The sequence below is a fragment of the Gopherus evgoodei genome, chromosome 12 (assembly GCF_007399415.2).
Source record: "Gopherus evgoodei ecotype Sinaloan lineage chromosome 12, rGopEvg1_v1.p, whole genome shotgun sequence".
Classification (NCBI taxonomy): Eukaryota; Metazoa; Chordata; order Testudines; family Testudinidae; genus Gopherus; species Gopherus evgoodei.
In genome coordinates this window covers 11,887,388-11,959,476 of record NC_044333.1, presented here as the reverse complement: position 1 = coordinate 11,959,476, position 72,089 = coordinate 11,887,388, and the positions used below count along the sequence as shown (strand labels likewise).

The 72,089-nt window shown below is 42.8% G+C and overlaps 1 protein-coding gene and 2 pseudogenes across 1 annotated transcript; all 3 read right to left on the bottom strand.

Moving 5' to 3' along the window:
• Positions 1 to 52,105: 52,105 nt before the first annotated feature.
• LOC115660500 lies at positions 52,106 to 56,566 on the bottom strand (annotated as a pseudogene).
• Positions 56,567 to 61,441: 4,875 nt separating this feature from the next.
• LOC115660334 lies at positions 61,442 to 64,658 on the bottom strand (annotated as a pseudogene).
• Positions 64,659 to 68,038: 3,380 nt separating this feature from the next.
• LOC115660350 (ferritin heavy chain A-like) lies at positions 68,039 to 70,820 on the bottom strand. Its single transcript, XM_030581688.1, has 4 exons — positions 70,719 to 70,820; positions 70,096 to 70,242; positions 68,784 to 68,909; positions 68,039 to 68,194 (listed from the first exon to the last, which is right to left on the bottom strand). Exons 1-4 carry the CDS (start codon positions 70,818 to 70,820, stop codon positions 68,039 to 68,041), a joined length of 531 nt encoding a protein of 176 aa, XP_030437548.1.
• Between the last annotated feature and the right edge of the window lie 1,269 nt (positions 70,821 to 72,089).

Here is a 72,089-nt window from a genome sequence, read left to right as displayed (position 1 = left end):
AAGTCAATTAGAGTTTTGTCTTTGACTCATTTGGGACCAGGTCTAGGCCCATTCTCAATAGTTAGATGTTCATGATAATAACTTAAAATCTCTCTGTATATGAGGTACACCTCTACCCCGATATAATGTTGCCCTCGGAAGCCAAAAAATCTTACCACGTTATAGGTGAAACCGCGTTATATCGAATTTGCTTTGGTCCTCCCACCCGGAGCACTGCTTTACCGCATTATATCTGAATTTGTGTTATATCGGATCACGTTATATTGGGATAGAGGTGTAATTGATGTGTTTCCATCATAAGTCATGATGTGGCTAATATCTGTAATAGTGCCACATGTAGTCATACATTTATTTTCCATAAACTATTTGCATATTCCTTCTATAAGGCTATATTTGGAGTACGCAGTTTAGGAATTAATTCTGTTTGTACATAACCAGATGTCACCTTGTTAGAAAAGAGTCTGCTGGAGTAAAACATTTAGACTAATACCAATAATCCCAGTGAACAAAACTGATGTTAACTAAATACTTATTAGAAAAATAGTAAAATAGCCCTAAAATAATGACAAATATATCAAATATTTTTTAAAATCTTCTGCAGTTTGAATATAATCTGTTTTTATAGTCAATGAAAATATGCATGGAAGAGTCTGACATTTCAATATTTCCTTATCTTACTGGTTTTCTTCCAACCTCCTGTTGCTATGTAATGATACAAAAGGTCAAACTCACAAAATTCCTTAAAATTTCTTTAAATAATAAAAGCAGCAAACTGGCTACAAACCACAGCGTAATTGCTGTGACTATAACAGTTTTAATCCAAAGCAAGAGAAGAAAGGCTTTTTTTGGTTTGCCGTCTGGTAGCAAAAACTCATTCAAACAATTTCAACTCTAATCAGCAAAATATTAATCTGTCTAGTTCCTCATCTAAAAGCTACCATTCTCAAAAAAACTTGCATCTAATCTAATCTGAATATTTTAAGACTGTATAACAATCCCAAAACAGGACCTCTGCTGAGAACAACTACAATTATCCACAGTATTCCTGTGCAAGTATATTCATACATACTAACAGGGTCGGCTCCAGGCCCCAGCACACCAAGCGCGTGCTTAGGGCGGCATGCTGCGGGAGGCGCTCTGCCGGTTGCCAGGAGGGCGGCAGGCGGCTCCGGTGGAGCTCCCGCAGGCATGCCTGCGGAGGGTCCGCTGGTCCCACGGCTCCGGTGGAGCATTGACAGGCACGCCTGCGGGAGGTCCACCAGAGCCGCGGGACCACTGGACCCCCAGCAGGGAAGCCTGCGGAAAGTCCACCAGAGCCGCAGGAGCGGCAAGCGGCAGAGCGCGCCCTGCGGCGTGCCGCCATGGTTGGGGCAGCAAAATTGCTAGAGCCGGCCCTGCATACTAATATTTCCTATCTTGCACAGTTTCCATAGCACATTCTATTTCTGATTTATAATTATTAGAAGCTTCAGGGTACAATACAAAATCTTAAGAGGAATCTCACCAAGAGAATATTTAATAAAACTATGTTTTTTAAAGTATATTATAAATGTGAAATACAACAGAAGGCTTTGATGTAGAACATTACAATAAGCTACATTCTAGAAAAAGTACTATACTCCACTTCTTGTCAGAAAATCTGCGCAAAGCAAGGGGAACTTGCAGTGAAAGTTTTCCACTGGCTCTCTCCAAAACCCACAGAGAATAGCATACTCCATCTTTTTGGTTATTATGAGTTGAATATGTTGAGTGCATGATTTTCTATTATTTGTTGTGGTTTGCATGATTTTAACCAGGCTAAAATACATTTATTGCAAGATAAATTTCTTATGTTAGGCACAACTATCGTAGACTGTAAATTCAAAACCAGAGAACACATTTCGTGCAATCCCTATGAATGGATTTCATTATTTTCTAAAACTTCCACAGCTGTAATATTCACAAAGCTTTTTTGTGGTGGAAACAAAAAATCATTTTTTCAACTCAGAAGTGTACTCAGACACAGCTGTGTGAGCATACCCAAATCTGCCTAGTGGAAGAAATTCTCAGTTTGGTCATTCACTATATTGATAGTCTGCTCTGAAATATCTACACACACAAAACATAGAGCTGATTGAATAGTGGAAAATGTCATCCATTTTACTGCCATCGTGAGTGCTCAAGTTGCCAGTCTGTTCTCCTTCAAATTCCTCCTTAAGACTGCCCTCTGTTGTGATGCTTAAGAAACCCTACAACTGGCTGGTTGATGAGTAGGTTGAGTATAAATAATATCAGCTATTGCTAACTTATTTGTAAACGGGGATAAGGAGAGAGAAATCTTCCATACAATTCAGAACCCCAAAGCTGTGCAGACATGTAAACCATATAACTTTGCATGAAACTTTGACTATTATGTGTACCTCTGTTTATCTGATTATGATATAGTCTTGCCATATGGTGACACAGAGATTAATTCCTGCAGAGGTCAAAAAGATCATGTCCCCAGGAAATGAGTATAATGGCCAACCATCTACCAACACTTACAAGACAGTGACTGCATTGTTCTCTCTGATGGTCTTACCTCTACCACTGGTGTGTTCACCAGATGAGCTTGGTAAGGGATGGGAGGCCCCAGCTTGTGGACCAGAACAATGGCAGCTGCCTGGTTTTAAAAAGAGACACTCCCAGAAGCTCAGGGAAGACAGGAGACACAAAGGCAGTGCCTACTGGGAAGCAGACTGAAATGCAATCCCCAGAAGGGAAGGTACCTGAGATAAGGTGGGCCTGCCTAAGTTTTGAGAGAATGTAAAGCTTTAGGTACTACAATATGCATGCAGACTCTTTGTTACTTTAACCTTTTCTCTCTGAATGTGATGTTCCTGTGGATAAATAAACAACACTTTATTCTGAAGCTGTTTTGAGTCACTGTATTTACCTTACTGGTCAGAGCTCCCAAAAGAAAGTCTCTTGCTGAGGAATCACAGTTCTTAACAAGGAGTGCTATCGCTCAGGGATCTGGTCTCTGAGTGGGAGAATTGTGGGATTCTACTCTAAGAGGAGTGGAGACACAGAGTTTGTCCCTTGAAAGGGTGCACTCATGAGTAGAGCTGGGCAGGAAACTGTTTTCCCATCCCAGGAAAATTTTCAGGGTTTCAGAATTTTTCCCATTCCACACTGGCACAAAACTGAGACTTTTTAAAGCATTCTGCAAAGAAGAGAGAAAGACCCTACCCCAACAACCAGGTGGTTAAGGCACACTCTTCTGGGGTGTGGGACACCCAGATTCAAAGCCCAGACTGGAACCCAAGTCTCCCACATCCCAAGTGAGTGCCCTAACCACTAGGCCATTGGCTCTGCTGGGGTGGGGGGGTCAGTCGGTCTGTCTCTTCTCCCCCGCCCCGAGCTAAGAGGCCTTTCTTGATGAACGTCAAGTCAAAACTGGCCCCTTCCCACAAAACCTTTCAGCTTCAAATCCATTTAATCCCACCGACCTCTACTCGTGAGATACTCCTGAGGGACCAATGGGTGGGGTACCCTGTAACTGCAACATTTTGCAATATTGTTACCCTCAGCCTCTCTTCCTCCCTCTCACAGTCTCTCCCTCCCACTTTGTTACCTTCACTTCCGGAGTCAGATTTGGGTTAAACTGTAATCTCTCCTAATGTGTTTGTACAGCACTGAGGATAATGGGACCCTGATGCTGTTTAGTACTTTGAGTGCTACTGCAGTATTATTAATAAATAATACCAGGAATACTTTCAACATGATTTTTTTAGCTTGGATTCTTGCAGGAAACAAGTACCCCCTACTGCTAGTTTGGGTGGATGGAATCGCACCCCCCCACTGATTCACTAATACCACTCCCTAACCTGCACTGTTGACATCATGGTAGTAATGCCTGTGAGCAGAAAAACTAAAGCTGGATAGGTCAGCAGGCACCGTATCCTGACTGTTACTTACAGTCATGCAACAAGAAAATATAAGCACAAGGTAGTGACTAATAAACTGCACATTCTGAATATTTGCAATGAGGCATTTACAAAGGAATCTAGAGAGAAAGTATTTGTTGAATAAATCTGTGAACAATTTCAAAACCAAAAATACATTCAAGAATTCATGATATGTTCAAGGACAATTTCTGAAGAGGAAAAGAGACAAAATTCAACAAATAAATTTCATTTTATGAATCATTCTATCAGCTCTACAAGAAACCCTGATTTGAAGCTTTTGGGGACTGATTTGAAGCCTGAGAAGTATAGTATTTGTTAAAGCAAATAAGCTCCAATAGTCCATAGCTCCATCTAAACATTAATATACTTTTAAGGCAGTGGTCTTCTGCCAGACTAAATAAAAACAATCAAAATTAAACAAAATTATTTTAAGCCTTCTTGATAATAAATTATATATATTCCAAACAACCTCACTAGGAATACAACTTCACAATGCAAATCTTTAAATAAGTTCATTCTTGCACAGTTAGTTTTCATATTCTATCACTTTAGACTACGTGTGCCTATAATTCCTACTTCGTGGTGGTTTCAAATCTTTATTACAAACTTACATTGGTACTGAGGTACTAATATAATAGTTTGCTTCATGATGCAGTCATCTATAACACAGGTCCCTCTGTAACTAGTATGTGAACAATCTTTAAAGAACCATGCAACTTTTGTTACCTTTTCTGAAGGAGACCTAACTTTGCTCCTAATTTAGCTTGAGAGGAAGGGTTTATGGCTTCCATGATGACTTCTCAGATGAAGTGAAGAAAAACTGCATGTGGGCCCTCAAAGGGAATAATTAAATATTATACAACATGAGCACTAAATTATTGGGCTTTATGATGGAACCTGAAGAAAAAATTATGAGACTAAGTAGGAGAGGACAGGATATTCTCATCTACCAGTGGAACAAGAGAACAAAGTTATCTGGAACAGTATCATTAAAGTTATTTAAAAAAATCTTTCCCTTCTCCAACCTAAAATTAGATTTGATTAAGGTCTCCTGTCCTAGAGAAACCTCATCTATTTATAAACTATGTTTACAGTGGACTGTACAATACACTCCCCATATACAGCACTTTGCTTGTCAAATACCAACCATATAATATTATCTAAATATTATTAATTGTCCTTAAGTCAGCAAATAAAAATGTAGATGTTTAAAAGGTTTAGAAATGCAGATAGAAGCTGTACCCCTATTATACATGGGCATATACTTGCTGATCTTAAACACAAAAAAGGTGCTTACAAGAAGTGGAAGGTTGGACAAATGACCAGGGAGGAGTATAAAAATATTGCTCGGGCATGCAGGAGTGAAATCAGGAAGGCCAAATCACACTTGGAGTTGCAGCTAGCAAGAGTAACAAGAAGGGTTTCTTCCAGTATATTAGCAACAAGAAGAAAGTCAAGGAAAGTGTGGGCCCCTTACTGAAAGAGGGAGGCAACCTAGTGACAGAGGATGTTGAAAAAGCTTATGTACTCAATGATTTTTTTTGCCTCTGTCTTCATGAACAAGGTCATCTCCCAGACTGCTGCACTGGGCAGCACAGCATGGAGGGGTGGGGGAGGTAACCAGCCCTCTACGGAGAAAGAAGTGGTTCAGCACTATTTAGAAAAGCTGGACAAGCACAAGTCCATGGGGCTGGATGCGCTGCATCTGAGGGGACTAAAGGAGTCGGCGGATGTGATTGCAGAGCCATCGGCCATTATCTTTGAAAACTCATTGTGATCGGGGGACGTCCCGGATGACTGGAAAAAGGCTACTGTAGTGCCCATCTTTAAAAAAGGGAAGGAGGAGAATCTGGAGAACTTCGGGCCAGTCATCCTCACCTCAGTCCCCGGAAAAATCAGGGAGATGGTCCTCAATGAATCAATTCTGAAGCACTTTGAGAAGAAGCAAGTGATCAGGAACAGTCAGCATGGATTCACCAAGGGCATGTCATGCCTGAGTAACCTAACTGCCTTCTGTAACTAGATAAATGGTTCTGTGGATGAGGGGAAAGCAGTGGACATGTTATTCCTTGACTTTAGCAAAGCTTTTGATACGTCTCCCACAATATTCTTGCCGGCAAATTAAAGAAGTATGGGCTGGATAAATGGACTATAAGGTGGACAGAAAGCTGTCTAGATCATTGGGCTCTACAGGTAGTGGTCAATGGCCCCATGTCTAGTTGGCAGCCGGTATCAAGTGGAGTGCCCCAAGGGTCGGTCCTGTGGCCAGTTTTGTTCAATATCTTCATTAATGATCTGGAAGATGGTGTGGACTGCACCCTCAGCAAGTTTGCAGATGACACTAAACTGGGAGGAGTGGTAGATACACTGGAAGGTAGGAATAGGATACAGAGGGACCTAGACAAATTAGACGATTGGGCCAAAAGAAACCTGATGAGGTTCAGCAAGGACAAGTGCAGAGTCCTGCACTTAGGATGGAAGAATCCCATGCACTGCCACAGACTAGGGACCGAATGGCTAGGAAGCAGTTCTGCAGAAAAGGACCTAGGTGTTACAGTGGACAAGAAGCTGGATATGAATCGACAGTGTGCCCTTGTTGCCAAGAAGGCTAATGGCATTTTGGGCTGCATAAGTAGGGGCATTGCCAGCAGATCGAGGGACGTGATCCTTCCTCTCTATTCGACATGGGTGAGGCCTCATCTGGAGTACTGTGTCCAGTTTGGGGCCCCACACTACAAGAAGGATGTGGAGAAATTGGAAAGAGTCCAGTGAAGGGTAACAAAAATAATTAGGGGTCTGGAGTACATGACTTACGAGGAGAGGCTGAGGAAATTGGGATTGTTTAGTCTGCAGAAGAGAAGAACGAGGAGGGATTTGATAGTTGCTTTCAACTTCCTGAAAGGAGGTTCCAAAGAGGATGGATCTAGACTGTTCTCAGGGGTGGCAGATGACAAAACAAGGAGTAATGGTCTCAAGTTGCAGTGGGAGAGGTTTAGGTTGGATATTAGGAAAAACGTTTTCACTAGGAGAGTGGTGAAGCATTGGAATGGGTTACCTAGGCAGGTGGTGGAATCTCCTTCCTCAGAGGTTTTTAAGGTCAGGCTTGACAAAGCCCTGACTGGGATGATTTAGTTGAGGATTGGTCCTGTTTTGAGCAGGGGGTTGGACTAGATGACTTCTTGAGGTCCCTTCCAACCTTGATATTCTATGATTCTAAGGAATTTCAAAACTCCACTACACAGCAAGCAAATGCACAAGCACAGAAAAAAGGCAATCTGCTAAGCAGAATGACCACTCTTCTTTGAATGAACAAAGAATACTAAGGGACAGATTGTACCCTTTATCCAGAGTGTGGTGGGGACATTGAAAGGCATTCTGCCTCAGAGGTGCATAACCAAATCAGCAGCCCTTTCTGGGGTGGTGTATATATTAATACCTTCCCTGCTGCGCAGGTTTTACTCCATGAACTATTGCAAGGGTGGTAAGCAAGAGACTAGCAAAGGGTTAGAACTTCTATTCCTGAGTACAGGGACTGCAATTCTGTCTGATTCTTATATAAACTACATTGAGGTGTAAGTGGGGAAAACATGGCAAATTGTGCCCGAATAACACATTCCAGCGCATATATGCAACTGCAAGGCAATTATACATGCTCTGTTCCTTTGGATTCTCAGCCTCTAGGCATACAATCTTCTTTCCATGGCAGGTAGACATAAGTATGCTGTAGAGTCATATGTTGTTTTCTAGGCAATACACTTTTTAAAAGTGCTAATTCCTTTGACATCATCACAGAGGAGGCAGGTTCCCATCAAACATAAAGAGAACATCTTTGCTGGAAAATTTGATACCTATTTTACCCTGGGAGTAAACTCTGATAAGACAAACATTTTTGACATTTGGCATGCAAAATAAAACTTCATCTCCATGTATTCTGGCGGACAAAAACCATCCAGTAAAAAGAAAAAAAAATGCACACTAATTAATTTACTTAACAACCACTAATAATTTTCCCATATTTATGAAAACAGAGTCATTGTTACCAGTTACAAATAATTTAAGTCTGACTCATTTTCAGGATTCCACAGCACAAGGCACTCAGTATTTTTTTCATGACACTATCTGGCTTCACTAAAAACAACAGTAAAGAAAGTTTAAAAGTAACCATAATAAGCAAGTCTTAGTGGGGGGGGGGTTTCAGATAGAAATGAGCAGGATGTTAATATCTAAAAGCAGAAGAGACCTAGCTAACCTCAAAGATTATTTTATAGACCTCAGATGCCTGCAGGTAGCATGTCTGTCTCAGCTACCCTCATTCTTTGGTGTCACTTAAGACCTTTTGAGCTGCTTAGCACTGTGAACTTTTTTTTTTTCAGTCTGAAATAAACGCTACAGTACAGTAGATACAAGATGATACTGACGGTTGGTCTACACTTAAAATGTATACCACCATAGTTGTGTTTGTCAGGGGTGTAAAACCATTTATGCTTACAACAGAGCTATGCCAACAAACCCCCAGCATAGACACAGCTATGCCAACAGAAGAGCATTTAGGTAATGGTGTTCAGGGAAGTAGTGTTGCCAGACTGTCAAAAAAACTCCTGCCAGTGTAGGTTGCACCTACCCTATGGGGCTTTGTCACCATGGGCTCTGCAACATAGACACAGTCTCAGTTTTTATGTCACTGAGTTACATAGTGCTATGTGCAGCTATCATGTTGCTCATTGTGTGACTTTCAGTAACTATGCGATATTTCAGCCTACTCCTCTACAAATCAATATAATCATATTTACCTGCTTCGTAGGACCAGGCTTATCAGAGAGTTTCATAAATGAAAGGTAGGATTCCTGCAATGAATCTCAGTAATTATGCGACTATTCATATTCCCCCCTCTTCATACTGCATGTTTAAATCTGAGTCTGTTGCAGACAGCTGCTTTTCTGTATTCATTTCCATTCCAGCCCATTACAAAGAAGACCCATGCCATCCTTTCTCCTAGAGACTTTACTTTTGTTTTTTCTTAGTTTATTCTTTTAAAGGTAATAAGGCCAAAATAAAAGGCATTAAAACTAATAACATTACCTAAATCACAGGACAAAAATGTGAATATATTCTGCAAAATCTGGAGCATTATAAATCATAATGAACTTGGTCAGTTAGTTTTATCCTTGATGTAACTGACCTTAAATCAATGGGCTTAATTCTACTCTCAGATCCACTTGTGAAAATCCTGGGTAATTCCAATGATTTCAATTGGGTTAACTCTGGATTACATCAGCAAAGTTGAGAGCAGAATTTGGCCTATTGAATTTATAAATGAGATTAATTTGGTCCATAATTTCTAAGTGGTCACATGTAGTGAGGTTTAATGTAACTTTGATAATTACATGACCCACACATATACTCTATGAGAAAAACATTCAATTCTGTATGTAGCAAAAACTTATAAAGAGGTTCTTAATAATTCCATTCCAAAATTCATTCTATCAAAGTTGTTTATAAGCTATGCATAGCAACTTTAGAGGCAAATCAGTTATTTTTTTCTTAAGGGTTTTTTAAACTATCAAAAACTTTTAGTTTCAATATATGTGGAAAGTCTATGGGGCTCCATTTAAGAAATTCCATGTGTGAGTGGTTCAAGCAATACTTCATAATAGCACCCCAAATTTTGCACACTGAAAAGCTGCAAAAAATATTTAGGGTTTGCAATTCATTATACATATAAGTGTTCGGCAGAGGATGAGTGTAAATCACCCCAGGGCAGCTTTAACAAGTTCTATGGCACAACATTGCTTCCTCTCCTATCCATGACACTGAACTACTTGATCAGTTAGTATTTATGCATGGGTTCCTGGTGGGCCAGAGGACTGCATAGAATTTGATTTATTGAAAAGACTGCAGTAAATATTACGTTTGCATACATTTGGACATATCCCTTAAGTTATAAATGAGGTTCAAGATATGTGTGTATACAAATAAATCGTTCTTATATTGAAAGTTGCCATAGAGACACTACTTACTATTGACCAGAATGGCAGTTCCTAGAGACGTAAACAGGGCTGAGAAGACAAGAACATAATAGAGCTTGAGATGTAAAAACTAAGTCCCATTAATCTCTCTCTTCAATAAGCTTTGTTAGTTACACTGGGAATGAATTTGGCTCTGCCTGTTCTTAGGGGCTATTGTAACCCCATTAACTTCAGTGGAGTTATATCAGGGCTAAATTTGCCTTTTAGAGTATTACCGATGCTCTCCATTTCTGATAAAGCTTATCTGCAGTGCTGAGCTGAACAGCAGGCCTGGGTCAATAACAAGCTATCTTCTAACTTATACTGTAGTAGTAACTTTCATGGCCCAAATATGACTCCCCATTACAACGTGCCCAGTGAGACTTATTATCAGAGCTGTTGAAAAATACTTTTGTCAGAACTCAATGAATATAATACTGAACTGATTTTAAAAGCCCCTTGCAGTTCACCAGATAAATTTTAAAATATATGTTATTTCACCAGCCCCAGCCCCATCCAACTTTCAAACCCTTGTTGTGTCTCTTCTCAGCCAACTCTGCAGATTACCAAAGTATCTGTGTACACACCACAGTGTTCTCCTATCTTATCAGCCTGTTCCTCCTGTTGGATTAATTCAGAGAGCTTTGACCTGTCCAGGATTTGTGACATGACCACACACCACTAGGGACATGAGGCATCTCTGTGAAAGTAAGATTGGCCCACGATCATCTTAGCTAAAGAAAAACCTTCCTTCCACAATGCAAGCCTGATACAAGAACACACAGTACCATGAATTCCTTTTTACCAAGCTGTTCTAAGAGCAGTAAAGGACCTGACCCAGAGCAGTTAAGAGCCCCCAGCCTAGGAAAGGGAAACAAAATGCTCCACCATCTAAGCTGTCATAGTAGGGGTGTAAGCATCAGAGAGGACAGACTGAGTAACGCTTGGAGCCACAAGTCTGAAAGCTGGTCAGGTGGTTTCATTCTTTCATAGTATATACATTGAGTACCAGATCTTCAGCTGGTATAAGCTGATATAATTCTGTCTGGCCAGAGTTCCATTCAGTTTACAGAGGGTGGGATTTGGACAGGACCTTAAAAGGTGAGATTCTGTCTGTCTGCTCCCTGTGAAGATAACATCTCATAGGACTTTTCTTCTGAGCAAGGGCTTGTCCTCTCAGGTTTCTTAGTCAAACTTCACTTCTGTATGCTTGTTGCACTCTTCTCAGTTGCCACAGAAGTAGCTGGTTTTCAGTTGTGCTGTATGTATAGAGTCTGGAAAGTACTTTGAGGAGGTGAATGCTAAACATGTGATTTTAGTACATATTCATCATTGGACTGGTCGAGATCTTTGCTACATGCTCACACCGGTGAGTAAAGAGGGCACGCAATGCTATGTTCCTTTCCTTTTCTTGCTACCCATATTATGTTGGTGCACAAGTAGCCCCCTTCATGCAGGTAGGCAAGCAGTAGACAAACAAGATTCAAGAGTGGGCAGAGCCGCCGCCGCCACCTCACTTTCTTTTAAAACCTTAGTTAGAGCCAAAGCTCTGCCCTCCTCAATGCATGAGCCAGTGCGGAGAGGAAAATAGGCTGGGACCAAGAAAAGAGCTGGGAGCAAGAGACAATCTGAGTCCTAGTGAGGTTTCTGCTCTGCTTCTGGGGCAGCACTGCCTGTTACTCAGGAAAATGTATAAGAATACTGTCTAGGCCTACAGTGGTGGTGGGTTTTTTGTTTTGTTTTTATGATAATCTGACAACATTCAGTGAGTCTTACTTGGTACAGCTGAGATAGGGAGTTTTTAACCAAATGAGAAAACAGACCAGTCAAGAAGAAACTTTTTAAGATCCCAAAAACCTTACCTCTTGAAATATCTCCTGAAGATTTCTCTGTTGACTTGAAGCTGTTCTTAAGCTAACAAGCTTAGTGAGCATGAAAAAAAAAAACCAGCTAACCACTATATAAGCTTTCTTGTTCCGCAGCCTCTATTACATAAATATGCTTTTAGTTTAAAACAAGAAAGAGAGGCAGATTTAAACCTAATGGTGCCCTAATTTAAAAAGTCAAGTCCATAAAACAATGTCACAAAATGCATAGTGATGTTACAAGGTTTACGAGAGCCGGTAAAGTTTCATAATGTCAGATCACTGGAAAAGTGAATGTTCACATTATGTTCGAGATCTTTTATTTTAATCTTTGATCAATGAATCACATATTTAAGTTATGTCACCCTGCTTTTAATTTATGGGTGGTTGCAAGGTTATTATCAAAACTATACAAAATGCTGGATATAAAACCCATGTTTTTACGAATTTGAGAATTCAGGTGAAATTTGACAGTTTGGACACAAAACTTGCAAGGGATAAGAGATATGAGACATTGGTTGAAATAGTAGAAATTTCCTGCATAGGTAACTGGAACTAGGGGTGCTCCCACATCTGGCTTGAAGTGGTTTCCATCATATACAGGGTTTATGGCTTGGTTCAATGGCTCTCAGCACCCCTATTAAACAAATTGTTCCAGCATCCCAACCTGTGAGGCAGCGTCAGTGTTTCCCATTATTTAGTCTTGCACCCCAAAATGATGAACCCACATGAGCAGAAACTGCTACATTCCACACAGTTTGAATTATTTCAGTAACTGGTGTCTTTACCTTTGCGAAATACTCAAAGTACCTTGCTGGAACATTGGTTAAGTTATGAGTCACACATGATCCTCCTGGGGGAAAATAACCTCACAGAAAAGGGGAAAGGAGAGCAGAGAATTCTGCAAGTTTAAATTCATTACAGTTCTTTCCAATTCCTCACTCACAGGATAGAGGCTGCTGAGGGAGAAAACAATTTAGGCATTCCCATCACCCTCTCCAAAGTGGTAACTTCCATATGAATTTCCAACAGGCATGTCATTAGTTAGCCAGATCCTATAGAGGGTGTTCTGCAAATCAAGGCTGTATGAGGGAGAAGGGAGTGGATGACTGGGCCTGCCAGGAAGATACACATCATTGCCTCTAGAGCAGTCACAGCCAGAATGGAACCCCTGGTAGTGCAACTCCAGTAGAATTATGCCAGCAAGCCAAGGGCAATTACCAGGTACCAGGCTCCCTACAGATTGCTTAGAATCTGCCAGATTTGGAAATAGGTGCCATCATCCTTACTGCTTGGAGAGGGAGGAAGGCAAACTGTGTCCTCTTTCTTTCTCAACAGGGTGATACGGCGGGAGATCCTCATGGAGATTTTCTCCCCAACTGTCACCTCCTGCTGCTTTTACAGTGTGTGGGAGAAGATCTTGCCTTTAGCATTTATTAATGGCAATCTTTCCTATCAAAATCCCTTTATTGTCTTTCCCTTACATTCTGTACCCACTTCACAAAATACAGCACCTGATCCTGAGCCCATTGAAGTCAATAGTAAAGCTCCCATCAGCGGACACATGTTCAGGGCCACAACCCATGCAAAGATAAGGGATCTCAAACTTTTCCAGAGTGGACTAAACTGAGGACCATTTACAATTGTGAAGACCAATACTCTCCCATTTGCAATTTCATGACATCTTGTCATAACTACAGCAACAGTTTCTCTTGAAAAGCAACATCAAGCCAAGTATTTACTTTAAGCTGTCTATCAATGCAATTTGGCAGCTGAAAATATGGAATCAAGCAACACATGGCCAGCAATCCATTGCCAAAGTTGGGAACCACTGCTCTAACATATCACAGGCTACTACGTGAAAGAGTTAAAGGTATCTGCTTCTGTATGTGGTGTCCCTTAATGCTCTATAAAATGAGATTTGAGACTTCTGTTGTCCCCGAGATGTGCATATATAGCCCACTAATGTCAGTGGGAATTATACCTGGGTGTAGAGTGTAGACAGACTTTTGAATGTCTCTTTAACTTTGAACTAAAATCATAAATATATACATATATATTTAATAAAACAGATTGAAAATCTGAACGTGGTTACATAAACAGAATAGGATAGCTGGGAATGAGATAATTCCAGAATATCATCAGATACACCCTCTCTTTGGGGACTGCAGCCTGCTTTGTCAGTGGAAAAGACTCAGTGATCTAATATGGGCTTTTTTTCCCCCCAGCTCTATCTTGTATACACAGAACAAGTTCAAAATCATTTTGTTTCTTTCTTTCCTGAGTCATGTTGTGGTTACAACCAGACCTGAGTTAACGCATGAAAGTCCAAGTTCTGTTGAACAAAAGATACAGGGAAAAAAAAAAAAAACCTCTCAACTCCTCCCAAATCAACAAAGTGAGCTCCCTGCCTTATTTCACTGCTCCTGCCTTATTTCACTGCTCCCTAACCCTTATCCTCCACTCTATATCCCTATTTTAGTATTATTTGGGAAATTTTAATTCCAGATTTGAGAATGCCAAGGTGGATTTTTGGGGTGAGCGGGCAGCATACTCACTTTCATTGCAGAAACAATATGTTCTGAAGAGTTATCCACCAGCTCAGAGAAGTTTATATCCTGCTCACCCAGGGCTGACCTTAGAATTTATGGTGCCCTAGGCGAGATTATTAAACTGGTGCCCCTGTGCCTGATCTGCTCTTAGCAACACAAACATAAGCTTACAGAATTGGAAAACTTGCCACATTCACGTTATTAAAACCAGTTTAACTTAATGAAGCACACTGTAATGCTGATGGACTAACACTAAAGAAGCAGCACTACAGAAAAAATTCTGATATGACAGAATGATGCAAATAATATATATTTTTTTAATTTATCAAAATTTTATTGGAAATTTATATGAAGAGGTATTGAAACAAAGATTTGTTTTTAATTAAAAGCAATCTTTCTGGCTTTTTTGGCTGCAAAATCAGTAATAATGTCATCGTATGACAAAGACAAAGTCGTGTCTTGTTCGATTGCAAGAATAGCAAGACCAGTTAAGCGTTCCTGACTCATTGTAGAGCGGAGATATTTTTTAATTAACTTTAGTTTTGAGAAACTCCGTTCTCCTGATGCAACTGTTACAGGAATTGTCAGTAGAATACGAGTGGCAATATACACATTAGGATATATGTCAACAAGTTTGTGGGTATGAATAAACTGTACAATGTCCATCACCGATTTTGCATGTGGCAACATTGATGACAGTGTACTCAATTCTTCGTACAATTCAAGTCCATTTAAATCAAAACTATCACCGTGCTTCAGGAGGCTCTCTAGGTTCTTGCACTTTGTCATTAGTTGCTCTTGTTTTCCTATTTCGTTGAATTTAGTTATGTCATACAAAAATCCAAACTGTCCATGGTGTACTTGCAAGGTATTAAACCTTTCATCAACAGCAGATACTGCTTTATCCATCACAACATTAAAAAAATCAACCTCAAATTTCTTTTCTGGATCGTCTATGGGCATGATCTGCTGTACAGATTCTTCACAAAGAAGTGTCCCTGGCCTTTTTAACTCATTAACTATGTATTTACTTTATGAAAGTTGAAGAAAACATTGTGAAAACGTAAAACATTGGCTGCCCAACTTCTGGGCTGGCAAAAGTTATACTGACTCACAGGGAAAAAAAAAGCAGGTGAATCTTAGTACAACATATGGTCACTCTATACCAGAGGTCGGCAACCTTTCAGAAGTGGTGTACCAAGTTCACTGTAATTTAAGGTTTCTCGTGCCAGTAATACATTTTAATGTTTATAGAAGGTTTCTCTCTATTTCTATGTTATATAAATAAACTACTGTTATTATCTGAGGTCTTGGCCACCGGTCCTGCTCAGGACACTGCCAGCTGAGTAAATGAAACCCCAAAGCGGCAGCGGGCTGGTGGCTGGAACCCTAGACAAGGATCCCAGGCCCTGCTCAGCCCGCTGCTGGTCTGGGGTTCTGACCACCAACTCCTGCTAGCCAGGATCCCAGCCGCCAACCCCCCCTCAGCCCGCTACCAGCCTGGGATTCTGCTCACCCAGGCTGGCAGGAGGCAGAGTGGGGCTGGCGGCTGAGCTCCTGACTGGCAAGAGGCCAGCAGCCGGAATCCCGGAGCAGCAGTAGGCTGAGTGCTGCTGGCACCCCAGACTGGCAGCAGACTGAGCCACTCAACCCCCAACCGGTCCTGCTCAGCCCGCCACCAGCCCACTCAGCCCACTGCCGGCTGAGTGAATGGAACCCCAGGCTGACAGCAGGTTGAGTGGTTCAGCTGGCCTGCTCAGCCCACTGCCAGCCTGGGGTTCCTTGGGGGTCCCCAAGCCAGCAGCAGGTACTGAGTGGGGCTGATGGCTGGTATCCCAGCTGGCAATAGGGCAGCAGCCGGAACCCCAGAGCAGTGATGGGCTGAGCTGCTCAGCCTGCTGCTGCATACCATCAAAAATCAGGTCACCTGCCACCTTTGACACATGTGCCGTAGGTTGCCAACTCCTGCTTTATACACTAGTAAGGAGTCTTTGTTTAATCCTGAGCTGTTGGTGTCAAATTTGCAGATGAACTGAAGCTCAGCAGTTTCTCTTTGAAGTCTGGTCCTGCAGTTTTTTTGCTGCAGGATGGCCATCTTAAGGTCTGCTATAGTGTGGCCAGGGAGGTTGAAGTGCTCTCCTACAGGTTTTTGTATATTGCCATTCCTCCCTGGCCACACTATAGCAGACCTTAAGGTGGCCATCCTGCAGCAAAAAAACTTCAGGACCAGACTTCAAAGAGAAACTGCTGAGCTTCAGTTCATCTGCAAATTTGACACCATCAGCTCAGGATTAAACAAAGACTGTGAATGGCTTGCCAACTACAAAACCAGTTTCTCCTCCCTTGGTTTTCACACCTCAACTGCTAGAACAGGGCCTCATCCTCCCTGATTGAATTGACCTCGTTATCTCTAGCTTGCTTGCTAGCATATATATACCTGCCCTTGGAAATTTCCACTACATGCATCTGAGGAAGTGGGTATTCACCCACAAAAGCTCATGCTCCAAAAAGTCTGTTAGTCTATAAGGTGCCACAGGATTCTTTTTTGAAAACAACAAGAGACCTGAGATGCATCCTCCCCTAGTCTGCATCCTCTGAGAGTCCATAGGTCATCAAAGTTCCAAGCTAGGCAGAGTCCCACTACCCTTTCTGTCCTGCTATCTTTATATACGGTAATAGTTGCCACCCCAACCCACTCACCCACACAGCATCACCCCCTCTTAACTGGTATCTCTGTAATGCATTACACTGGGACATTCCCACCTCTTCCCAGCCTCATGCCTGTGGGACCCTGTGTAGAAAAATCATTGGTCCATGGGAGTGGATCAGTAGCTGAGAGTCATTCAAAGTCATAGCTCCAGATGGCTATCAGTGTGGTGTCAAGCACCTTTCCTGGGTAGGGCTGTTATCTGTACTGTAGTACAATAGACATGCTTGAGCTTGCCCAAGCTTGCCCACTTTGCCACACCCATTTCCTACACACACTAATGCTTTGACTTAAAACACTTTCCCACCCAATACGGAGGTCAAGAGAACTACTCCTGTGCCTAAGAGATCCTCAAGTGTTTAAGTACCTTGCTGAATCAGAGTCCCACAGCACAGGATTTAAAATCAGTTTTTATATTCCTCTCATGCTGGAAAATAAATTTATTTAAAGCAATTACCAGGCCTTTGGTAACACAGATGCATAAACATCTTTTAACAATGTAATGACTTAGCAAATGTACTTAATTTTTTTTTCTTATTTTTCTCCCTGAGGGCATTGTGGGAAATTGCTTTTATTCTCTAATGGCAATTTTAAGCCTATTTCTTCAACTCCAGGAGTAAATATCTAAGCAGTAAAGCCTAAATTCACTGGTCCTTTGCTTCCTGGACTGGCACAAAGAGTAGGCTAAGAAATTATTTATTATAGAGCCACCTTGGGAATTATCAAGAAAAAATTGTAATACCTGCCATCAAGGGCTAAAATAGGGACTGAACCTGGGCCTTCAACACCAAAAGCAGAGATTTCTACTACTTCAGCAAATAGAGTGACTCCATTAGCCGCTAACTTTAGTAGACTCTTATCATGTATGTGGATTAGGCAGTAGAAGAGAGACAACACATCCAGCCAGTATGCTACACGTACCACCTGTCAGAGGGTGCTATCCCTGAGTATTTGAAGTCCACTAGAGTCAAGCATGAAATCCTTGAAATGAAGTCAATGGAAGTTTTGCCATTGATGTAAACGGAGCAAGGCTTTTACCCTAAACCCTTGTACAAGTCACCACTTGTAAATTATCATGTAGATAAGAGCCAAGAAACTTCCATATTGAAAGCACATGGATAAATCACTTGCCAAGCTCACACAAGCTTAGTCCTATGCTTCAACCACTGTACTTGATGCTCCTTACATTAAGGCCATTTGTGTTTCCAGAGAGAAATCTTCCAGTTGGACTTCTTGTCTGTCTAGGTTTTGTTACAGTCACCCATCACTATGCAGAGCCTGCTCCACCACTTGTGAGTGTAGAAATTAGATTTGCGTGGCATGGTTTTGTGAGCAGCAGGTGCTACATATGCTGCTACTACCCTACTGATGAAAAGTCCTTCATTAGTTATCTTTATTGCTGTGTTAGTTAAACTGGCACTTTGACTTGATGGCCCAAAGTGCATGGCCAGCTGCAGCCCGCTACAGAGGAGTCACACATCCCAGAACAAAATCTTTCCTTTGATTTTATTGGGCTTTGGATCAGGCCACAGTGCTTGACGGTACTGTCCAGTGTCATTTTTGGCTCTTGAAACAAAGTTTAGTCCAAAAAAGTGACTGTACAGAGTAGACAGAGAACAAATATATGAAATAAAATAAAAAAGTAAAAAGTGATCAAGCAAACATGAAAAACAGAATTCGAGCTATGATCATCAACCAACTCAATTTGTTAGGGGTGCCTAGATTTTGCCTATAACCCAGATAGCTTATCTAAAATGAATTTACCATTTATTTCACATTATTAAGGGTAAAGTTCATCACTCTGCAGAGGATCAACACAAAAGGCCCGGCTTGACAAAGCCCTGGCTGGGGTGATTTAGTTGGGGTTGGTCCTGCTTTGAGCAGGGGGTTAGACTAGTTGACGACCTGAGGTCTCCAACTCTAATCTTCCATGATTCTATGACAAGACCAACGTACCATGTAAGTCCTATTGTTGAGGGCTTAAATGATAGTTAAGTGATTCATATGCCTAATGCTATACCTTTGCCCAGATGAAATCTGACATAAATCAGTTGGTGGGACAGAAAACATGTATGTAAAGCAATTGATTTGGCCCTGTACCATTGTCACTCTAAACAAAATCCTAGTTTCTAGTAATTAATTTTAATATAGGCAGTTATTTATTAGAAAAACATAATCCTGAAGTGAAACACCCACATTGAACCATAATAAGAAGTGAATGTCCAAAACCTATGCTGTACAGCTTTGCTATAAGAGACGAGGAAAGGATTTATGTAATAATACCAATGTTATTTCTTGTCCATAAAAAGAGAAAGCACCATGGGGAAACAGTATTAGCTACAATTACTTTCACTATTTTAAAAAAACCCAACCTGTATTTAGGTTAAACAAATTAATTGTTTCCAAAAGACATTGTATCACAGACTTTCCTGGACTAGGTAAGTTAATTTCTATTTGTGATTTTCAAAATAAGGCATAAGATAATTAATAAAACAATAACACATTTCTATAGCATCTGCTATCCAAATATCTCAATGTGCTTTATAAATATTTATTCCCCAAAACATCATGGCTGGTTACCCTGTATTACAAATATAAAACAGACCCCCTGAATTTAAGTAACTTGTACAGGGTCACAAATTAAATTAGTGTTAGCATGGGGAATCAGGACCCTGATTGTTTGTCTCCCTGTCCTGTGTTTTAGCCACTAGAATATCCATCCATCCATCCATGAAATACTACCGTCCAGAATCAGTTATGCAGACTGGATAGCACAGTATCCTTTACTCTAGCTTCTAGCCTAGCGATATAATTTTGAATAAACAGACTGAGGAAAGACAGTTTAGAAAGTGAGGAACTGTAGAACAAAGAAAAACATTTCCTACACCACAGGCATACACCCTGCCTCTTTGGTCTGTTGGGAGCAAGATTCTGCCACACTTACTCCCACGGAATAGTACTTTACTCTGCAAAAATTCACTCTGATTTCAGTGGAGTTACACATGGAGTCAAAGCGCTGCTTCTCATCATGAGGGTGGCTGAATTTGGATCTTAGATTTTAAACTTTCACCATTCACAAGTTAGACCCATGGGCTAAATCCTTCCTACAATAGGTGCTCGGATTGTCCTGAAGGGCAAACAGCTGTAGGTTCTGTAAACACAAACTAGTCCATGTATTCCATTATAGGAGTCTGAATCTCTTCTCTGCTCTGACAGGCTGCCATCTGGAACTCTGCCCTTTAATTTGATTGTTGTGTCTAATTCCAGAAACTAATATGAAAAAGGAGCTGTTTACAAATCACATTTTATTAAGTGGTTTATTAATGCTGAAAAGCCATGATTGGAAATTGAAATGAACATAAACACTTCACACTGAAAACCCGTCTAGAAGTGTTTCTGGAGACATTAAGTTTAGACTCAGGAATGGCAGTAACAGCCCTTTGGACTATGCATGCCGATATGCACCAGATTTGGGATTCAATTAGCTCTGATTTTTATCTCCAAGCCAAGCGTCCCCAAAGTAATAAACTCAAAATAATAGTTCACAGCTTCATCAGTACAAAGGCAATTTAAAAACTGCCTGGATTAATTATGCTCCAAAACTTGGTTAACTCAAGGTAAGGCTGTACAACAAGCCTATTCCCTTATAACACAATCATTAAAAAATGAAGGAAATCGTCAGCTAATGCAACCAACTGGAATGCTGTCCAAACTGAGGATTCATAAACATAAGTCTGGGGAACACAAGGGAGCATTATCTGACCACCAACACCAAGAATATAATGCACATGGGTTCCCAGTTTTGAAAAGCAATCCAAACAAGAACACAATAGAAAACACGCTTTTAAAAACACATTAACTTCTTGATCCCCATACAACAAAGGCACGGGGCATTTTCTGGGGAATGATGACTGGTTGCATCTCAGTTCACCACCTCTACCTAGCACAATGTGCAGCAAATGCCTTGTACCATGGTCATAATGCTGTAAATGACAAGTAGAACTGGGCAAAAAAGAATTTGGCAAATAATAAATTTTTGAAAATTTGTTTTGAATCAATTTGTTTTGTTTAATCCAAATTAAGTGTTTATGTTTTTTTCTTGTTGTTGTTGGTTTGGTGAGGAAAAAAAATCAGATTCAGTTCAAACCACCAATTTTTCCCCCCTGGATTGAACTGAAAAATCAATTATTCACTCTATTCTAATAATGAGTCCTTGTCTCTCCAGCTTATGTGGTCCATAAATAAAAGATTGTTGCAAACTGACCACTACCCCGCTGTATAGCCATCAAACTGTTGCTAGTGGACTCAGTTGCTGGATGCTTCTAAATGAACTGGGTCTTGGTAGAGCATAATCACTGCTTCTAGCTCTGGGAGTCAAGGGCATACTTTCAGGCTCAGATCTTTTGTCTGATGTCCTTCCCTGAGATATACGACACTGCCACACATCCACTCACCCACCCTAGATTCTGAACCAGTGTCTGAGATCTCCAAGCCCCCAGTTGCTTACTTCACCTCAACTGTGGGTCTGAACTTCTAGTTCAATCCCTTTGGGGACAATGAGGCAGGAAAGCAAGGAATACAGGCTTAGCAAAGAAATATCTTACCACACCAGCTTGACTCTTAAAGCACTTGAGAACCACCCATCTTTGAAATAATAAAAGATCTGATATGCGCCTTCCCCTAGTTTGACGTAAGCCATTCTTTTGAGTCTGTGGTTTGGCCGTATTTCAGGCTAGGCAGCGTCCCTCCTGCAAGTCCTTACATAAGAACGTAAGAATGCCCATACTGGGTCAGACCAAAGGTCCATCTAGCCCTGTACCCTGTCTTCGACAATGGTCAATGCCAGCTGCCCCAGGGGGAATGAACATAACAGGTAATCATCAAGTGATCCAACCCGCATCACCCATTCCCAGCTTCTGGCAAACAGAGGCTAGGGACACCCTCCCTGCTCATCCTGGCTAATAGCCGTTGATGGACCTATCTTTCATGAATATATCTAGTTCTTTTTTGAATCCTTTTATAGTCTTGGCCTTCATAACATCCTCTGGCAAAGAGTTCCACAGGTTGACTGTGCGTTGTGTGAAGAAAGACTTCCTTTTGTTTGTTTTAAAACTGCTGCCTATTAATTTTATTTGGTGACCCCTAGTTCTTGTGTTATGAGAAGTAGTAAATAACACTTCCTTATTGACTTTCTCCACTCAAGCCATAATTTTATAGACCTCTATCATATCCCCCCTTAGTCATCTCTTTTCCAAGCTGAAAAGTTCCTGAGTTATTAAACTCTCCTCATGCAGAAGCTATTCCATACCGCCTAATCATTTTTGTTGCCCTTTTCTTAACCTTTTCCAATTCCAATAGATCTTTTTTGAGATGGGGCAACCACATCTGCATGCAGTATTCAAGATGTGAGTGTACCGCAGATTTATATAGAGTCAATATGATATTTTATGTCTTATTCGCTATCCCTTTCTTAATGATTCCCAACATTCTGTTCGCTTTTGTGACTGCTGCTGCACATTGAGCGGATGTTTCAGAGAACTATCCACAATGACTCCAAGATCTCTTTCTTGAGCTGTAACAGCTAACTTAGACCCCCATCATTTTATATGTATAGTTGGGATTTTGTTTTCCAATGTGCATTACTTTGCATTTGTCAACATTGAATTTCATCTGCCATTTTGTTGCCCAGTCACCCAGTTTTGAGAGATCCTTTTGTAGCTCTTCGCAGTCTGCCTGGGACTTAACTATCTTGAGTAGTTTTGTATCATCTGCAAATTTTTTCACCTCACTGTTTACCCTTTTTCCAGATAGTTTATGAATATGTTGAATAGGACTGGCCCCAGTACAGACCCCTTAGGGACGCCATTATTTAGCTCTCTCCATTCTGAAAACTGACCATTTATTCCTACCCTTTGTTTCCTATCTTTTAACCAGTTACCAATCAATGACAGCACCTTCCCTCTTATCCCATAACAGCTTACTTGGCATAAGAGCCTTTGGTGAGGGACCTTGTCAAAGGCTTTCTGAAAATTTAAGTACACTATATTCACTGGATCCCCCTTGTCCACATGTTTGTTGACCCCTTCAAAGAATTCTATGCGGCAACGTCTGGCTTCCTACACAGAATACAACTTTGCTCTTAACTAGGGCCTCCATCTCTGTGACACATGATCAAACTGAGAAGCTCCAGATCCACAAGTCATGGCTGCACCCCCATCCCCTATTGCAGGTGACATAACCTTATTCCCAGATTCTGGACCTTAGCGTCCAAAATTTGGGGGTTAGCATGAAAACCTCCAAGCTTAGTTACCAGCTTGGACCTGGTACTGCTGCCACCACCCAAAAAATTAGAGTGTTTTGGGGCACTCTGGTCCCACTGGAAAACCTTCCCTGGGGACCCCAAAACCCAAATCCCTTGAGTCTCACAACAAAGGGAAATAATCCTATTTCCCTTCCCCCCTCCAGGTGCTCCTGGAGAGATACACAGACACAAGCTCTGTGAAACTGCACAGAGACTCCCCCCTCTCTGTTCCCAATCCTGGAAACAAAAAGTATTTTCCTCTTCACCCAGAGGAAATGCCAAATCAGGCTAGCAATCCAACACACAGCTCTCCCCTGATTTCTTCCTCCCACCAATTCCCTGGTGAGTACAGACTCAATTTCCCTGAAGTAAAGAAAAACTCCAACAGGTCTTAAAAGAAAGCTTTATATAAAAAAGAAAGAAAAAATACAAATGTTCTCTCTGTATTAAGATGATACAACACAGGGTCAATTGCTTAAAAGAATATTGAATAAACAGCCTTATTCAAAAAGAATACAAATCAAAGTACTTCAGCACTTATACTCATGCAAATACCAAAGAAAAGAAACCATAGAACTTACTATCTGATCTCTTTGTCCTTACACTTAGAAACAGAAGACTAGAAAGTAGAAAGTACTTCTCCAAAGCTCAGAGGAAACAGGCAGACAGACAAAAGACTCCGAGACACACTTCCCTCCACCCAAAGTTGAAAAAATCCAGTTTCCTGATTGGTTCTCTGGTCAGGTGTTTCAGGTGAAAGAGACATTAACCCTTAGCTATCTGTTTATGACACGCCCCCCAAATTGCAGACAGTGGGGAAGCTCACTGGCGGCAATTTCCTTCTAGAACTTGAAAATAAACAGATTAATACAACACATGCACCTTTACATATACTACTAAGTATATAACTAACAGACTTTTACATTTTAAGAACACTTTTTAACTACTGGATTCTGGGAAACTTTTACGGGAGAGTGCATCAGCAACTTTGTTAGAAGCTCCTGTGATGTGTTGAATTTCAAAATTAAAATCTTGGAGAGCTAAACTCCAACGAAGAAGTTTCTTGTTGTTCCCCTTGGCAGTATGAAGCCACTTTAGTGCAGCATGGTCAGTTTGTAGTTTGAACCGCCGTCCCCAAACATATGGGCGTAGCTTTTCCAGGGCGTACACAATGGCATAGCATTCCTTTTCACTGACTGACCAGTGACTTTCCCTCTCAGACAGTTTTTTGCTGAGAAACACGACAGGATGGAAGTTGTGATCTGTTGCTTCCTGCATGAGTACTGCTCCTATACCACGCTCAGATGCATCCGTGGTTACTAGGAATGGCTTGTCAAAGTCCGGGGCCCTGAGTACAGGGTCAGACATGAGCGTTGCCTTAAGCTGGGTAAAGGCTTTTTGACACTCATTAGTCCACTTAACGGCATTTGGCTGGGTCTTTTTGGTTAGGTCGGTCAATGGGGCAGCGATTTGGCTGTAGTGTGGTACAAATCGCCTGTAGTATCCGGCCAAGCCTAAGAAGGATTGGACCTGTTTTTTTGACCTTGGGACAGGCCACTTTTGGATAGCATCCACCTTGGCCTGTAGGGGGTTTATGGTTCCTCGACCCACCTGGTGCCCCAGGTAAGTCACTCTGTTTTGGCCTATTTGACACTTTTTGGCCTTAACAGTTAGTCCTGCCTGCCTGATGCGCTCAAAGACCTTTTCCAGGTGTAGTAGGTGTTCGGGCCAGGAGTCTGAAAAAATGGCCACATCATCGAGGTAGGCAACTGCAAATTCTCCCAGTCCAGCTAGTAGACCGTCTACCAGCCTCTGGAAGGTGGCGGGTGCATTTCGAAGGCCGAAAGGAAGGACATTGAATTCATACACCCCCGTATGGGTGACGAATGCTGACCTCTCCTTGGCAGGTTCATCTAGCGGTACTTGCCAGTACCCCTTGGTTAAGTCTATGGTAGAGATGAACTGGGCACGTCCCAACTTTTCCAATAGCTCATCAGTACGTGGCATTGGATAGTTGTCCGGACGAGTTACAGCATTTAGCTTTCGGTAGTCCACGCAGAAGCGTATTTCCCCATCTGGTTTGGGTACCAGAACCACTGGAGATGCCCATGCACTGGTAGATGGGCGGATTATACCCATCTGTAGCATGTTCTGGATCTCCCGTTCTATAGCAGCTTGGGCATGAGGAGACACCCGGTAGGGTGGGGTTCTGATTGGGTGAGCATTACCTGTATCAATGGAGTGGTATGCCCGTTCAGTCCGTCCTGGGGTGGCTGAGAACAATGGGGCGAAGCTAGTGCACAGCTCCTTGATTTGTTGCCGCTGCAGACGTTCCAGGGTGGTTGAGAGGTTCACCTCTTCCACGCCACCGTCTTTTTTTCCGTCGTAGTAGACACCGTCAGGCCACTCAGCATCATCTCCCTGGACTGTAAACTGACAAACCTGTAAGTCTCTAGAATAGAAAGGCTTGAGAGAATTAACATGGTACACTTTAGGCTTTAGTGAGGAATTGGGAAATGCTATGAGGTAGTTTACAGCTCCCAGGCGCTCTTGGACCGTGAATGGCCCTTCCCATGATGCTTCCATCTTATGGGCCTGTTGCGCCTTCAAGACCATAACCTGGTCTCCTACCTTGAAGGAACGTTCTCTGGCATGTCTGTCATACCAGGCCTTTTGCTCTTCTTGAGCATCCTTTAGGTTCTCTCTAGCAAGGGCTAAAGAGTGTCGGAGGGTGCTTTGTAGGTTGCTTACAAAGTCCAGAATGTTAGTTCCTGGAGAAGGCGTAAACCCCTCCCATTGCTGTTTCACCAACTGTAATGGCCCCTTAACCTTGTGACCATACACAAGTTCAAATGGTGAAAACCCTAAACTGGGATGTGGTACAGCCCTGTAGGCGAACAGCAACTGCTGCAACACTAGGTCCCAATTATTGGAGAATTCGTTGATGAATTTTTTTTATCATGGCCCCCAAAGTTCCATTGAACCTTTCCACCAGGCCATTGGTTTGATGGTGGTACGGGGTGGCAACCAAGTGATTCACCCCATGAGTTTCCCACAGTTTTTCCATGGTCCCTGCCAGGAAATTAGACCCTGAATCTGTAAGGATGTCAGAGGGCCAACCTACCCTGGCAAAGATGTCTGTTAGGGCCAGGCACACAGTGTTAGCCCTGGTGTTGCCTAGAGCTACTGCTTCTGGCCATCGGGTAGCCAAGTCCACTAAAGTCAGTACGTACTGCTTTCCTCTGGGCGTCTTTTTTGGGAAAGGGCCCAGAATATCCACAGCTACTCGCTGAAATGGGACCTCAATTATGGGGAGTGGCTGGAGAGGGGCCTTGACCTGGTCTTGAGGCTTACCCACTCTTTGGCATACCTCACAAGACCGGACATACTTGGCAACATCCTTGCCCATCCCCTCCCAGTGGAAGGACTTCCCCAACCGGTCCTTGGTTCTGTTCACCCCAGCATGGCCACTGGGATGATCATGGGCTAAGCTTAAGAGCTTCTCCCGGTACTTAGTTGGAACCACCAACTGTTTTTGCGGCTGCCATTCTTCCCGGTGTCCACCAGAAAGAATTTCCTTGTATAAAAGTCCTTGGTCTATAACAAACCGGGATCGATTAGAAGAGCTGAGAGGCGGTGGGGTGCTCCGTGCCGCCGCCCACGCTTTCTGAAGGCTGTCATCTGCTTCCTGCTCAGCCTGGAACTGTTCCCTTGAGGCTGGGGTCACCAGTTTTTCCTCAGACTGTGGACTTGGGCTTGGTCCCTCTGGAAGCGATGTAGGTGATGGGGTTGTTTCCGTTGCTGGTGAACCGCTCTCCGCTGGTGCACCTGAGGGTATTTCAGGCTCTGGCTGAGCCTTTTGGGTATGGCTGTCTTTTGCTTCTGCCAGTTTTGGCTTGCTGGCGCCCTCTGGCGTTGAGTTTGAAGATGTGGTTGCAGTTGCTGGTGCTGGTTGCTGTTCCAGTTCCGGGCCTGGGACTGGAGATGCTGTGGCTGTTTCAGTGGTAGGCATGGAATCCGGGTCCACTACCTCTGTCTGGGTCTCTGGTAACACAGACGGGGCCTCTGTGGACGGCTCAGGAACAGGAATGGGTCTGGAAGCTTGCCTGGTTTGGCTACGGGTAACCATTCCCACTCTCTTGGCCCGCCTCACCTGGTTGGCCAAGTCTTCCCCCAGTAGCATGGGGATAGGATAATTGTCATAGACTGCAAAAGTCCACATTCCTGACCAGCCTTTGTACTGGACAGGCAGTTGAGCTGTAGGCAAGTCTACAGCTTGTGACATGAAGGGGTAAATTGTAACTTTGGCCTTTGGGTTGATGAATTTGGGGTCAACGAAGGATTGGTGGATAGCTGACACTTGTGCCCCCGTGTCTCTCCACGCAGTAACCTTCTTTCCGCCCACTCTCAAATTTTCCCTTCGCTCCAAGGGTATTTGAGAGGCATCTGGGCCTGGGGATCTTTGGTGTGATGGAGGTGTAATGAATTGCACTCGCATGGTGTTCTTGGGACAGTTGGCCTTGATATGTCCCAGTTCATTACACTTAAAGCATCTTCCATCTGATGGGTCACTGGGCCGAGGTGAGTTACTGGAGACTGGTGAGGTTGAAGGGTAGGATATCTGTGGCTTTACTTGGGTGGTATGTGGGGTCTTTGGCTGTCCTCGGTTGTAGGGTTTATGGTCTGTGTGCCCCCTGGGGTAATCGTTCCCCTTGACAGTAGCTTTTTTGCTTTCTGCCAGTTCCATCCATTTGGCTCCAATCTCCCCCGCCTCAGCGATGGTTTTGGGATTTCTATCTTGTATGTACCGTGTGATGTCTTCAGGAACACCATCCAAGAACTGCTCCATTTGTATGAGGAGGTTCACTTCTTCCAAGGTTTGAATGTTGTTTCCTGTTAACCAGGCCTCATAGTTTTTTGCAATGTAGTAGGCGTGTTTGGGAAATGACACCTCTGGTTTCCATTTTTGGGTTCTGAAGCGCCGACGGGCATGATCTGGGGTTATCCCCATCCTGTATCTGGCCTTGGTTTGAAAAAGTTTATAGTCATTCATTTGTGGCTTGGGCATTTCAGCTGCCACCTCTGCTAAAGGTCCACTGAGGTGTGGCCTTAATTCTACCATGTACTGGTCTTCGGGGATGCTGTACCCAAGACAGGCTCTTTCAAAATTTTCCAAGAAGGCCTCGGTGTCATCACCTGCCTTGTAGGTGGGAAATTTCCTGTGCTGTGGAGCAATAATGGGCGATGGGTTGTTAGGATTGGCTGGAGTCTGTTGCTTAGCCTTTTCTAATTCCATGGCCTGTTGGTGGGCTTCCCTCTGGAGTTCTATCTGTCTTCTGTGGGCTGCCTCATCTTCTTCTAGTTTTCTTTTGTGTGCTGCCTCTTGGGCTGCCTGTTTGATGCTTTCTTCCTTTTCTTTTATCTCCATCTCTTTTTGTTTCATTTCCAGTTGTCGCCTGTGTTCAGCTTCTTTGATGTGTTCTTCGGCGTTTCTTTTTGCCTTAGAAGTCATGGTTCCTGTTTTCTTGTGTTGGGGTGCCCTCCGGTGTTTATCTTCTGAACTGCAGGTTCTCTGTTGCCTCCTGAAGTCTGCCTAGCAACAGTGCCTTTTCCCTTTTCTCTCTCTAGCTAATGTTCAATTAAGGGAAACCAGAAAAACCACTTAATTTGCATGCATATAAGTGCTGGTACTTTGCCTCCTAATGGGAGGGCTATTGCATGACAAAAGACCCTTAACAGTCTTCTCGCTTAACATGCAAACCACAAACTGCTAGAGAGAGCAGAAAAAAAAATAAATTCTCTCTGGTTCCCTTTTAAAACCAAACTGTTTCTCTCTGCTAAAAAGCCCTTAGCAGAGAAAAGAAAAATATAATATTCCTACTGGCTTCTGGATTCTGTCTATATCCCGCCGCTGCTACACCATGACATAACCTTATTCCCAGATTCTGGACCTTAGCGTCCAAAATTTGGGGGTTAGCATGAAAACCTCCAAGCTTAGTTACCAGCTTGGACCTGGTACTGCTGCCACCACCCAAAAAATTAGAGTGTTTTGGGGCACTCTGGTCCCACTGGAAAACCTTCCCTGGGGACCCCAAAACCCAAATCCCTTGAGTCTCACAACAAAGGGAAATAATCCTATTTCCCTTCCCCCCTCCAGGTGCTCCTGGAGAGATACACAGACACAAGCTCTGTGAAACTGCACAGAGACTCCCCCCTCTCTGTTCCCAATCCTGGAAACAAAAAGTATTTTCCTCTTCACCCAGAGGAAATGCCAAATCAGGCTAGCAATCCAACACACAGCTCTCCCCTGATTTCTTCCTCCCACCAATTCCCTGGTGAGTACAGACTCAATTTCCCTGAAGTAAAGAAAAACTCCAACAGGTCTTAAAAGAAAGCTTTATATAAAAAAGAAAGAAAAAATACAAATGTTCTCTCTGTATTAAGATGATACAACACAGGGTCAATTGCTTAAAAGAATATTGAATAAACAGCCTTATTCAAAAAGAATACAAATCAAAGTACTTCAGCACTTATACTCATGCAAATACCAAAGAAAAGAAACCATAGAACTTACTATCTGATCTCTTTGTCCTTACACTTAGAAACAGAAGACTAGAAAGTAGAAAGTACTTCTCCAAAGCTCAGAGGAAACAGGCAGACAGACAAAAGACTCCGAGACACACTTCCCTCCACCCAAAGTTGAAAAAATCCAGTTTCCTGATTGGTTCTCTGGTCAGGTGTTTCAGGTGAAAGAGACATTAACCCTTAGCTATCTGTTTATGACAGCAGGCCCCTGTGTAGAAAAATAATTGGTCCATAGGCCAGTAGCTAAGAGTCAATGACAATTGCCAAAAACTGCAATCCTGAAGGCCCTCATGGTAATCCTTAAATGAGGTGTCAAACACTCTCTCAGCCAGGGTAGTTGTCTGGAATGCAGAACAATAGGCTTCCCTGGGGCAAGGCCAGACATATCACAGCAGTACAGTGCTTATATTTCCCCATGTAGTAAAGCTGGGAGCTGGTCTACACCAGGAACGTATATCAGCATAGCTGTCTCTCTCTGGGGTTGGGGGAAAGCCGCTTCACTTCACTGCTGGCATAGACAGCGCTAAGTCAACTGAAGAATTCTTCCATCAACCTTGCTACTGCCTCCCAAGGAGCTAACAGGTGAACCCCTCCCATGTGCATAGGAAGAGTGCACTGAAGCGCTACATCATCAGAGCTGCAGCATTGCATCCGTGCCGCTGAAGCGGTTTATGTGTTGACATACCCATAATGTTCATAGTTTGACACAGACGTACCCCACTCTGTCACAAAAGTGTCTTAATGAAACATCTGGATAAGCCAGGTGACATACCATGAAAACAAAGAGGCACTCTTCAAACAGACTTTTTTTAAAGCTTTTTTGGTGTACAGTGCAAGCCAATACTTAAAACCAAGCTCGCAGAATTTCAGTCACTTTCCTCAGAGTTTTCTTTATTTAACAGAATAGTTCAATGTCAACTCAATTCAAAAATCTTTCATAGACTCTATAGTTACCTTCCTGAAACCAGGACCTGGTGCCTGGCCTTTCCTAAAGCCTCTCGCCACTCAAGCTTCTATCACTTCAGGTATTCCCACTAGACCTTCTACATGGCTTGGGCAGAAAGCCCATCCTGGATCCTTCCTCGGTGCTGCATCTCCCTCTCTGACAGATCAGGTTCCCTCTTCTCATCTGATTCCCTATGCAGAACAGAACTTGTTTTTTTGTCTTCATACTATGTCATCTGGTTTACCCAAATGTTTTATTAAGACACCTTTGTGACAGCGTGGGGAATGTCTGTATCAAATTATGTCTACACTTAAACTGCTACAGTGGCGCAGATGCAGCACCGTAGGCCAATGGGAGGCCACAGCCTTAAATTGCAACAGGTCATGTGCACACAGGACCAGTGAGTTACAAATGGTACAGTTTTCAAAAGGTAACATTTTGGAGTCACTACACTCAGTGCATTCCCTTACGACACAGGATCGATCCCCTCTCTGTTGTCAGGAGTTTTAAACTTCTGTGGGATTTGAAAAAGGAAGCAGAGATCTCTGCTATTTCAATGGTTTCTTTCAGGGTATTGGCAGCACTGACGCTGTTAAATGGAAATGTTATGTTTGCAAAGGGGCAGCAAAGACTCTGTCATCTTTTTGTAAGGTTTCTGGTCCAATATAAATCTTAGGCACAAACCTCATGGAGTGCGCACTTTTGTAGGCCCCTTTAGCTGGCTGAACTGGCTCACACTGGCTTTTTATTAACAGCGCTGCCCCTAAATCCACCTGCAGGATAATTAAAACTTTCATTTTGTAGGAGTTTCTAGCCCTTCTTCTTGAGAAGACTGAAAAACAATGAGAACTAATATCAACTGATTACATGGCTGGAGGAACAAGCAGTTCCTTTACTGCAGGGGGTAGCTAAAGATCCTCATCGCACAGAGTTTTCATGTGAAAAAGTCAGTTCAGCTTGTCGTTTGATGAAGGGAAAGACTCCCATTGGCTCTGAATCAACCTCTAGATTCAAACAGAACAGATAACATCTGTTTGCGCCTTGTCAAAATGATATACACAAACAAAAGAAGGAGGTGGAAATGAATAAGGAATGTCGGGAAATGGATCAAACTAAAGATTTAGAGTTAGAACATTCCACAGGAAATCAATATTGTTGCTTAAAGAACTTTCAAGTCACATTGTGTTAGCTTTACCTTAGTAGTTAGCTGCCACACTCATTTTTTGGATTAAAAGATCAACAGGCGGTATGTTTTTACTCTTGAGTGACACCGTGGTGCTGACCCACAACAAATGATTGCAAATAGTTATTATAGTTAAAGTGTTTCATTTATGGTGAAAGCCAAGAAGACAAACATCCAAAATCCAAAAAACGGAATGTTTATTAAAGCTCCTAAGTACCCCATTCTAAAGATAGAGCTGCAACCCCAAATGTGAGATGTTTCTTGTAGCATATTTATATTTCAGCAAGCTACAGTACATATCAGTAACAGAAGTGAATATTTTTCCATTCCATCTTTATTGGGTCAGAGGGCAAGTCACGTAATCTTTGCTTCAGTTCCCTATCTGTAAAATGGGGTTGATACTTCCTTTCTCCTTACCCTGCATCTAGTCAAATATGAATTTTTTGGGGCAGGGACTCTTTTCCTATTTATTTATGTAGTGCTTGGCTAAAATAGGGCCTATAGGGACTATCCTAATAGAAATATACAGCAATAACTATATTAGAAGTATATGTGGAACACTAGCAGAGCTAATAGAGTAAGCCAGAGGAGTATAGATTTCCCAGAATGCACTCAGTTTGTTTGGGTATGTTGTTTCTGCCAATACTTTCCTGACAGAAATATTAATTTAGGACTGATGTCATTTCTGAACACTTTTTCATTTGTTTTAAGTCCTTCAGTTTTGGTTCCAGATCATACTGAGCCCCAGAGCCTGCAGTGAACTCTGTGCAGGGAAACCTGTGCATGAAGAGTGGAGTCTCAGTTAAAATAATTTCAGATAAACTCTGTACAACTCCCATAACCAATAATAATACATAGCTCTTAAATTGCACTTTTCTTCAGCAGATATCGAAGCACTTTAACAAAGAAGTTCAGTATCACTCTCCCCCCATCTTACAAATGTAGAAACAAACACCGAAGGGATGTCTACACTGCAAAAAAATAAAACCCCAAAAAGTGGCAGAGAGTCTCAGAGCCTGGGTCAACTGACTTGGGTTCACAGGGCTCATGCTATGGGCCTAAAAATATCAGTGTAGACATTCTCACTCAGGCTGGAGCACAAGTTCTGAGACCCTCCCCTCACTCTGGGTTTCAGAGCTCAGGCTCCAGCCCAAGCCAACACATCTACACTGCTATTTGTAGCCCTATAGCATGAACCCCTACAAGCCTGAGTCAGTTGCTGAGCTCTGAGACTGAGGGTACGTCTATACTACCTGCCAGTTCGGCGGGTAGTGTTCGATGCATCGAGGATCAATTTATCACTTCTCGACTAGATGCGACAAATCGATCCCTGAATCGACGCCTGTACTCCACCTCGGCAGGAAGAGTAAGCGGAGTCAATGGGGGAACCGTGGAGGTCAACTTGCCGCTGTGAGGATGGCCAGGTAAGTCAATCTAATATACTTCAACTTCAGCTACGTGAATAGTGTATCTTAGTTCGAACTCCCCCACTAGTGTAGCTCAGGCCTCAGTGACATGAATTTTTCTTTTAGCGTAGGCATACCCGGAGAGGGGAAGAGCCTTGCCCAAAGTCATCCAGCAGGCTAATGGCAGAGCAAGGAATAGAATCCAGGTCTTTCAAGTTACAGTCCACTAGGCCACACTGCCTCCCAAATAAAGGGTTTTATGAAACAGCACATTTCCAGAGAGCAAATGTTTGTTTGTCCTCTTGCTGTGCTTTTCCTCCTGCCATGAGCTAAATGCAAATGCCCCCACTAGGAAATAAGTGCTCTAACTTTATGTCACTGACCTTATTTCAGTTACTGTAACCATCAAATTAAGAGCTCCCTCTAACTCCCCAAGACTGAAGTCCCAAGAAGAGGCCACCACTTTAAAAGAAGAAAAAACTGCCAATAATTTGCTGTAAGAATTTCTAAGTGGAGCATTTAAAGCAAATGAAAGCTCCAGTGGTCACTATTAAAATGTCAAAACTCTGTGGTAAATGCTGACAATTATTGACTTTTTAAATGTCGACCATTGTATGTCTTATATTGGAACATTATAGCAGAAAGTTCTTTGTCATTTAAAAGGCATTGCCCATTACTTTAAAATCTTCTTATTTGGGGTGCGGGGGCATATTCATTAGCTAGCACAAGCAGGTAGCCAGTGCAACTTTCATCCCCCAACACATCCTACACCAAGGTTATTTCTCCTGCCCTTCTATGGCAACTATATGGAAGAAACATAAAGCCCATTTGGTGACTCCAGTGTCCTTACCTACACTTCTCTAAATAAAAGCATTTACCATGCACAAGACAAGTGTGTGCATGTCATTGTTGAGTGCATAATGGTTTCTGCCTTATGTCACTGCACTCTTGAGCTTTACACAAGCACTCTTTCTAAACTCCACTCCCTTTCCATCCCTGTTGATGTCAGTGGGAGCACAGTTAAACCATTATTGCTCACTTTTGAAAATCCCACCCTGCACCTTTAGCGCATTGCTTTGTAAAATGCAGATTCACCACTGGGAAGATGTTATAAGCAAGCCAACTTCAGCTTTCAGGACTGGATCTCAAATAAAACTAGATCTGTTTGAGTGGACTGCTGGTCTTGCATGTATCCCACTAAAGACCATGGGTCTCCATGCCAAGAGAAAAGTCCACCCACCTGGAACAATTTGCAGAATTGGGGCCTTTTATACCTCCAAGAAACAAAATAAAAGTTATTGGGAATAAGAAGTCAGATAGAGCCAGCAGTTTTGCCTCTAGAGTAAGTAGCCCTGAAGAGAAACATTTGAGAATTTTCCTTATCTTACATTAACTGTCTGGATCAGACAATGTCTTTTCCTAGTTCCCCCCATTTCTACACTGTAATTCACCTCTTGGTATATGGTTCTTCCAGGAATGACTAGTGCTCTTAGACTATGTTGAGCAATTAATGTCATAAGTAAGCATTATAGACCGTACATAACAGATCTCTCTCCCTGCACACAGAAACCTAGTGTTCTTATAAGCCCTCCCCAATAATTAATATATTAAAACATTGTCTGAAATACTGTATGGCCTTTATCCAAGGATCTCAAAGCAGTGATTAAGCATGACAACACTCCAGCGAAGTACATAGGTAGTGACAAAAATTACATACAACAATACCTTCCAAATGTCTTTGCTTTTTCTGGTTGTGCCTCAGATTATTGATCATATCTTACATTTTGGGGGAAGGAGTGGCTGGGAGCATCTGGTTTGCATTCACATACCTTTTTTTTTTCCCCTTCATTTTTGCCTTTTGGCTTGTTTGTCTTTGCATAAACCTTGTGAGAGCTGATCAAAATGTATCAATTTTTTTATAAAAAAGAAAATGCTCTGGTTATTGATGAAATCCAATACATACAATTTTGTTACCATTTTTCCATCAACTCTAACCCATATATTTACTTTTGCTGCATACGTTTGCATCAAGGTCAATTGAGTGTGTGTGTCTGATTCAGTGAAGAATATTTCAGTAAACAGCTCAGCTTATAAAGAAGAAAGCACATTTTTTAGGAATGTTTTGCAGTTGACATGGTTAATATTACTTTGCTACTTTTATGAGACACATAACAATGCATTTTTAAACAGTAGTCAGAGTAGATTTAAACCAAAAAGTCAAAATAATATTTATATAAAAGTATTTATATACATTTATATAAAGTCAAAATGATATTTAAAGTGTGTGTGTTCTACATCACTCATTTGGATCCAAGTATCCCTCATCATCTCCACATTAACACACTGCTTATTGCAATACAACCCAACCATCAGAAAACCTCAGTTTTAAAACGGAGTTCAAAAGAAGCAGTACACATGATAATGAACAGAGTCCACATTCTTCATTTCTGTCCTCCAATTCCTTTGCTATTTTTAACCCATTTCCTCTATGTTTTTCTCAAGTGTGTACACAGTTGGACTACAGGAAAGTGTACTCATACACCGTGTACCTTGTCCTTCCTTTCCCCCACCTCTAGCCATGTAGTTGTTTCATTCACCTGCTGTGTATTATCAGTGGCACAGATTGAGGGCAGGGATTGACTCTTACCACATTTTTGTATACCACCTACCATAAGGAATCCTAGCTATTACTGTAATATAAATAGTTAAGAATGTAAATGCACCCACTGCACTTAGCTTACCTCTAAGAGCAGTACAGAATTTTCACATCCAACACATATAATGACAAGGGGTCCCCAAATAGGACAATATGTGAACGCTAGATGTTACAAAAGAAAAACAGCAATTTTTTAACCCCTTAGACTAAACAACAGTGTTCAGCCTAGCCTCTCCCATCTCATCATTGCTAAAATCATTTGGCACTTCGCTTTTGGTCCTAGCTGAAAACTAGAAATTAATAAACTTTCACCTGAACATTTCAGAGCCCCAGAAAATGTTGGGTTCCAGTTTGAAGAACCACGTGAAGGTTCTGGAGTGGCAAGGGGTTGTAGGGCAGCGTCTTCCCTCTGAATCAGTTTGTCCAATCTTTTGTGGGAACAAGTTTGTTTTGTTTTAACAATATTTCCAGTGCAAAAGACTTTACAGTGTCTACCTAAGGGACCAACCCCCTCAGCTAAGAGGAGCAATCTGAACTTTGGAAAAAGTTTGGATCCAAACTTTGCAGCTCAAGCCTATTTCTAGTTTTCTTTTTTTCCCATTTTAGGAGTGGTAATGGTCCTCTTTGCTCTCACTCACAAACAACACAGTGTAGCTTGAGGAGTAACAATACGACATGGCAGTAATTACACTCATCCATGCCCTCAAAAAAGGGGATATATAGTAATTCCTGTCAACCAGTTTTCCTCCATTCTCAGTTGTGCTTGCTGCTCTTAGTAATCCTCAGAGTGTGCATTCCACAATTCTTTCAGCAGCTTAAAGGTTGGCATTTGCTAAGAATTCTGTTATTGAGAGAGCAAAGCTGTCTGAACTGGCCCAGTTACTGTTGGGCCAATACTTTCATTATCAGCCCTGTTTTCCAAGGGGTTTACAACATGGTCATAAAAATTGTCCCATGGCTAAACATGGGCATTTAGGATGAAATCTTGATTGCACTGAAATTAATGGCAAAACTCCCACTGACTTCAATGGGGCCCAGTTTCATCCATAGTACTGTTTTTGCACTAATATTTTGCCTGTGTTTAAGTTTTAGTGGCACACTCAGCTGCTAGAGTCTGTTGGTTTTGCAGGCTTGAAAAACTCCTATATCACTTGCTCTTCAGGGTCTTCCCAAAAATAGAAATGCAAACCAAGCCTTGATTTGTAAAAAGACACAATGCACAAATCCATGTACATTCACATGTATGATTACGCAACCACATATAGAAATCAAGGATCTGCATCGAACAATGGCCACATATAAGCAGCTGGCCAATTATACAGTCCTGCATATGCTGTTTACTTGCTTTCAGGGTAATCACACACACAGACTTAGATTGATAATGCAGAGTCTTTAATTTATTTATTTATTTTGATTCACATGGCATGTGCCTGATCTTCTGAAAATCAGGTCATGCTTTTCAAATCACTCTGGAAAGTGCTAATGTGGTATCAGGGCTTGGCTACCATGCGTCTCCCTTTATGTTGCGCAATAGCAAAGGACAGCTGCTTTTACCAGCTTCCTGTGGATTTCTCTGGTCCTATGCCACCTTCCCTTCCTAGATCTAGGACAGGGGGTGTATCAAGGGCATGGCTACAGCAATTCTCTATTCTGGTGAAATCCAGCTCCTTGAAATTCTTTCGAGATTGTTATCGCTGGATTCATTAACTGAAACCCTGAGGTAGCTCCAAGTTGCAGTGCTGGCCAGACTGGTCCTTAGCAAGCCCAGAAAGGAAGCATAAAGCCACATTAGTTGCTCCCCACAGTTGTATAGAGCAGAACTCAGCCACAGCTGAGCATTAAAGTTCAATATGAAGTCTTTAAACCATGACTTGAGGACTTCAATAGCTCAGACACAGGTTTGATACAAGAGTGGCTGGGTGAGATTCTGTGGCCTGCATTGTGCAGGAGGTCAGACTAGATGATCATAATGGTCCCTTCTGACCTTAAAGTCTATGATTCTATGAATATTTCTGTCAAAACAAAGGCCTCTCTCAAAATAGGAGGTAGGTGGTCAGAACAACTTGTCTATTTGCCTTCACTACAGAAAGTTAAATGAGTTTGAGCAGTCACTTATGCCCTGCTTGATTGCTGAGGGGGACCTGCAGCTAGAGCAGAGTTACTACAAAAAAGAGATGATGATTTTGGCTCCCATGGTTTCAGCAAATTCAAACCATTAGGTCTGGTTACACAGCTCCACATGCTGAGGTTCACATGGCACTTAACAATTTCCCCCTGTTGGCAATCAGGAACTGGTATAAGACATTGCCCAAGTCAATAATGGCAGTAGGGTCTATTCATCTTTTGCCATTTGATGACTAATTGCTAGGAAAGGCCCTAGAACCCAATTGTTCCTGATTAATTAAAAAACAAAAACACCACATGTTCCAGCTGGCATCAGAGCAGAGCCAACACTTTAGTTTATGTATAAGAACATACAGCACGTAACTGCAATTCCAGCCTTTCGGCTTAAATCAAGAGTGAAAAAACTAAAATCTCCTACATGTCTTCAGACGGGAGGCTGTATCATACATTTGCAGGAGGATTATAGCTCTGTGATCTAATATGTCATTGTCATCTCCATCTTCTATGACTTGCCTTTAAGACTTCAACTTAGCTAAATCAGCAAAAAGCCTCAAACAGAGACTAGATGTGTTTACGATGATCTCCTCTTGTACGAAACAGTAACATCCTCAACTGTGTTCCCTCTAAGCTGCTGGGTTGGTCAGATGTCCCGGAGAGATTCACATGATAGCAGCCATGTTGCTCCATCCTGCAGCTGCTCCCAGGACCCTTCTGCTGGCTGTGCAGAGCGGGAGGGGAAGGGGGTGCTGATGTTAGGGTGTCCCCCTGCCCCTGTGCCCCATCTCTGCAGAGCAGGGGAGAGGGGACAGCCTGGCTCAGGACTCAGAGCTGCTGGGGTGTGAGGTCTCAACAGTGGGAGACTGCCTTTCTTAAAGAGACAGTGCACGGTTTCTGAGACTTCCCCAGTAGCTAGCTCACACAATCTGTCAGTCTCTCTCTCTCTCTCTCTCACACACACACCAGGACCGGCGCTAGGGTTTTGAGAGCCCTAGGCGGACAGCAATTTCCCTCGGCTCCAGTGGAGCTGCCGCAGTGGTGCCTGCGGGAGGTCCACCGGAGCTGCGCGAGCAGCCACCCGTCCACAGGCACGACTGCGGCAGCTCCACGGGAGCTGCCTGCCCACTCCTCCGGACACCCTGGGCTGCCGGCTGTCACAGCGGCGCCCTGATCCAGGGTCAGTGCGCCTCCGTGGCAGCCAGCAGCCCGGGATTTCCCTGGGCCAGGGGACCCCCAGCCCTGGGCTGCCAAGGTGGCGCCCTGACCCAGGGGACCCCCTGGACTGCCGGCTGCCTCTGGCAGCTCAGACTCCCTCTCTGTCCCAGCAGCAGCGGCTGCTCAAGCATTTAAAAAAAGATTTGGGGGCGCTTTTTGGCGCCCTCAAATCTCGGCACCCTAGGCAACCGCCTAGTCCGCCTAAATGGTTGCACCGGCCCTGACACACACACACACACTCTCTCTCTCCTCCTCCCCTCTGTCCATGTACCCCATCTCCATGGAGTAGGGAGACAGGCTCAGAACAGAGTAGAAGCTTTCAGTGAGTGCCTTAAAGGGACAGCACATGGCATCTCTCAGAAACTTCCCCAAAAGCCAGCACACAGTCTCTGTGTGTCTGTCTCTCTCTCTCTCTCACACACACACACGCTCACCTCCTAACACATTATTATTGTTGTTACTTCTTGGTACTTCCTGCAATGCACATATATTCTCTGCACTTTTATTCTTTCAAAGTGTGTTATTTTAGTGTTTGGACTGCTCTATGCATTTCATAATTATTATTTCTCTTACTCTTAAATTTAATTCTTTGAGTAGTGAGTTCTAAAATGCCTAACCTGTCCTGGCTGGAGTAATTATCCCTATGGTAACTTTTAAAAAAATATCTAGGTTTTTTTGTTTCTACTGGTGGCACACATCCACACATACCTCAGTGCACATAAAATTTATTCCGCACATGGATGGAAAAAATTAGGAAACATTGGTCCTCTGTACAGGTAAAGAAGGATAATTCTGTAAGGATAGCACTGAATTGGGGACTGGATTCATTTCCAAGTTCTACCACACAGCTCCCATTTAAGCACCAAAATACATGGCCAGAACATCAAAAGAGCTTAAACCCTTTGGGTGCTGATAGCCTTTGAAAATCTGACCCTACATCTGTGTTTCAATTCTGCCTCTGTAAAATGGGAATACTACTTTCCCACTCCTCTATCTATTTCTGTTGTAATCTCTTTGGTACAGTGACTGTCCCTTAGTATGCATTTATAGCTTTGCCTATTGGCTGAAAGAGCTGTGAAAAACTGCAGAACCCTCCCATACTGACCCTTGCCAAAGGAAGATGACTTACAGGGGACCATTCAAGTTGGAAGTCCACTGTACACACACCCACAGCTACGTCATAGCTACATAAAGTCTCCCTCTACTTTCAAATGGCTCCTTGACTTCTCTGACTGACAACATGATCCCAAGAGCCTCCAGGAAAAAAGCAGACATGCCAATTCTTGCAAACTGATCGTGAGAGTCACAGTTCCTAAGTAAAATTAAGCCTTATTCCTGATCTCACAAGAGAACTCTCACTTTTTTTTTTTAAATTTTATTGGGGGGGGGTGCAGCTGCAGCACAAATGTGTTTGCAGTCAAACAGGAGTTATCTCCACCCTAAACAAAGGAATATGGTGTCTTCACTGGGTAGTTACTTCCAAAATACAGTGAAAGACAATGAGAATTCATTTATGTATGAGAGAAGCAAAGCTATTAAGCTCACAAGAGACAGCATGGCTACACCCTAGCCAGGAACAGAAACCTTTACCAGAGAAAAGTGGGGGCCGGCCAATCCTCAAATAAGCAATTGAATCAACTGGAAAGAAAAATCCTGACATTTAAGCGTTTTAAAAGGGAGGGTTAATTTTACACAGAAAGCCTGTCAGACTCCCTGAGAAGTGGGAGAGGGGACTCCATTGCAGCCCCCTCACGCTTGGGGAGGGTGAAGAAACCTAAGGAGCAGAGGTGAGGTTGTGGGCTGCAGAGTGGCTGAAATGAGGAGGGCAAAGCTGATTGGGGTTGGGGGGCTATAGTAATGGTGGGTTCTGAGCAGATGGAGTGAGTGCTGGGAGGGTAAACTGAGGGTGGGGGGCAATGGGGTAGAGGGGCAGAACATGAGGACTGGGGGACTGAACTGAGGAAGGGCTGAATTGAGATGTGGGTTGGGTGGAGAGAGAACTGATGGGGGACATATGTGGGGGTGAGAGCTTCTGTAGCAGAGGCCAAAAATCACCTTGTCCAGTACGCACAGAAGAGTGGACAATGTTAATTGTCACATGCACACACCCTGGGGATGGTCGGGGGAGGGAGGTGTTTCAAAAATCAAGAGATTGATTTAAAAACACACTATAATCTTTTTTTTTAAATGTCATGATTTGGGGGTCAAGCTCATGATTTTTGGGAGTCCAATTCCTGATTTTTTTTCTCTCTTGAAGTTGGCAATACTGAAAAAGTTAACAGAGAAAAGAGTGTAAAGGCAAAAAATATTTGCCAAACTCTTTCAAGTCAGTAACAAGTGTCCCACTGCTTTCATAATCTTTGCTGTATCAAAGGCCATTCATGTTTAATTAATTAAAAGTTAAGCCAAGAAAGAACAAACCAGTACAGAAAAAGAGAAAGGCTAAAGGGGGCGGAAGGAAGGAGAACAGGAATAAAATGAAGGGGTGGGAAGCATAAGCAAAATGGAATAAACGAGAAAAAAATAAAAAGACTAACATGACTCAGCGGCACAGCTCCCAAATGGACTCAAGACCCGTTTTTGGAGATGGAAAAAATATGAATGAAAAAATCACATTAAACAAATGTTACCCATGACATTTTTTACTCATCCTTTCACACCTTTTCTTGAAATTTTCCATAACAACTGTAGTTCATTCTGAAGCCTAAATCCATCAGCAACTTGAAAGATATAAATATTTGAGCCTATTCCGTTTTTCTAAATAAATAAAATATAGCCCTGCTGGGAGGAAGGACCTGCCTCATTTCTTAGGGAATGTTCTTCATTTGAAGCGAGTAGCAGGTCCAAATGCTGTATTTGAAATCATACAATAAGAAAACCAGCCTATAAAAAAGAAAAGGCTTCTGTTTCATAAAGCTGCATTTTTCAGTAAGAGATTTAGAAAGAATTTGAATTACTTCTCAACTGAAGCATCATCGAGATTAGATAATTCATTAACTTGCCAATAGACCACATTGATATCACCCAAAGAGAGAGTGCAGGGAAAGGAGAATGCTAAAGCTGTAACACTGATTGATTCCTACAGAAAGGAATAGCGCCTCCAAGTGAAATGCTGAAAGAATGGCCAGGACAGTTTATAGCAAAGTAGGAGAATATAGAGTCGCACAAAAGCCTGAGAAGTTTCTAATAGAGAGATGTTCCTATAATAAAGAAATTTCCATAGCAGATCAGGTGAGCTTTCCGTCCAGTTTAACATACTCCAACAATCTGACCATGAGTGGAATCAAAGAAAAGCCCATAATGGGTAATTATGGATCATCATCTTTCTTACTAACGATCACAATTTAGCAGCTAGCTTGTGCCCAGAAATAAAAGGATTCATATCATGTTTTTCTATGTCTAATCTGATTGAGACCTTCTCATTATCCAGATAAATATCCAGCCTTTATTTAAGCCTACTAAGCTTTTGGCCTGTAGGATATCTTGTGGTATTGAGTTCCATAAGATAATTATGTTCTAAATAAAAGTATTTCCTTTTGCTTAATTCAAGTAATTTCTGGGGTATAAATCTTACTTTCATTACTGTAACTGAAGTCAGAGTGAGGACAACCTTGCACACTCCCCTAACTGTACATGTAAAAAAATAATCCATGTTTAGTGCAAGCACCTCTTTTTCAATATGTTATGATGAATTCCGGTCATGGTCACATTTACAAAATACTTTGCTTCTGTGGAGAGCAGGAGAGAGCATGGTTAGCTCAAAACAGTGCCTTGTCTCACCGGCTCCACAAGGTCCCAGGCTCTTAAAGGAATAGTGGTGTGAGATGGCCCTATACCTTCTCTCTCCTAGATGCTAACTGTTCCCCAGGACCGTCTTCCCCTCTCCCAATGAATGCTTCACTTATTTTTCCAGACTTCATCTTCTTTCCCTGGACCCCTTAATGGGGTAATTGGCCTCCCACTTCTCTCTTCTGACCTTAAAACATGGCAGATGGCATAAAAACATGTCATGATATATTCAAATGAAATGCAAATCATTACAAAAGGCTTCTGTGAAATTCAAGATTAATTTGGCCACTTTGTCAATAACTGCAGAGTATCAGAGACTGCCACACAACACCCAGAACTTGCTGCTTAATGTAGAGAATTGTGATAGTTCTGCCATGTATATATTTCCTGCAATTTCTAGTTCTTTAGTTTGCACTTTTTAAGACACAGCTTCAAAACTTTTTCATTGCCTTGCTTTTACAAAGCTGGGGAACTATGCGCTGGATACTTCTGGAGAGATTGCACAGCTCAAGGGTGCCACCAACAGAGAAGGAAGGGATAGGATTTGATTATTACAGACACAGGCCTTGTATGTCTCCACATGCTACAGAGTGGGTGTGTATGATATACATATTTTCTGTTTTAATAGTAGCAGTGATCTGTTTATCATTGTCCTCACAACAATATTTCCTCACAGCAGAGCCTGGGATTGCACTTGCTATTGAGATGCCTTGTACAGAGTCCAAAAGGAACTAAGTTATCTTATTCTTCCTTTGGGATGTAGGGTTGGATGAAGAGGGCTTAGGTCATACCACATTCAATATGCACCTTTGGGAGGTCAGGATGACTCCTCCCTTCTAACCCAGTTTTCCTGCCTCTCTGTATATCCCTTGAAACCCTAAAAATGACAGGTAGTCTGGGACTAAATATAAATGTGTTTGTGTTGGGCATAACTTCTCTACATCGTGGACAGAAATCCTGAAATGATTTCATTAAAACAAATTATTTATTGTAAGGCAACAGCAAGAGTATTTCATTCTCTTATTTTGATATTTCCTGATTATTTTTAACCAGTAACATTTACAGTAGAACTTCAGAGCTACAAAAACCGAAGTTACAAACTGACCAGTAAGCCACACATCTCATTTGGAATTGGAGTACAATATCAGGCAGGAGCAGAGCCAAAAAGAAAAAAAAAAAGGCAAATACAGTACAGTATGGCATTAAATGTGAGCTACTAAAAAAAAGGAAAAGTTTAAAAAAAGGTTTGACAAGGTAAGAAAACTGTTTCTGTTCTTATTTCATTTAAATTAAGATGGTTAAAAGCAGCATTTTTCTTCTGCCTAGTGGAGTTTCAAAGCTATATTAAGTCAGTGTTCAGTTATAAACTTTTGAAAGAAAGAGCATAACATTTTGTTCAGAGTTACAGACGTTTCAGAGTTATGAACAACCTCCATTCCAGAGGTGTTCGCAACTCTGAGGTTCTACTGTAAATGGCAAAGATTAGCACTAACAATGAGCAAACACAAACACTAGCTAGCACTTTTACTTTTCAGGGGTTGCTCTATTGAAGGTGGAGCAAGAATCAGACTGCTGGGCAGAATGTTCTCACACTGCCATTAGGTCTCTCTTTTCCTGCAGCACTAGAAGTTTGACCCCCATCCCCATCTTTCTTGCAGGCCTAATTCAGTGCAGCATCTTACCACCGCCCAGAAAGGCAAGAGAGTTAACTTTCTCCAGACGCTATCAAATCTTTCTGACATTGTGCATCAAGCATCTCCTAGAGCAGTGTTTCTCAAACTGGTGACCAGGGGGTCCGAAAGTCATGTCCAGGGCTGCTGGCCCCACTGATCAAATCCTTCCCCTCCCTCCCAGTTCCTGCTGGACACGGCAGAACAGCTGCTCAGTGGAGTACAGGAGGCACTGGGAGAGAGAGGCAGGAGCAAGGATGGGACATGCTCAGGGGAGGAGGCAGGAAGAGGAATGGCAGGGATGGAGGAGGACTGAATTTTTTTTCTTCAATTGTAAACAAACATCAAGAAGCTTGGGGGGGGTCTGTGAAACTTTTTAAATCAAAATGGGGGGGTCCTCAAGTTGCAAAAGTTTGAGAATTGCTGTACCTAGAGCAAAGCAGCTGTCACCCTCTCCTGCTTGAAAAGTCCACATGTCTGAGAGAGAGAGAGAGAGGTGATAGTTTCATAGCAAATCTTGATGTTTCACTGCTTGGAAACGGAAACCTAACTCCCCATGGGGCTAACACACTGCTGCAGGTCCCCTGCCCCAACCTGATGTTCTGATATAAATCAGAGTTTTATTTCACTCAGCTTGTTTCAAACTGTCTCAAATCCATGTATTTTTACTTTAAAAAATAAACAGAAATAGACAGCAACTAACAGTCTTAACCAGTAACATGCCTGCAAGGCATTTTCAAATTTTGCAGGATTTTCTCTCTCAGACAACTCCATCAGTACCACTCAGAGTTCAGGAACATTTCCAAGGACTATCAATCTATTGTTACCTTAGCAAATCAGGTGTTCCCGTGAATTGGAAGAAAAAAATAGGAAAGACTCAAGATAGTCAGCCACATTATAAATTATTATTTATATTTTCCTTTAATTGAAACATTTAAATGATACATTGGGAGCACGGTAAATAATGTGTAATGCAGCATAGAATAGGATTTGGTAACTTTAAACATCCACTACTACTATAAAAAAGGGGAATTTTTGATGGTAAGGTCAGAGACAGCTTTCAATTTGCAATAGGTGAACTTCAAAAGACCTGGAGGAGCAGTTAGTGTAAGCGTTTGAACTTTGACTGCTTATCTGAGCTGGGACTTCAAATCTCAGAGAGCAGATGCTTTAATGAGATTTCTGATACTGTACTTCCAGGTGACTGGAAACTGAAACTCTCTTGCAGTGTGTTAGGCCTTTGGGCTTCCAGGCAAAGGCAGAACCCGGAAAAGGAGATGAAAATTGACATGAAAAAATAATGGAAAAGGGAAAGTTGCAAGAAGTGTTTCAAACTTCATTAAAGTTTGGGTTGAGTTTGGAGGGAATGTGGAGATAAATTATACCAAAGCCAACTGCCTCAATGAGGCCTGGCAAATCATTATAAAGTTTCTCATAAAAAACAACTTTTCCTTTTCACCCTCTACAGGATGGGACCTGTTTTTTCATGTCTGCAACACACTTGGTCCATTATATAAGAAAGAAATAATGCATGTGTTCCTCTGGGAATTTAACAGCGACTATGGATTTCAGCCACCAATTTTTTGTTCATGACTCTGCACTCTAATGCTCCCCCTTCATCCAGGTTGGCATCACTGCCTGCCTTCCAGTCTTTCCTCCTAGATGTCTTGCCACTTCCTCACACCACATGTGGCAAAGGCTAAACTTCTCATCTGTTCTCCAAACCTCTCTTACCTCCTCTTTCTCTCTCCTCTGCTATCCTCACAAGCTCACCACCTAAGGGTCATCTGTGTCTCCACATCAACATACTCCACACGGAGATAATCTTAGTTGAACACCATTATCATTCAAATCTACTTTTTTTAAAAAAAAAAAAGGCTGGTCAAAAACGTGGTCAAAACTTTGATGGAATATGGGGTTTTCAATTAAATGAACATTATGGACAATGAAGAGGGTATGGTTAACTCAATTTTTAGTTTATAACAAAAATCATGTTTCAATTAAGTCATTTTTTTCCACTGTTGTAGTTTCCTAGTTAAACTTCAGTTTGCTTTGCTACATTCTGCCTAACTACAAGTCTACTTAGAGTTACAATTGGGGGTTCTCTCACTGAAATGGACGACCCACCAACCCGATTCATGTGGCAATTTCTGTGCTCTATATTTTCCAGCAAGTTCTAACAAAACAGAACAGATTTCAAACCACAAAATCTGTTTGTCTTTCTTTTAATCACTTACATCTGTTCCTTTTCATATATTGCATTCTGATGCAGTTTAACTACCGTGGTTGAACACATTATTTTCAAATTTCCTTGCTAAAGGAAAAATACTGTTGGCCATTTGACACATATTCCTCATGTACCCATCAGAATACACCCCGAAATATCTTTAGATAGATACGATAGAGGGTTTGGTTGCTTAGGGGATAGATAATGGAACAAATGCCAACCCAGGTCAACAGCAATCAATAGCTGTTACCTTCTGATGTTCTCTACATGAACTGAGACAGAGTGTTAATACAGTCCAAAGCAGAAGAGTGTCTGTATCATAATGAGTGTCACAACTGGCAACCTTGTTGCCAGTCTCAAAAGAAATGCCCTGGACTGTGTAGACACAGATTGAACTATCTTCTCCCACACCGATGTAGCTGCATCAGGTCACGGGTGAACCACATTGCCAGTACCACATAGGGGAACTTGCACTCCAACTGCAATTGCAATACTGAACAAAAGACCAGTTCACAGGACAGCGAACCAATCACCTCCTTGCAAAACTACATTAAAAAAATTATAAAGACTACAATGCAACAAAGCCAAAAATATATCTAACAAATAACAGGAAGCTGAATGCTGCTTGTTTTCATATCCACAATACTTGGTGGGAGTAGCTATTCACTAGCAGGCAGGTAGTATGCCAGCTACTCCTATTTAGAGACAGAGGCTGCATTTGAACAGAAAACAATTATATGTTGTGTTTGGCACAGCAATTTGGTTCTCTTTTCTTCATTTCAATAAATATTTACATTTTCTGGAAGAAAGAAAAATGTACACAGTTTTGTTCCATCTTATATTTTCTCCCCCTGAGAACATTGTGTAGTTAAGCTACTTCATTGCACCAGGTTCTTCAAGAAGCCATGAAGCTGGCATGGTATCAATGTCACTACTGGTCTTTGAGATCTATGCTTTAAAAGCTATTCAAACAATCAAGAAAGTGACGGTGTTACAGTTGTCAACACGGACTCGAGTCAGAATCTGTAGTACAACTAGTTCTTAGGTCAGGACCTTAAATAAGATTAACCATTAGTTTAAATTTATCTTCTTTTATTTAGAGAGAAAATGTATATGAAGAAAGCTAGCTATAGAAAATAGTTAAATAATCCTGAGCCAGTCAATGGCCTCTGTTCAAAGGTCAGCTTGAGAAGACCTCTAAGTATATCCATCTGCTAACTAGAGAGTCAATATACTATCTTCTTTATAATAACATTCCAAAAATAATAAATAAATATTATATATATATATATGCGCATTTGATTTTTCTGCCCCTTTCTAACCATGTTTTTTATTGTTTACTACAGCTTCTGTTCCACATGAGCTCTAAAATGGTTTTGTACATTAAGGCCTGGTACAAGTAACCCAAAGACTATGTAGTTTTATTTTTAAATTATAGGGAATGGCCATGTAGGAACAAACAGAAAAGGGCTAAAATCAGGCCTACAATCTGAACCATTGGATCTGTTTCTCCCCACCCACACGCTCACACACCATTATTAGCCCCAGGTCAGAACCACAATCAAGAACACCTGTTTTCATGAGACTTCAGCAAGATGACGAAAGTCTTACTAGAAGAGTGGAGATACCAATATCTCTGCCTTTCAAGACAGTAAAAATCTCAGAAATAGATTTAGAGACAGCCACCCTCTTGGATAGAACTTTCCCAATAACAGTTACTGCCAAATTAATAAGAGGAACAAAGTTACCATATGTCTGCAGAACTCAGTGATAAAATCACCAACCCATATACTCCAGCACTAGGAAAGCAAAACCCATTGCCTCATGGTCTTTGCTCCAGCAGCCTCAGCCATTTGATCAGATTTATTGCTCACCTTGATGTCCTACAGAACAATGCACCCTCTGTTGTTCTGGTATTTCAGGAACATCTCTGCATGCTTCCTCTTCTCACACAACTGTTCCTTCAGGAGCTTGGCCATGTGCCTAAGGCCACCTCATCACAGTCAAAGTAGCAGAACTAGAAAAAAAGTACAGGAGATTAATGAAGAAGTCTTACTTTTAGGAGACTATATCCCATATAGAAGATAAGGATCTAGTTAGCAGCTATACCAGGGGTTCTCAAACTGGGGGTTGGGACCCCTCAGTGGGTTGCAAAGTCATCATATGGGGGGGGAGGTTGTCAGTCTCCGCTCCAAACCCTGCTTTGCCTCCAGCATTTATAATGGTGTTAAATATATTAAAAAGTGTTTGTAATGTATAAGGGGGGAGGGGTCACCCTCAGAGGCTTGCTGTATGATAGGGGTCACCAGTATAAAAATTTGAAAACCTCTATACCTAAAACAGAGGAACAAAAATACTTAGGGAAGCATATTCATTTATACCATGAATCATGTAAGTCTCCAGCCTTCCTAACCAATTTCCTGTTATTCCTATACTCCAGCAAGATTTGTTCCATAACCCCAGGATTTTTGACATTCAAGCCTTTGGGAATGGTTCTTCCTAAGAGCCCACAAGTAGTTGCCCACAAGTTTAGTGTTCACAATATGCTATCAAGTTTTACACGTGACATTTTGTTACACTTGATTAAATGTTTGTAATTCTGACCCCAGGAGATATAAACTGAAAAAATAAGTCTTGGGGAGCTTTCATCGCAAAGCCTGGAGCATAGGAAAAAGAGCCACCCACTATGGAACAGATAAAATCCCATTGTCAGTAGCTCCATAGGTCAACCAGAAAACTCTGGAACCTGGATTCTGTAGGAGCAGCTATGGCCTAACTAGCTGTTACTGCCTGGCCTATGGAAATTCCTTTGTTCAGATTAGTTAGTGCTGCATGGTTGGGCAGTGGATGGGAATGGTTTGTTCATAGAGAAAAGAGCCAACACGATAAAGGTGAGACTGTCAAAACAACCCTTTACTCTCACTGCAAATTAATAAACTCCATTTGCTAGATACTTATGAAGTACACAATAGCATAGCTATGAAAGCACCCACACTATGCTACCTGTCAACTATTCCCCATCAGCAGCCAGAACAGTTATATTATTTCACCAGGAAGTATTTGAGTTTTGTAGGAAGGCACCTGAATGGAAGCATAGCTACAGCAAACACTAGTCAGACTATATAGACATGGTCCTAAAACCAGCAGGACTAAAGCAAGAGATGAGGGCTGGAGAAGTGGGGATTAAGTGGCCCACATTTAGGACATTGAACTGAGAGATTATAGCTATTAGGCATCTCAGTTTCTCCGCAGCCCAGACAGTGACACCACTTGTGCCTTTCCTCTCTGGCTGTGCATGCAGCTACATCAGAGAGGGAAGACCTGTTGCCATAGTGATACTCCACAGAGAGCAGAGTTCAGGCCAAAGCTACTATGGAGATATGCTCCTGCAATCAGAATGGAGGTAGTCAAGAATTTAGTTATTTTGGCAAGAGTGTCCAATCTGTGTCCACTATGTGGACAGGACAAATTTTATGGAGCCAGTATTTTCTGATCAGTATACTGAGTCCCCAGGAAACAGGGTGAGGAAGAGTCCCATTATCAACTTCAAAACTGGGAGCACAAAAGCCAGAGGAGTGCTGTTCTTTGTCTGGAGTTAAAGGGATTGGCACTCAAGCTACCATAAAGTTTTAGACAGTACTGTATTATGCAGTCATGACATGCACTGTATCAGATGTCAGTCTTTTCAGATTTTAGAGCTTATGAGTAACTCCTAGGAAACTTGACTCCCTATCACACAAGCCATTTTACAGGGTATTGTGCAAGTGCATTTGTTTCATTTCAAGGTGGTTTTTTTTTTTTTTTTTTTTTTTTTTTTTTGCACAGGGAGGAGGAGGGAGAAAGCCACCAACTATCCCAGGAATGAAAGTGGCTCTAAAGTAAACTGGTTCTCCCCCTCCAACCCACCCCCATCACCATTTCAAGTGGTCAGAAAATTAAACCTGGATTAAATGTGAAAAGGTAATTTTCATCTAAAAACAATTCTGGAAGACTGATCAGCACATCCAGATAATTTAATTATACTTGGTACTTTGATTCCTCCTCTCTCATAAAAGAAACTCATTCATTAAAACTTCCCTCCTTCCACTCAAAATAGGGCCTAAATTTGAGAAAGTTGTTCAAGCCTTATATTTTACTTCAGGCTTCTTTGCCCACCAGGAATGAATATGCAGAGGAGACCTGCTGTTCATTTACACCCACAGAAGTTTTTCATTCTATTAGTGTCAAACCTTTTCTGAAGTATCCCTTGTTACTTAAACTAAGCCATTCACATGGCCATGTAGTCAGTCTAGCAACACTAGCTGCTGAGAGAAGAGACTGATGTTGGAGGCCTAGCCAATCTAACTGAGCATTCCCTAAAGCACCCCCCATGCCTCCTACTATTTGAGGGACATAAGAACAGCAAAGGTCCATCCAGCCCAGTATCCTGTCTGCCAACAGTGGCCAATGCCAAGTACTACAGAGGGAGTGAACCTAACAGGTAATGATCAAGTGATCTCTCTCCTGCCATCCATCTCCACCCTCTGGCCAAAACACACACCACTCATTTTCCCTACTGCCTAGCAGACGCCACACCAAGCCTCTTTGCTTTTGTACTAGGCAACTCCTGCTATGGTTAACAGAACCAGAAATGGTGTAGCACAGCAGACCCAAAGTGTCTTTGCTCATTATGTTGCCTCTAACAGCTGCCATATGCTTTAGATTCCAGTTGTGACACATACAATTTTGCATGTGGGAAGTGCAGGAGGAAGAGTCAATGACAGTGTTTTAGCTATTGTAAAGCTGATTAGACTTTTCATGGTCTATTAAATGTAACAATGAGGAAACCAAGTAATAGCTTGAAGCCAAATTTTATTCATCATACTAAGGGGTTAGGCAATGGATCTTTTGCTGTCTTCTAGAGCAGAAGTCCAAGGTTCTTACTAAAAGACAAAAAGTAGTGAAGAGTTCAGCTGCTCTCCCCCAGGGTGTGCTTGTCAAACAGGTACTCTCCCATGCCGTTCTGGGGCACTCCCAGGTGCTTCAGGTTGGTGAGGTGGTCTCCTAGTTGTTTGATGGCCTTCACCTGCTCCTCCAGGCACTCAGACTCCAGGAAGTCAGAGCTGCAGGAAAGAAAAGATGGACTCACTTCTATGTCACATTACTATTGGCTTAGCACATTTAACTGCCTGCAATGATAAAGCATGAGACCTCCCCGCCCCCCCCCCACACACACACACTGGGTGTCCCTAGACTGCCAACTAACAAGGGATGGATGATGCAAAGTTGCCCTGTTTTGTTCATTCCCTCTCAATCATCTGGCACTCTGTGCTGTCAGAGATAATATGGGGTAGATGGACCATTGGCCTAATCCACTAAGGCCATTCTTATGATCAAGTCTGATAATAGTGATTTGTTCCAAGTGTTCACAGCACAAAGTTTAGAGCCTTCCTTATTTGCCACACAGACAGGTGAGTCCTGTTTGGTTCAGTGCAAGCAAGAGGATGTATTACTAGGGCCCTACCAAATTTATAGCCATGAAAAAATCATGGTCCATGAAATCTAGTCTCTTCCTTTGAAATCTGGTCCTACGTGCTTTAACCAATACTATCTTGATTTCATGGGGGAGACCAGCATTTCTCAAATTGGGGGTCCTTAATCAGAAGGGAGCTGCAGGAGCAGTCACAAGGTTCTTTTAGGGGGAAATCACACCTTTGCCACTCTTGCTTCTGCACTGCCTTCAAAACTGGGCATCTGGAGATCAGCAGCTGTTGGTCAGGTGCCCAGCTCTGAAGACAGTACTCCACCAGCAGCAGTGCAGAAGTAAGGAGGACAATACCATACCACCCTTCACCTCTGTCCAACAGTGCAGAAGTAGACACTTTTTTGGGTCAGAACCTCTAAAATTACAACACTGAAATATTTAAATAGCTGAAATCATGAAATTTATGATTTTTAAAATCCTATGACCATGAAATTGGCCAAAATGGACCATGAATTTGGTAAGTCCCTAATCATTATGTAAGAGTTAAAGTAGTCTTCGTATGGATTTAGGGGGAAATTTTGCAGAGGACTAGTATTCTCCATTTGTTATTGGCAATTGACAGTCAGCATCTAGTTTTGTTTTTCAGAAAGCAGCATTTCCATTGCTCTGTAAACATGCCAAAACATTTTAGGTAGGGCAATATTTGTTCCCCAGTTTATATAGGGTTCCTGAATGGTCCCTGGTTAACTTATATTTTAGTGGAGTTACACCAGGGATAAGTTCAGTTCAACCACACTCTCCAGAAGCTTGTTTATTAGCTTCAATGATTGGCTTATACACAACAGTCCCTGAATCAAAAAGGAAGTTCCCTCACTGGTTTGATATGGTAAAAGGGCAGTAGCTAGACTATCCTCTGCAATCTACTCAAGACCCAGCAATAGCTTATTGTAGGTGCCAATTAATCCATAACAGGTAGCTCTGGAATCTAGCAAAGCTCATGCAGTCAGTTCAGTTGCTAGCAACCATGAGAGCTATTAGGGACTGGATAAGTTAGAGGTACCATGTGCCTAGCTTAGAAGACACTAAGCCACTGCTGTGGCTCAACATTGACTAATGTTTTTCCCTTGTGTCCACTCAGCCAGAGAGTCAGGCCAATATGGCCATTAAACAGTGTGTTCACAAATGCCTTAACATCTCCATAAGCTGGATTTGAGGGCAGATGCATGATTACCCACATGGGGATCACTATTCTCCATAGCCAGCTTGTGCAGGTCTAACAGGATCTGTGTCACAGTGCATGACTCACCGCTGCAGCACCTCCTGCTGGTTGTGTCAGGGAATTAGTGTTTCTAGCCTCCAGAGCACCCTCTGCAGGCCAGTGCCCCAATTCACCTGGCCCCTCTCTCCCCCCCAGGACCTGATGCCTCTTGTCTTTGGGGTGCTGCCCACTGGCAATACCCCCAGTCTCAGGGTCTCCCCACCTAGGGGAACCCCCAACCCTCTATCCCCACCTTGCCTCAGTCATGGGCTACCACCCGTCACCATCTAGCCCCTGCTCACTGGGGCAGACTGCAGTGTAAAAGTCACTTATCATAGGCAAGGATGGTTTGGACCTGCTGCCTCTGCCTACCCATGGGCTGCCCCCTGCAACCCCAGTACCTAATTGGCTGTCCACTAGGCCACAGCCTGGGGCATTTCCAGACCAGAGCTCCCCAGCTCCCTTGGCCTATCCCCAGCCCTGCTCCACTCCAAGTACCTTCTCTCAGCTCCTTGCAGTTAGGTCACTCCCTCTCAAAGCTAGAGAGTCTGTCTCTGGCTTCTGGCCCCAGCCCCTTATAAGGGCCAGCTGGGCCCTCATTAAGCCAGCCTCGGCTGGATTGAAGCATGGTCCCCAGCTGAGGCTGCTTTCCCCAATCAGCCCCATTCTTCTTTCCCTGCCACAGCCTTCTCCCTAGGCTGTTTTAAGCCTTAAGGCAAGAGCAGGTGACCACCCCGCTACAGCCTGGTTCACGGGCGCTGTCCGGTGTTCTCTGCTCGGTGTCCCCGTTAGGTTCCCTCCTTCTGACCCTTTGACCTCACTCCTGTCCCTGTTCTTTTATTAGTTGTCCCCTGCACTCAGTGGGTTCTGTGGCCCTGTGGTTCCTCCCCTTAGGCTTTGCCTGTCCACTTCCCAGATACCCAATAGATGGTTCACAATTTTCTCCAGTTGCAGAGCCTTCAGACTGTTCCCCCACTTATCCTGCTCTGGCTTCTGCAGGACGAGGGGGGGAAAAAAAAACAAAAAAATATATAAATATATGCTAGTAGACCTCACCTTCATGAGGATTGTGGGACCACACTTACAGGGTACTCTGCAGGAGAAATAAGTAGACTCCAAGGAAACTAACAAGGGGAACTTTGAGGACAGATGTATAATCTCACACTCTCATTGCAGTGAATCCTATTATTTCAACCAGGAGTAGGGAATGGTGCTGAGAGCTCCTTTGAATAGGCCACTAGGTGAGTGGAACGTGACCGCCTCTCCCTTTCCCTGCCACACAAGGCAGACTGCAGAAGTAATACAAAGGAGCAGACTACCACCTCCTCCAGGAAAGGGGAAGTAGTGGTATGGCACGAACATAAGTGAAAATACATAGCAGTGAGGAATGATTTAAGATGTGTCAAGCAGACTGAATTTGTATTTTGAGGCTCAGCTGAACAGCTATACCTGCTGAATCTACCATAAGGTCCCTCAGTCCACTAGTATTTGGCAAAGTTACCCACTTTACTGCTAGCAGACTTTCTTCAGGCAGCCCCAAGTATACAGAAGCCTTTAGAACAGAATTAACTCTATTTGTTTTTGTCACTACTATTGTAGAGGAAGGAGCAATAGCACCAGCTACAGCTAAGCATATTGCAGGAAAAAAGATGTACAGGGTTCCCACACAAATTTTTAAATGCAGATCCACAGCACCCCTTAGTGTTTCAGTTCCAAGTTACAGAATATGTATTAACAGATGGGTCATGTAAGGACTCTAAGGAGATTTTTCTCCACTGAGAGAAAAGGTGATCCACTAAAGTTATTGAAACTGCTCATTTGTACTGGAATATGAAGCAGTAATACAGCAGTAGGGTGACAAGATGTTCCAATTTTATAGCAACAGTCCTGATTTTGGGGTCTTTTTCTCATATAGGCGCCTATTCCCTCCCCACCCCTATCCCAATTTTTTACATTTGCTCTCTGGTCACCCTATACAGCAATAACCTCACATTATAGCTTATCTGAAAGCACTCCCCTTGCTTGTTCTGGTATGACAGAAACCTCTCAGCATGCTCCTTCAGCTCATAAGATTTCTGGAGAAACTGGATCACATGCCTCAGAGCCACATCAGCACGGTCAGAGTAGCAGGATTGTGGAAATACAAGAAATGAGTTTAGTGAGATTATACATCACACCTGGGGTTGGTTAAGGAGCCACCAATAATTAAGGTTGCCTCTTACATATATCCTACAAAGTAACTAGCTCTTAATGCCTACAAGAACAGCTTCCATCCTACTGCCTCTGCAGCAGTGCTTCAAAATCTTCACATTTCTGTCCCCCATACATAGGCCTTTACCCAAACCCATTCTGGAGCCACAGCACCCTGAATAACTCCCTGTTATTTTCATAGCAGTATTTGTACCTCTAACTTAATGCATTTCTACAGTCTCTGGATAAGATACCAGGCAGTAGTAGTTCTCCCCTCCCCCACAGGAAGGGGTAGGGAGAGAAGGGGAAACCTACCCTCAGCAAAAGAAGTTCAGAATCATTTCTAAAATGAGCCCTGAACCTCTAAAAAGAGGCTAAGAAATACACTCACTCACTATGGGCTGGTGTACATAGCTAGCATACAGCTCCATATTTACCATTCAGCTCACAGCAGCCTCACATGCAGCACAGAAGTTCTGGTGCACTTGGGAGTCCATTTGGGAAATGTAGCACTACAGTGTCTGTAATAGTTTAGACCCTAATGAGGTGCTGAGAAAACTCTACTGAAGCACAAACACAACCCCGAGCAAATGTAAAAAGTCTTGCCTCACACAGATTCTATTAATACTGCTCAGACAAGGCTGTGGCAGCTGCTTCCATCCAATAGAATTCTTCTTCCATCCCAATTAGCCTGCTGGACAGTGTCTGACAGACATTCCACAGGTGACAGCATTATTCAGCAATGGGGCCCCACCCCCAGCTGTTTCCATGGATAAGGGACACACTTTCTTTGAACAGCCCAGGTAGGCACCTTTTGGTTCCTTCCCTTTGATTGACTGTGAAGAGTATGGTACAATAAGTGCAAAATGAGGAGAAAACTGAGTAAAGATATACAGATTCTATCAATCAGCTTCTAATATGCCTCTGTATCACCAATCATTGTAATATTCAGCTGTTGGTACCTCACAGTCACTTCTAGTAGCTCCAGGAGTGGTGTGCCTAGAGTGTACACAGTTTATCAGTGCGTATTGAATGGCACCAGAAATATCTCTATGGTCTATTAGAAACCCTGAGGCATATGCCTATTACAATATACAGCAATCTCTGCTCTGTAGTCTAGTACTCTGTGTGACATTAGAAACCAAGCATTCCTGTGTTCTAATCCTACATTACACTGACTAGCTCTAAGCTAATCATTTCACCTTTCTGCTTTATTTTTCCTGTCTGCAAAAGATGAATAATCATGCTACTTGCCTGGTTCAAAAGGGAGCTGACTGATTTAATTAGCTTTGAGGTTGGAAAATGTCATGTGAATACTCAATATTATTTCAGCACTCTGAGATGACTCATAGCCAAGACATGGTAAGGGGTTACCTTCCCCCTTCACTGTGAGGGAAACTGGAAAGAACACACTATGACATCCTTAGAATTGTCGCAATTTAAATATTTAGGAAACAATATTTTCCTTTATTGGCTTTTGCTCTGCATTTGCTAAGTTGTGTGTACATTTAGTGCTAAAATATTTCAGTGCTAGTGTGGCCTACCAGAATGAACCTTGCAAGGGGAGTCATGAACTCCTGGGTTCCAACTCTGGCTCGTTCTAAAACAGAAAATCCCTCAGACCACGAGCGCCTCGGCACAGGGACTGTGCAAATGTCCTAGCACATTGTTGGCACCAATGCAAATAAATAAAAATAATAATAGGGAGTTCATTGCAGGATCAGGGCCTGACTACACCCTCAGCCTTGCAAACACTCAGGCTCATGCTTAACTGGAGACACTTAAATATTTCTATTGACTTCAGTTGACAGCTCATGTGCACAAGGTCAAACACAGGAGTAGCTGTAGAAGTGTGCCCTTGTGCAAGGCACTCCACAGCTTGTTATCTATAAAATGGGGATAGTTAAATAACATGCTTTGAATATGCTATGCTTTGAGCATGTGAAGTTATAAGTATTATATCAATTCTGCTACGACTTTGTCATCCGTTATAAAGTGAAAGCAAATCACAGTCCCAGCTCTGGAGTAGTCCCCTTCGTGGGCTGCCCTAAAGCCAGGGACCCCAGAAACCCTTGGGGTCAATGACTTTGAGCCAGCTTGGCAGGCCACTGAGCTGTTAAGGAAGTGAGCTGGGTTATGTTGTACCACTGCCTATATTACATCAGAGCTTCACTGAAACTGAACAAATCTCCACAAAATGTTTCCAATTAGACAAATCAGCAAATTCAGACAAAAATATTTTGTCAGAAATTTTCTAATGAGAGCTACTGTTATATTGTCCCTCTTTATACTGTGGGGGGAAGAGGGATGGATTTTGGTATAGGACATTCACAATTTGTTACTGTAACTAACACTTGGGTTAATACCAGAAAATTGTAACCTCCCTCTGGGGCCAAGATCAAATGTGTCCCAATTCCAAACCTGGACTGACAAGGTTTTGCAAAAGGTAAAACACTGATTTTTGCCAGTGCCTAGGAATAGTGAAAGGCCAAAACTGGATAGAGAAGTTGTAAAGCAGGGTAAATACATTACTTCAGTGGACATTACCTTCAGATTATGTGGTGGATATCACGGTCAGGAGTGGCTAACAACCGGGCAGGCTGTCAGAAAACAGGGCAGACACCCCAAGAGGGTGGTGTGTTCTGTAGTTAGATTTCACCAAGCCAGTAACAAACGTGAACTCCTGGATCACCAGAACAGTATTTCCATAGAATCACAGACACTCCCCTAAGATTCTCCAGTCTATCTTGTCCCCTGGACAAAATGACTTTATGATAAAATGGTTACTTACATCAAAAAAATCACATCAGTTAGGTTGCCTCCAATCTCTAGAGACCAGTCACTTACCACAGATCAGTTGGCACTCTAGATCTTACACCAAAGATAATTCTGGCAGCCAATTCTATAGTAAACTAGCAAATTGTATTAGCTGAGAAAAGGAAATGGTAGAGGTTAAGCAGGTAACTTATATGTACAGGTGAATCACAGCCTATAATTCTAAATGGTGGCAGTGATGTAACAAACTCAGTTTGCCAAAAGTCTTTTCAGGGTACCCAGGTTGTCTCTGGGGATCTCCACTTTGCATCTGGTTCACCTTCCTGTAAGAGTTCAAACAATCCAGAGATGCAGGATCCTTCCTTGAATCAATACTTATAACTTCTTAAAGAAAACAAGCTGACAGAGTCAATACACTCATGGGCTTTTCCTTCAATGATGGAGACCGAGGAATGCAGTTTGAGTCTTTGACCTTCACTCATCACACTCAAGGACCACTTGCTTTAAAGTTAGCATTTTTCTATTAAAGTTCTTCATTTGCATTCCACAAGGCTTCTTTCTTGCTGAATGGGTTATTTATTTAAGGAATACATAAAATGTTAATGTTTACTACTACATTGCACCAGGATATAGATAACTGAAAACAATACAAGTAACATCCCATTAGTTTTCATGACATTTAAACATCAAATACACTCTTGTACATTTAACAATCACTTTGCTCTATATTAATACACAAATGAATTGGCCTGGGGCTTCAACCTGAGCTGTCACTTAGTCTGCCAGTGTCACAGGGGACATCATGCAGTCTACCTTTAATTGCAGTGTATTTGCTGGTCTGCTAAAAATGATCCCTTTATCCACTTTTTTCTTTAAAATATTTTGCCATGCACATAAATCATCATGTTTAGACACGCTACTCTTGGTACATTTTATAGGCTCAGATGACAGCACAAAATTGATTTTCAGGAAGTTTGGGCACAATCTACCTTACATTTTGCTCAGCTCCTGCTCTGTTTCTTTGGGTTAATCTAAATCTCTTTTTCAAGATCCCATGATGTCTTCACAGAAATGTCTTACCCCACCTGCATTAAAAATAACCATGTCACATGTCTTGATTCTCTGCCTACCTCATTCATACAAATGAAGACTAGGGAAGTAGGAGAAAGGGTCCTGCTCCAGAAGTAGTTAAGAATGGACAAGTGTGGGAAAGGGAAATTCATGTGAGCAGCTGGAGCAATTGGGTGACTACTATGAAATTCATGAGGTCTTCCTCCCCCCACCCCTTTAAAAAAAAAAACCACACACACACCCCTCTAAAGGAAAACCTGGAAGAATCCCTATATTATCTTACTATACTTCTCAAAACCCAGGTCACTGTTCACCTATTAGCCCTATGTCATGAATATTCAAATGACCCCATTGTTATAGGTAGAGCCACATCAAGCAGGTATTGGGGGAAAAGCAACTGAAGTTTTGCTTACAGCATTTGAGATTACATTAACAATTTTCAGACACTAAGCTGTATATAGTTCCCATTAGCCAACACTATCCCCACTAAGATTTCCAAGCTGCCAGAGAGAACTGTAGCCTGAATTCAGGGTCCCAAGCTGCACCTGTATTCATGAGCAAACTCAAATCTATATACACCACTTGATGTACAGAGGTAGAAGGAAAAAAGGCCCACATTTACTGGATGTTTTGAGAGAGATGCTATTCTCTGTTTTGGATAAAGTCATTTTGTTGGGGCAACATGAGTGACAGCCTGGTCACTGCTCATAACTTAAGCAGAAAAGAGGAGTTTCTTCTCCTAAAATATGCTCTTGGAAATCGTTAAGTAACATGGGGAAGTGACTTGGAATTATGATGATTCTTGCCCTAATACTGCTGAGACATGTCACCCCAACCACACAGGTTCTCCCTCACCTCTTTTGTTATTCGAGGACTTATTACTTCTGAGTAACTATATGACACCATACCACAGATCAGATCAAGGGTTTTTAAAAGGTGGATAGACTGAGATATTGGCATTGTATAATTTAAAAGCAGGTTAGGCTGGGGGATACTTGAACAATGTTATAAACTGGAAGATTAAGGAAGTTCAAGGGCATGCATAGTATTACTTGGTCAGCTATTCTTGCTGCTTAGAGATACTGGAGTGGCGCCTAGGGCTCTGCCTTGTAGGAAGTGTATTTGAAGAGTGCCTAACTGTTTTGAATGCTGTTGCAATTTTAACTAAATCCATAGGATGGTGTTTAGAGTGCCTGTTTTTGCCAATATCCATGGCAGTGCAAGTCTAGGGAGGATTAGTTTTCTTAGCCACTTCTTACATCAAGACCCAGCCTTTTCTTCGCCACACCTACTATACACACTGCTGAGCGTAAGCTACTCAAGGCACCACCCAAGCTCAGATCCACACTGCATGATTGCTAGCAAGGGAAACAATTCCCCATCCTTACTTTTCCATCTGACTTTCTGCACCCTCTGCTGAGGCCTGATCCCCTCCCCCATATAAATGGAGCAGATACCAGCTGAAAGTCAAGTTTTATTCAGATTTATAACAGCCAGCATGACAAGAAACCCTGGTAGTAAGTAGTTCAACTGCTCTCCCCCAGGGTGAGCTTGTCAAACAGGTACTCTCCCATGCCACTCTGGGGCACTCCCAGATGCTTCAGGTTGGTGAGGTGGTCTCCAAGCTGCTCGATGGCCTTCACCTGCTCCTCCAGGTACTCAGACTCCAGAAAGTCACAGATCTGCAAGGTACATTGCAACTAAATGTCAATCTCTCAGATCTTCGATTGTTACCCGCACACATCATGATATGTGACCAGAAAGGACTGAATACAGATATTTGAAATCTGCTACCTTTAACTGGAAGAGTACTGGGACCGGAAAGAATGGGTGTTCTTCCTTCAAGTTTTAGCCAGGAGAGACATTGTGGTGGTGCAGTCATTCAAGTGTAACATTTACCTACAGTCCAAATTCCCCACACACCCCTTAAATCTATAGCTACCCTAATGCATTTTGGGCTTTAGCCTAGAGAATGTTAGCTGAGAAAGAGCTTCATGCTGGAGGAAGTAAACCATCACCAGCAACATTCTATACTGTATGGCTAGAAATATCCAAAAGCGGATGCCATTCACCACAGGTTAAGGTCCTGTTAACAGGCATAAGGAATACAGAAGACATCTCACACAATTCACTGAGAACATGTGTTTTGCTGCCTCTCATTTCAATTCAATACTGCCCTTTCTGCACTGCACTGAAGCTTACACGTTCACCCCTTAGTCTAAGTTGCTGCATTTAGTTAACAGTGTAGCTCTTCCAGGAAGGCTCTTTTCCCATCATTGCCTTCCTCTCCCTCTTGTTTCCCAGTGGATTAACTGGGGCTGTACAAGTATGGCCCTATCAGGGCATTTGGCAATAGTGGAACCTTAACTGATGATAGCTTCTGGTCATTAGCAGTCCCCTGCCCAGTTCAGAAGTGCCTCCTTTCAAGGCTCATCTTAGCTGGGCCAAGTACAGAGGCTGCATGACTATATAAAGCAGTGGCATGAACTAGGCCCTTCCTTAGAAGGAGTTGCTTTAACTGAGGTATGAACTGATCAGCTAATTACTCCCCAGCAACCTTTCTACCCAGACACATCTCCAACTCCCCAAACAAACACACACACTTCTTATCTCACTCCTTTTTCAGAGATGAAGAGCTTTGAAGGTGTTAGAGTATGAAAGGGGGAAACCTAGACAGCATCCATTCAATTGCTTTCAATGGGGGAGGGGCACCTGGGGAAACCACAAGTGGGGAAAACCAAGAAAAATGCAGTTTTAAAATTGTCACTTAATTTGTGGATGTCTACGTTTTCAAACTTTTGGAAGGTTTGACAGCATGTTAAAAAAAAAAAAGCCACCCTGTTCTTCCATCAAGAAGGACTTGTTGGTCAGAGTTCCCAGCTGTGAGAGGCAACTTCCATAAAAGACACAAGTTGACTTGGCACAAAGGTGAGAAGTAGTATACAGCAGTGGCTTCCAGACTTCTGATTCCTGTACAATCTTAAAATATTGTGGTGAAGAGAATGGATTCAATATAAAGCTCAGCTGACCCCAGTGGCCTATATACCACAGTTTGTTAACAGTTGTACTACAGCTCCATTGCTTCAGAACATTTCTTCCTTTTCACAGGATTGGCCAGTAAGCCAATAACCCCCCAGATGTTCTTTCCATGCAGTTGCCAACTTATCCCCTTTCTTCCCACTACCTTATACTCACATGGGGGTCATTCTTCTCTGTAGCCAGCTTATGCAGGTCCAGCAGAGCCTGGTTTACAGTCTTCTCCAGCTGCAGGGCACATAGCCTGGAGGCCCTGCAGTTTCCCCATTCATCCCGCTCTGGCTTCTGTTCAGCATTGACAAAGAAACCAGACAACATTCAGTCCAAACCAACTTCACTCACTGAAGGTACATGGTGACCCACTGCCTACTCACTCTGACACTTCTTCCCCATGCCCTAATGTGCAAGGAAGTACCACCCATTTCTTTTGCTAAAAATTGTTATTTCTGTAGGAAGCATCTTTTTGGTCTACTCAGTGAGAACTAAAACTCTAAGTAACCTGTTAATATACAAAAAAGGTAAAGGACCAAGCAGGATACCATGACTGTAGAACTGCACGCACCTGTATTAAGTAGATGATTTATGAGAGCTGTCCATGTTATACCTTTGGGGAGAAATGACTGGCACATAGATTATTAAATGTCTAAAATGAAACCCCCAACCTCTGATATCTCTAGGTGTTTTCTTCCTCCCAAATCCATAGGTCTCATTAGTTTGTGTGAAATTTTTGGAAGAAAGCCTGTTTTATATAGTTTCTCACCGTGATGTCCTGCAGGACAATGTGTCCCCCTCGCTTGTTCTGATAAGTCAGAAATTTCTATGCATGCTCCCTCTCCTCATGGGACTGCTCCTTCAGGAACTGGGCCATATGCCTCAGGGCCACATCATCACGGTCAAAGTAGCAAGACTAGAGAGAAGGACAAACCCATTAGTAAAGATGATATTTTTAATATGGCTACACCAGACCCAATAGTAGGCAATTTAGAGATCTGGGTTAGTGCCCAGACTGATGCACACTCAGAGCTATGGAATTACAGTAGAGCAATACACACATCCCAAGATTAGAGCAACTCTGGGAGAAGCCTATGTCTCACTACCACCAGCCTGTCAGAAGAGCAACTTCCCACAGCTGTTGTTAGACAGACCCTCACACTACTATAGATTTGGTTTGTGGGGAGATGCTTACCATTGAATCAGTTGCCATCATATCTGGCATTCAATTTGCAGCTCAGTCCACTGCAAAGGAGAGACTTTCTGGAGGAGATGCATGTAGAACCTTCATAAATACAAAACTTGTTTGTGTTTTTTCTGAATAGGGCAGAATTTCTGTAGCAGCCACTATCATGCAGAGACTAGAAGTCTCTGGAGAAAAAGCAGCACAAATCCTTTTGAAATCTGGCTACAGCTTACATCAGCATTTCATTGCCTTGAAAGAACAGGAGTAGGTCATTCAGCAAAAGCACTCTGCACTTTCCAGACTAGGAAAACAAGTTGAGCAGAAGTAACACCTGAGCAAGAAACCTCTCTAGCAATACCCATTTGCAACCCTAGGCCACAATTACCTTCAAATAGAAAAGCAGCTGGAGAAATAGAAGCACTCACCATGGACAGGTAGACATAGCTAGCATACAACTCCAAGTTCACCATGCGATTGACAGCAGCCTCACAATCCAGGTGGAAGTTCTGGCACACCTGAGACTCCATCTTTGCCAGTCCAACAAAAGCTTCTAGATAAGAATGAGATAGAGAGAGACACAGTTCTACACAAACTCTGTGAAAACAGAACCTCCACCCAGGCAAAAGAGAGAAACTATTGTCCCTCAGCACAGCTGCTCTTAATAATGGTCAGAAAGGCTGTAGGCATGATTGGCAGTTGCTGCTGGCCAATGGAAATTTGCTTCTCCAACAAGGGGCTAGTTAACATTGTGGGTGTGGCTATAGCAGCATTTCAACCAGCGAGAGATTAATTTAGGGACATTTCTTCTCTTGCTCTGAGCCCAGCTAAAGGAGCTGGGGATTGTAAATATTCTCCAAGAGGACAACAGTGAGGTCACTTCCTGGTTCCTTTATGTCGGATAATTGAGGAATTGGCTGAGATGTGCAGAAAACAGCCAATAAGTCAGATTTCCCCACTAAGAGCTGCTCTGAAGAGATGAAAGTGGCATCAGGAGTCTGGGGTAATAATGCCTATTGTACATAGGATGACCATAGGGTCGGTCCTGATATCTGGGGGCTTTTCTTATATAGGTGCCTATTACAGCCCACACCCACCCTGATTGTGCACATGAGTCAATGTTTCCTTTGAATTCTGCCCTTGGGCATCAGAGGCTTGGCATGATGCATGTGACAGTTAGTCATCTGACAGTCCCTTCTCTGTGTAGTCAGACTTCTCTTTTAGATCCCAAGCATAGTATGGACATGTGGGAGTCACAGGGAGAGCGGTGATCATAGGACACAGGGAAGCTGCTGGGACAGGAACATTAGGTTGATGGCAGGAGATATTTCACACTATTGCCTTTGCAGACACCAGAATTAGGGAAGCGGTTGCAGATCGAGGTCCCGCCAGGAATTGTCATGGTGTGCACATCTGCAGAGGGTGAGATGGGCAGCTCATGGGGCTCCACAGAACCAGCAGGTGAGGTCACATCTGTGATCTAGTATCTGAAAGAAAGAGAAATCTTGGCTTCTGTACCTCTGTGACAAACACCCCTGCTGTCATTAAAAAAAGATGTAGGGGTCCAAGAAAAGGCAACAGTGCATTCTTTTTCTGCCTTTTATTGAGGACTTATTTAAATAGATACCAACTGAAAATATTAACCAACTCTGTCCCCCAGGCACCTCACTTCTGTCTAAAAGCGCTGGGTTCAGCTAGAATGTCCTGGCTTTTGACCTCTGGCTGCTGCAGAACACAAATAATAGTTGATAAAGAAACACTTTCAAGCAATTGTCTCAAATTGAGAAAAAAAAAGATTGGCTAGCTTTCCCTTTATTTCTCCTAGGGCAGTTGGCTTCTTCTTCACTCCACCTTCCCTCTGGTTTAGTCCCTTTTAGTGTCATTGAATTATAAGATGTGTCCCCCCCATCCACCTCCCCTGCTACAGCTAGTGAAACCATTCAAGTGTTGTCTATGAGGTACCAGTAAAGAGAGATGTTATCCTTGCTACTAGGGGCACTTCTCTGCAGAAGTCATGATGGAGGAAAGAGGTCCTTGTTAGAAGAGCAGGGCTGTTTTCAGGTTGGGTCATTACATTCCATGCCTCTCAGGTTCTCCCCACTTTTTCCATTGGCACAATTATACAGCCTCCAGCCTGTCTTCAGACCCGACAGTTAGTGCTGCTGGTGGACAACTATTGGCCTTCACCCACTGGTGAGCAGCATGTTAGTGGCAGCTTAGCACTTCTTCATAGCTTGGGAAAGACCTTCGGGGTTTTGCTAGGTGAATGGAGCTAGCTAAAGATTAATGCTCTTGCACTACTAACTAGGACAAATCAAACAATTGGCAGTGGCCTAATTTCTCTTTTCCCAGAATAAAATTAAAAGTGCAAGCCTAACTATCTTGGGACTGAACTTTAGCAGAACTGCACTGAATTACATCTGCTGGATGCCTGGCTCTTTTTTTTTGTTTGTTTACAGGTTAGATTTTCCATTGCCTGTGACCTGTAGTACCACACTCCCCATGGGGTCCTGTAGCTGCTTGTTTCCCCCACCTGCTTCTTACCACTAGAGCAGGATCAGGCCATTACAGCAAGGACAGAACTAGGCACAAAGTTGTGGGACATGGGGCACATCCAAATAAGAGCAAATAAGTGAACCAAACTCCCCATCTTTCATATTACTAAAGTAAGTCACCCTAACTTGACTAAGCCCACAGCAGGCTTCTATAGTCATTTGGCTAAAAACATGGCTCACTGCTGCCATAAGCTGACCCTCACTGAGCATTGGTTACACTAACTGTAGAGTTGTTTAACCCTACTCCTCCCACAGGAGTTGCCAACATTTTCTAACACTAGCATGGATGATAGGAAAGTTTCCTGCTTTCTTGACTCCTGGGGGAGTGAAGGTTGGCACTAGGTGGATTTTCCCCATTTCCCTGAGAAAGAACAAACAGGCATGCACTGTCCTTCAGCTGGGCTCTCTGAATACCCTCTTAGCTCCACAGGATAGTACTACAGTTAGAAGCTACTCCTCTTCACTTAGCACACATCAGTAGGTAACTCCCATCTGAATTTCATTCAAGCCCAGCTGTGTACTTCTAACAGAAGCTGCAGGAGGAGGAAGAGGACAGTTGGAGTAGCTGAGGGGACATGAGGTGGAGGGAGGAGAGCTGTTTAGCAGAAGTTCAGACTGGAAGGAAGAGGAACTTTACCTCACCTAGATGGCCCTTCAGGGTGGGGAGTGAGTCACTGAGCAGCTCCCTTTGTACAGGATGAGGTTACTTCAGAGACCTAGTAAAGAAGGGAGAGGATGTAGTGGGAGATGAGTGCAGTGGTGCCACATAACTATCAGGAGGCCCTGTCACAGTGTAGTCATAGACCACAACATCCATAGTAGTACAAGCTTCAAGCAGAGAGATTTCTCCTATTCTGATGAAAGCCATCAAGGGAGACTAACCCAGCATAGTCTGTTACTACAGTCACCTGGGGTGGGAGAAGTCACAGTTGAGGCCCAGCTCTGACTCAGGCAAAGCTGAGATTTTAATTGGGTTTTCCCCCACATCCCAGCTAAGATCAGTAGCTACAGGGATAGTGGCCCTTTGGGATAGGTTGTGGTGAGACACACCATTCTATGGCAACATAGGATGTCAAACCTTGGGTAATCAAGAATTTGAGAGGCCAGAGCATTTCACACTCTGCTCTTGCCCTCAGAAGCAGTGGTGAGTAGGACCCTACTGCCATGCCCCAACACACCAGTCGCCCCATCTGCACAGTGTGAAGAATAGGAATGGTCATCTTGACCAAATCAAAGACCCAGGATAGTGGATGCATAGAACATTTTATTGTCAGCACCTGGCCCTAGGTTGCTACACCTTGTCTATTTGGCTATGAAGACCTAGAGGTCTGCATGACACTCAGCTGGTAGTGTGTAGTTCAGCTGCTCTCCCCCAAGGTGAGCTTGTCAAACAGGTACTCTCCCATGCCATTCTGGGGCACTCCCAGGCGCTTCAGGTTGGTGACATGGTCTCCCAGCTGCTTGATGGCCTTCACCTGCTTCTCCAGGTAGTCAGACTCCAGGAAGTCACATAGCTGCAGCCAAGCAAGGGAAGGAAGAACCATATTCATTCCAGTTCAACTATATACCATTACATTTCAGTGCAGAGCTAGGGGGGAGGTGGGGAAATCCAACCATCTCTCCCTGGCACATGTCAGTAGGGTGTGAAACACCACTTGTCAGCTCTGTGTGGAGAGCTCCAATTGTTAATATTGCTTCTCACACCCTCTGAGCAAGGAAGCTCTGTAGTTGAAGGATGGGAAGCATTGCCAGCTATTTTAAGCACAGATCTGGTAAGACATTGTTCACAACAGTAACCATGATTTCCTCTCCCAGCCCAGATCTTCCAAATACTTGATACCCACCCCATGCCCCCTCAGCACACAGAGAGACAGAAGCTTGGAGACAAAAGAGTAGAGGGCTCTCTCCTGCGAGAGAAGAGCATCTCTGGGCAGATAAGAAGACTGAACGCAGCATCAGCTGGTTTATGTTTTCATCTCCCCTACCCCAAAAAAGGGAAAGAAAGGGAAGTCTCTAGGCTTCCAGAGCCAGAGTACCCCAGAGGAACAAGTGCTTCCAAACATCTGCTCCAGTGGTGTTGTATTTGTCTGCCATTATACTCACATGGGGGTCATTCTTCTCAGTAGCCAGCTTGTGTAGGTCCAGCAGAGCCTGGTTCAGAGTCTTCTCCAGCTTCAGGGCACACTGCAGGGCCTCCAGGCTGTTCCCCCACTGATCCTGCTCTGGCTTCTGTACAAATTCAAACAAAGCCATGTGACACTTGTTGACTCCCACTGCAGCTAGAGAATAGTGTCTAATCTGCATGGAGAGTTGGATTCCTTCATTTAAGAGGTGAAATGGGGGCTGGAAAAAGATTCACCTACTCTTGTCTAATAGGCAGTAGTAATAAGCATCTGAGATATGTGATGCCAGTAAACTAAGTGCCAACTCTAACCAAAGCCTAGTTGTCAGCTGAGACCTCAAACTCACTGCTGGAAATCAGACTAGTTCATTTGGGTATTAGTATAGATCAAAGTCCTTGTTAAGAATGTAAACTTCAGGAAAACTAACATCGCTTATCTGTAGGATGTTAGATGAATAGCAAACATTTATGGTATGCACCCCTGTAACTGAAAAACCCATCCAACAAGAAAGAATCCTTGTGGAATGCAAATGAGTTTTCACAGGCAAGTACTAACCCTTGTGCTTTTGAAGGACAGTGATCATTGTGTGGGATGATCAGTGACTCTAAATGCATGCCTCTCTCTGCCAGAGAAAGAGCCTATGTGGTGGTAATGATGCTGTCAGCTTGTTTTCCACTTGCAGCAACAGATATGGACACAAGGGAAAAAAAACTTCATCTCTGGGTTGTTTGGAGTCTAACAGCAGACTAACTGAATGAGAGGACTGAGATCCCCAGAATTATTTTAAGTAGCCCTGAGATATGTTTTGGAAACTGGCTAATGGTAACAGATGTTACCATTAAGAACTCTAGACTGGGACTCACCTGTACATGTTGAGATGTTAAAGCAGATAAACCAAAAAAATAAATTAGAAAAACTTTACTATTAGACTGGGCTACTAGACTAGTCTTGTCTGGTGTGAGATCTAAGGTACAAGTCAACCCGAGTGATGGGTTTCTTGGGACTGGATGTTTTGGGATAGTTGGTATAAGTGACCATTTATCAGTCCAGCTTGCCTAGATGACAAGATAGACTGGAGCATTCAAGTGGATGGTCTGACTCCATTATAGGCTACTGTAGTAGTCTGGGAAGACACATTTAGTACTGGGCTAGTGAAATCTACTTCTAGATCACACCACCAGTTGGGGTGTCTGCCCTGAGGCAGCACTCACAGTCATTAGCCATTCCAGACAGTGTGACAAGATGCAGGGACTATAAAGCAAGACCGAACAGCAAGCACCCTTAGTGGTCACCTTGATATCCTGCAAGACAATGCTTCCTCCTCGCTTGTTCTGATAGGTCAGGAACTTCTCTGCATGCTCCTTCTGCTCATGAGACTGTTCCTTCAGGAACTGGGCCACATGCCTCAGGGCCACATCATCCCGCTCAAAGTAGTAGGACTAGAGAGATAGAAGACAACAGCAAAGGTAATGCATCAGGTGTTTACTGCAAGTCAATATCAAAAGGTACTTATCAAGCCCCCATATATGGGAACTAGCCAGCTTGTCTCTTTCATCCTTTGTCTTTAGCCAGGTACAATGCAAGCATCTCTAACTGCAATAGAAGGGAAGTCTAAGCTTCTAGAGATTGTTCTTTGTAATCACAACTTGCTCCAGATTGCACAATCAGTCTCCCCCTTCCCCACAGGGCCACATTCCAAGACATTCCACTTCAAGAACTTCCCCTCGCTACAGCTACAACTGTGTTAGTCACAGCACGCCACCAAAATACTTCATAGTGTGCCCATTTCTTCACTAGCACACAGATTTCACCTGCAAGTTCACACACAGCAGGTGTTCCATATTTTCACTCTCTCTAGGTAGAAATAAACGGGAGGGAGGGGGAGGGAGAGAGAACACAGCACCAACAGACTCACCATAGACAGATAGACATAGCTAGCATAGAGCTCTAGGTTCACCAGGTGGTTCACAGCAGCTTCACACAAAGCATGGAAATTCTGACGCACCTGGGACTCCATCTCTGGACCTAGAAAATAGTTATAACAGCTCAGGAAAAAATTGGAAAGCTCTGTCACAACAGAAACACACCCTCAAAGGCAAGCAGAACTTATACTTGAGGATAGGTGGCATTAATACTGTTTAGAGTAGAGAATGCTTGTGATGAGCAGCTGATGCTGACCAATGGAAATTCCCTTCCTCAGCAAGGCACCAGTCAGCATTGTGGGTGGGACTGTCAGAGAATGTTCACAGCTGAGAGGCTGGCTCATCAAGATGACATCCCCTGTTGTCATTACAGCCACAATAGGAGGAGGGTGGGGGCTATGGACTCTCCTTGAACAAGTCACTTAGTTGATTGTTTTATTTGCTCACTTCCTTAGCATGTCCTAACCTTGGGTAACTAGCTGTATGTTTAGAACCATGCAGGAAACTAATAGTTTTACTGTCATGCTGTTTACTTAGACGCTATGGGATCAGTTTTCAAAAGCACCCAAGTCCCACCTCCAAGAGTCACTGAGGCACTCAAAAGTGTGAGTTTCAGTGAAAAGTACTAAGACATGTGTTCCTAAATCACTTTCCAAAATGGCACTTAAGTGCTTTTGAATATCTTATTCTGCTGAGACATGCATTAGTGACTGAAGCTCCGGAGTTTTGGCAACACAAATATCCCCCTCACAGCCATCTTGCCCAGCACCCCAGACTTTTGCAGAAACACAACTATTTTTGCCTGGTACTAGAAAAGGTGCAATTCATCCTCTCTATCTCCCCGGGAGAGGGAACAGCTTCAGACTGAACTATGGAGCCCCTCCAACAGGAAACCTCTTTCTCTGCAAAAAGATAGGCCTGCGGGCCGGTGCAAACTGGTGCCCAAGTTATCACCACCGGGGCTGCCAGAGTTGCTTTGCCCCTACTGTCATGACACAGAGGAATCTCTATGGGTTCTGCTAAGAAGTGTCCCAAAGCAAATTCAGCAAGGAACTTCAAGAGCAGAACAAGACTGACAGAAAACATGGTTAATTTTTCCTTGGCAGCATTCATTTTAGCTGCTGGAGACGTGATTTGGCAGGCGCAGGACTGTTGCTACATCCCTCATGTCAGACATAGGAGGTAGGGATGCAGCAAGAGATGCTTCTCGCTCAGTGGTCGGCTCCCCTCCACTCCTGAATGCTAAGAAACCAAGGCTGATATGGTCCTGATGCCTACACATACGTGGACAGAAAGCACTATTACCCCTTCCCCAGCAATCTAGCTTTAGAACTAGAGACGATCCCACCTCTTGTAACTCAAAT

Bases quoted from the DNA above. Each gene is read 5' to 3' on its own strand.
- LOC115660350 (XM_030581688.1), bottom strand. From the start codon at position 70,820: ATGGAGTCCCAGGTGCGTCAGAATTTCCATGCTTTGTGTGAAGCTGCT. The intron at 70,243-70,718 runs GTGAGTCTGTTG...CTATCTCTCTAG, and splicing joins GCTATGTCTATCTGTCTATG to TCCTACTACTTTGAGCGGGA. The intron at 68,195-68,783 runs GTGAGTATAATG...GCTTGGCTGCAG, and splicing joins CTGAGAAGAATGACCCCCAT to CTATGTGACTTCCTGGAGTC.